This window comes from Phoenix dactylifera, chromosome 11 (assembly GCF_009389715.1).
Source record: "Phoenix dactylifera cultivar Barhee BC4 chromosome 11, palm_55x_up_171113_PBpolish2nd_filt_p, whole genome shotgun sequence".
Classification (NCBI taxonomy): domain Eukaryota; kingdom Viridiplantae; phylum Streptophyta; class Magnoliopsida; order Arecales; family Arecaceae; genus Phoenix; species Phoenix dactylifera.
Window position 1 is genome coordinate 25,818,532 of NC_052402.1, and position 72,089 is coordinate 25,890,620.

The 72,089-nt window shown below is 40.7% G+C and overlaps 2 protein-coding genes across 2 annotated transcripts; one reads left to right on the plus strand and one right to left on the minus strand.

Moving 5' to 3' along the window:
• Positions 1 to 19,645: 19,645 nt before the first annotated feature.
• Positions 19,646 to 36,585, plus strand: LOC103723434 (pyruvate dehydrogenase E1 component subunit beta-like). Its single transcript, XM_008814343.4, has 4 exons — positions 19,646 to 19,925; positions 20,295 to 20,395; positions 20,674 to 20,717; positions 35,332 to 36,585. Exons 1-4 carry the CDS (start codon positions 19,823 to 19,825, stop codon positions 36,302 to 36,304), a joined length of 1,221 nt encoding a protein of 406 aa, XP_008812565.1. The 5' UTR covers positions 19,646 to 19,822; the 3' UTR covers positions 36,305 to 36,585.
• A 1,202-nt stretch (positions 36,586 to 37,787) lies between these two features.
• On the minus strand, positions 37,788 to 40,263 carry LOC103723433 (F-box/kelch-repeat protein At1g30090-like). The gene is made up of 2 exons (XM_008814342.4): positions 39,933 to 40,263; positions 37,788 to 39,413 (listed from the first exon to the last, which is right to left on the minus strand). The coding sequence occupies exon 2, from the start codon at positions 39,357 to 39,359 to the stop codon at positions 38,124 to 38,126; it is 1,236 nt and encodes a 411-aa protein (XP_008812564.2). The 5' UTR covers positions 39,360 to 39,413; positions 39,933 to 40,263; the 3' UTR covers positions 37,788 to 38,123.
• Positions 40,264 to 72,089: the final 31,826 nt, after the last annotated feature.

The following is a 72,089-nucleotide window of genomic DNA, read 5'->3' on the forward strand; positions in this document are numbered from 1 at the left end:
AAAATGATCATTCGTAAGGAATTTCACCAAGGACAAAAAGTCCTTCTATATGATTCTCGATTACATCTATTCCCTGAAAAACTTAAATCTCGCTGGACTGGCCCATACACAGTAGAGAAAGTGCACCCGCATGGTGCAGTAGTAATATGCAATACCAAGGATGGTAGGTCCTTTCAAGTCAATGGACATCGTTTAAAACCATACCTTGAGTATCTGAGTCCAGAAGTTGAGGAGACACTTCTGACCGACCCTGTTTATCATGAATGAATTAGAATTGTCTGGCTGAAGACATAAAACTTAGCGCTCTTGGGAGGCAACCCAACATGTAAATATTCTCAAAAAAAAAAAAAAATGCAGGTTTGGGGGTATTTTATCCCAATTTACCCGCCCATATCAGGTACCTTCTCCTCTGTCCTCTTACTGCTTTAAATTTTCTTTAACATTGAGGACAATGTTAGATTTAGGTATGGGGGTGAGAATATTTTTGATTTTTCTAAAAAAAAAAGGAGAGAATATTTTTGATTTTTTTTTTAAAAAAAAATTTATTAAAAAAGAAAAAAAAATATTAAAATTTCAAAAAAAAATAATAATAATAAAAAAGGGGGATTTCAAATTTTTAACTCAAACTCTAATCTTTTTGGCTGTACAAACTAGGAATTGCTCTGACAATAGCTTTGAGTTAAGAAATATGATAGCAGTTCTAGCTTAAGTTTTCATCCCACCTATCTTCTGCTAACATGATACAAGATGAGTTAGCACCTACACGTAAGCACATGAATAGTGGGGTATGTAAACTTACGACTAATATGAATACTTTTAATTTTTGGGATAATTTAGAGTTATATGTGTGATGAACACCCTAGCCTAACCAAAAAAAAAAAAAAAAAAAGAGATAAAATAAAATAAAATAATGAGTTTAATTTAAGTCTTCTCACTGAGTAACCGGGCCTCTTGCCTGGCAAGCAGCGAGTGTTCGCGTAAAAAGGTGAGGATGATTGAGATTAAACTCTGAGTGACTAATTTGGCCTTGAAGCCTAGTTAACCTGAGTTATTAAGCCTGTTAGGGTGTCTCTACACCTAGTGCCCTGAGCCATCTGGATCGGGAGTCATTGGCCTAACACTCGCTACATGGGTTAGCTAGAAAGCTTAATAAGGCTAGATATTGCACAAGTCATTCTTCTTAGCACTCAGTCTGAAAAAATGAATAAATAAATCCGGGGTGTTCATTACCATTTAACTCTAGAAAGTCTTGAAAATTGGAGTGATCATGTTGGAAGTAAGTGAAAGCCACTCATTTATATGATACTATCTTGCACCTCACTACAGTCTTGACTTGTTAGCAGATAGATGGGGTGTAATGAAACTTGAGTTAGAGTCTGTTTAAATATAATAACAACAAGTCTCTATTGTCCTTGCAATTCTAGTTTCATACAGTAATACTTGTTCAAATTTCGAGTTAAAATTTGGAATTTCCTAACTGATGAAGTTTGTGGGTAACTTCACTGCAAACCCTCACGAGACAACACTCGTCCACTAGGGTAACCTAGGGGTTAAAGGCTTGTTGCACGTGCTAAGTGCAATCGTAATGCTCTACGAAAATGAGTATTTATCTTACTATTTTTAAATAATAAATTACACTTTTGCACTCTCATTTTATCATTTTCACACTAAATTGCTAGAGACTAGCAATAAGCTAGTTGGGGGGTGTGATGAGAGCACAAAAGTGCGACCTACATGTCACCTAAATTAGTATTATTGCTAACCGATAATGATAAATTCACTAGATTAATATTATATTTGGGTTTGGCACAGATTTTCATAAATCAGAGATAAAATGCACATTGAGTACAAATTTGAATTCAAATCGGGTCCGAGTCGGGTTTGGGTCCGAATCGGATCCATTTCTTTCGAGCCTTTGGAAAATAATTTTGGACAAATCTAAATTAACTATGAGGTGCTGGGTAACCCATGACTTGAAAGACTTGCAATAGACCTTCAGTCAGAACAAATGATCCCTGACGAACTGAGTCCGTCCGTTTACAAACCAAATTTCACATCACACTATTTGTTTTTTTTTTATCTATATGACTGAACTTAGTGTCTCCCAGCTCCCATATCAGGAGGGCCAAAGATCGCACAACGCCCGCGCCTCCTTCAACCCGTGATCCAGAGATCGCATGCCAGAGGCCCCCCTCTTCCAGAACCGAGAGTCCCAGCATCACGCGTCCGTGAATGGCATCTCCAGTGGTCCCGAGTCCCTGTTTCGTCCGCATCCTTAGCGTCCCAACCGCGTGCATCACCGCCCTCTCCTTCCTCCTGAGATCCCGTGCGAAAGAAGGGGAGAAAAAAGAATTCACCGCGTCCCCACCTCCCGGAATCCCTTGATGCAAGCCGTTCCCACCTTCCGCTCCCAGCATCTTTCCTCTTCCGCTCCATCCCGCGCGTCTCCTTCCTCCCGACGATCACGCTCTCAGCTCTTCCCGGATCGTAGCCGCATCCCGACCATCCGTGATTCCGCATCCTTCCCAGCAACCAAAGAAGGAAGTCCTCATTCGTGCCTTCCTTCCGTGCACCTCCGGCTTCAGCCCCCCTTCCAGCAAGACAGATCCCAAACCGGAATCCAAGCCGCAGATCCCTCTTCCGGATTCAAGCCGTTTGCATCCCCCTCTTGGCCCAAAGAAGGAAGCTCACAGCCTCCCAAATCAGCGACTCCCCTCACGCGTCCGTGATCTTCTCCTCCGCAATCGTAGCATCTCAGCTCTTCCGGCTTCAGCCCTTCCTCCGCATCGGAATCCCAGCCGTGATCCACTCCGTGACAGCTCGCCCGTGATCCCAGCGCCCGGATCTCGTCCGTGATCAACTCCTCCCCGCGTCCCCACCTTCCGATTCCAGGCCGTCCGCAGCTATAAGAGGAGAAGGAGGAAGAGGAAGGGGGGTGTGCTCGGTTGGGGTGGGAACCAAAGAAGGAGTCGGCTGGGTGTTGAGAAGAAGAAACAGAGCAAGGCTCTGTTCTTGGGAAGAAGAAAGGAATAAAGAAAGTATTTTATTTTGGGAGCTCCACCGTGGGAGAGAGAGGGAGAAGAAAAGTGACTTGTTCTACTTTCTTTTTCTTTATTTTATTTACAAAAGAGAAGGAGTATTAGGTCTAATCTCCATTGTTATTTGTAATCGATGTTATTTTTATCAAATCTATCATTTCTTTTTCATGCAATCCTTGTTCTAGGTTTAGTTTAATTTCTGTTTTCTTCATGCAATGGTTTAATTTTTCTTTTTATGCAATACATTAAATTTTTCTTTATGCAGTTTCTTCTTGTTTTCATCCATTTTTATTTATGCCAAAGCTTTTCTTGGATTAGTTAAAAATATAAATGCTCTTTAAATCTAAGTACATGTCTTTTTATTATTTTTAAATAAAAAAATAATTCTCCAGTAGACTAGAGAATTCATCATCATCCCCGATATAATGTTTTTCTTCTATTATTCAAAAATCGATTTTGAATCCGAGTGAACGTTCTAATTTTTATGCAACTCCAATCACCTCCCTGTGGATCGACCTCTTACAACCACTATTCTTCGAGTAGAACAGGTAAGAGTAAATTTAAATTTAACTTTTGTTCGTCGGTTCTAACAACGATCTGTTTAGCATATTTTTAGTTAGACAGGAATCGGACGAACACAAAGGCTGATAGGCCTAAAATGGCTAGGCTTTGCCGCGTTCTGGCGCTTCGGTATGAGGATAATAAATGTAGCCCTCCAATCATTTGTCATCTTTGCCTTGTTGAAGAACTGCTGTATTGCCTCCACCACCGCCCTCTGGATGATGCATCAATACTTTCGGAAGAAGGCAGGAGGGAACCCGTCCGGCCCGGGGGCTTTATCCTCCGTCAGTGCCTAGACAGCCTCTTGCACCTCCATCTCCGATACTGGCTGAGTTAGCGATGCATTCTCTGCCGCTCTAATTCTGACCTCTAGCATCGGAAGCTGGCCAATCGCCTCGGGTCCACAGTCCTCCGTCCATCTGAGCCTAAAGAAGCCGACCAGAACCTGTCTGACTGCATTGTCCTCTCCACCCGCCGCCCTGACGCATCCCTCAAGAACCGGATCATGTTCCTCTGTCTCCTTATGATAGTCGTTCGGTGGAAGAACCGAGTATTCCGGTCACCCTCTTTTATCCACTAAATCCTGAATTTCTATCTTCAGAAGACCTCCTATTGACATAGAAGGGAATGGTGCCTGGCTAGCTGTTGTCGTAGGACAATTATGTCCACCTCCGGAAGCTTGCCACAACTATCCTCCCTCCCCTGGAGGTTCATTATCGACGCATCCACCTCTTCCAACCTTCTGAATATATTGCTTACCACCTTCCGGTTCCACCTTCGAAGCCGCCGCTTGGTGAGCTCCAACCTGCGAGAAACCCTCTGCATAGCATCCCCCTACACCGGCACTCCCATGCCTCCCGAACAATATCCCAAAGCTGGGAGTACGATAGCTAAACATTCTCAAAGCGGAAGGGGCTATGGTAACTAGTGCAGGAGACAGTGAAAATCAACAAAGGACAATGGTTAGAAACAATCCGGAGTAGGTGATGAATTTGGTAGGCAGAAAAGCGAAGGACCCAGCACAACAACGCGACGACCCTAACGATCCGCTCCCACACTCTGGCACAGCCCAATCTGTTGTTACACCAAGTGAACCTCGACTGAGTGAATCATGGCCCAAAACTTTTTTCTAGTTGTTAGGAGATGTATAGAAAAGAAATTAATATCCTCTCTTTCTAGAAAACAATCCTACATGGGATGGAGGATTTGACTGGATCACTACTTGCTCTAAATATATATTTATTCTTTAATATTTCGTTTCTAAACACTCATGATAATTAAGCAAGAGACAATAAAAGTTATCTAATAACCTTAGCAACCTCTATGGATCTTAATTCACAAGTCCTGTTCATGCTAGGTGGAACCTTTTTCTTCCTACCCTGCAGCGCGGAACTCGCCCCACTAAATAATCATAGAGAAATATATTTCCCCAAGGAAATGGTTCTACTTTGACCAAACAAAAAAAAAAAAGTGCACCGTTTTCGACAAGTCACCGTGTAGAATTTTGTTTAGTTACCACAGAAGTTCCTTTTAGCTTTTGCCATGTGATATGTTTCTTGTTCCATACCTTGCAAGCATATTGAACATGTCTCAGCTGTATATGAAACAACTTTAGTTGGACCTTTGGTGTGTTGTAATGATCTACCATTAATGGCTCACCTGTCTTTTCTTGTCCTTCATTATTCATGAATAGAGTTCCTGTGCACAGATCAATTCTCCTAAATGCACTACTTCTAGATCAGTCATTACCTGATAAATATAATGGAATGCCCTTTAGAAATTTGTCTGCCATCCATTCAACAGGGGTAAGCCTATTCGCTATTGCTCAGCAAGAGAGAGAGAGAGAGAGAGAGAGAGAGAGAGTCCCTCTGGGACTACATCAGCCGCTTCAATGCACGGCTACTCAGGAGGTGCGTGAGTTGAATCATTTAGCCATGATGTTCGCATTGAAGCATAGACTGAAGATATCTCAGTTGTTCTTCTCTCTTGAGAAGAAGTTTTTGAGAAACTTTTCCTAATTGCTTGCCTGAAGCGAGAAGTACGTAAATACTGAGGAAGCAATGGCAGCTCGGCGAGAGTCGGTCGGGCATAAGTCCGACAAGAAGATGAATAAATAGGCTCAAAAAGAAAAAGAAGAGCTTAGAAGGAAGCTTAGAAGGGACAATCAAGGTTCCCATCATCCATGGAGTCCACCTCAGCATTTTGAGAGGTATAAGCATAAATTCTAATAGAGATAGAGAACTAAGACTACGTGAAATGGCCTCAGAAGATGAGACAAGCTGCTAAGAAGGACAAGGATAAGTTCTCAAGTTCAGCTTAAAAATGCGATTGAGGCCTTCAGCTAGTGGGGGAACCTCAGTCGCTTTATTGATGGCTTGTGGAGTCCGGATGATGTTGATCAGGAGCGGCATGCACCCGAGTAGGAGATTGAAGATTGTCCTATAGTAGGAGTCATCAACACTATCCCAGGCTATCCAGCAGCTAGTGGAACGAGCTTATCTGTGCAGAGGAGTTACATGCGACTACCCAAGTAGAAGCTCTAATTCGAAGAGGAAGAGGATGGGTGAGGTGATTTTCTTGTTGGATGCCAATATTAAAGGCGTGTAGTCTCCACATGATGACATTGTTGTAGTTTCCATAACTGTTGCTAATTACGATATAGAATGTATTTTAGTGGATAATCGAAGCTTGATGGATGTGTTATTTTATGAGGCTTTTTGCAAAATAAACTTACTATTTTGTGATTCTCAAAAAATCTAGGTGTCACAACCCACTGAGCAAAGCAAGCTTGCACCAAACTAGGACGAACTATATAAAGTGACGGAGGTCATTCGCTTGGAAACTTACCGCTTGGAGCATCTTGACGGGACACTAGTGCCTCGGACGTAGAATTTAACCAATCTCTAAGGGTATTATCAGTAAGATATAAACCTGACCTCAATGAATGAGATATTCTACAAGAAATGTCCAAGTGTTTTAGGTTAGACAACTCGCTCTCAAGCAATTGACGAAGGGTTAGATGTGTCCTCTGCAGGCCACCAACCGGACCTCCAATGAACTAGAGCCTGCACGGCTACCATAAGTCAGGCATGTCTCCTCAATAACCACCAACCTATAAGCCCACATGCTTATCATAGGTTGGGAGCATCAACCACCAACTACTAAGCCCATACGGCTGGGGAGTTAAACCTTCGGGTACTCCCATGGAACTACACCTCCGCTCCATCGGCCCTCGCACTAAAGATCTAATGAGCTAACTGACCTCTTCGGGTTGGGACAGTTCAGGTGGAGGATAATGTGTCGAGCGTGTCTCTCCTATGACCACCGATCTACAAGACCACGTGCTTATCACAGGATGGGTGTGTCGATCACTGGCATACAAGGCCATGTTGCTACTACAAGTGAGAACTCAACAACATCCTGCTCGAACTTGGCTAAAGGCTTCCACTCTATTGCTTAGGCAACTTTCCTCAACATCTAAGCAACCCGATGGTGAGTGACTATAGCTTTCTTCCGAGCTCGGAGATCCTGAGCTCCACCTTCTCTACTTTGATCTGGGCTCCTCTTAGTTCAGCTTCCATCTCTGCTACCTTTCGACGGGCATCGAAAGCCTTCTCTGCTGCTAGCCTACTTTGCAGAAGTTCCACTTTAGTCTTGACTTCGGCCACACCCTCCATGGTTTGCTAACAGCTAGATGGAGTGCCTCAAGATGGTTTGGGAGCCAGCCTGTTGACAAGGGATCCATGCAGCAAAGGAAGGAAAAGGGTGGAGGAAGAGGATGGGCTTCATCCCATCCATAGGATAGGGGTTAACACTCCCCTTCCTTTTATAAAGAACCTGGACAACTGAGATTCACCCGTCCAGCCTGATCCTTTGATACATGGTGTGCCCTCTGAGTCTCTGGCGGTTAGCCTTTCTTTTGAAAAATATTCGCCAATGCTTTTCTTTCAGCAGACCACTGCTGCATAATTATAGTTTCCATAAAGGTGGCCCGAAGTTCAATGAAGTGCCTTCTCTGAACGGCAAGATTGAGGAAAATATCTTCGAATAATTAAAGTAATGTTACTCAATTGCTTATTCACAAGGTTACTAAGTGGTCTCAAAATTTATCAGTTCCTAACCTCGGTCACAGTAAAATCGAGGGGCAGGTGGCCTAAGAGCCCATGATTGGACCACACATCGGCCTACGAAAGGCGACCAAAAGGACTCATGAATAAGCTCTATGGAGCCTAACAAGATGAGTTACTAATGTTGGTCCAAGTTATAACACTTAACAACCCAAAAACATGATACAAAATGAGGTTTTTGCATTCAATGCAAACAGAAGGATTACAAAAGGTCAGAAGATTAAAAAGAAGGATACAAAAGAAAGCTTGCCACACAATCGAGCTGAAAATAAGAAAAAATCCATTTTATTCTTCCCCTTCTCTTCCCTCCCCTTTGGAGGAAAATTCCTCCTCTTCAGCAGCAGCCGATCCTTCAGGAACAACAACTGAGGTCAACCTGAGGATGCATTTCATCGACCATCACTCAGCATTTCTTAAAGCCATTTTTGAAGGAGTCTGTGGCAACCTTCAACATCTTGCAAAGAAACTCCTTTGAGCCCTTGCCTGCTAATCCCTCTTCTAGGTCTGGATAGCCTTCTCCTTAGCTTGAACAACTCTCTCTTCGGCCTCGGTAGCTTGTTTTCTGGCTTGAGCCGCCTTACTTAGCCCAGGCGAATTTCTCCTCAAACTAAGAAATTTTGCCCTCTACCTCCACTATTGCCTTCTTGAGCCAAGTAATCTCCCCTTTGTGTTGAGCTTCCTCTTCCTTCGATTTCTTCTTTGCCTCTTCAAGCATTTTCTGTGCTTAGAGGAGCACAATATTGCCAAAATGAGCGCTCTCCTCGACAAAATGAGCTTGTCCCTCAGTATGCTCCCTTGATTCTTGAGCCATCGCCCACTCGGACTCTCTAAATCCCTCCCTCGCTATGCACCTCGCTCTTGGCTGCTTCTACCTTCTGTGAATAGGCTAAGAGGCTCTATTCATCATGCGCTCATCTTGAATTGCTGACTCTCTCACCTCATCTTGGATTGTTCCTGGCGCACAACGCTCTCCCTTATCTCTTCTTAGATTATTTTTGTAGTGCACCACTAGTGTGGTGCACATGGTGTAGGATATAATTTCTTCCAACATAGGTACACCCTGATGCTAAGATTAGGTCCTAGTCATATGTATCAATTCCAGTCAGTTGGTCCAGACTCTAGAAGTTAAACAAATTGATGAGGCATTTTGTGATTCTTTTTAATGCCTCCGTGAGGACCGGAGAGTTATAAGCCCACTTAGGTTTCATTAGGTCATGCTTTTTTGTGGCCTTATGGTTTAGAAATATAGTAGCAGCCAAGCGTATGTCAAGTAACCATTAGTCAAAGAAAAAGCATTGGTAGATTATTCCTAGCATAACATAGTGGATAGGAACAACCTCAGCCTAAATTTAATTTTAGATCTTGTAGTCAAGGGAAAATAAGGAATAGGTTGTGAAATAATTATCTCAATAAATTCAAATATTTTTATTCCTTTTTGCGTTATCCTCGAACCAAATACAACTTTAAATAAGCCTGCAATCAGGTTGTACAGAAGCTGCTGGGTAGAGGTCTTTGGAGCATTTTCTGGTTCAGCCAAGTTTTTGCTAGGTGTTTAACTATTAGGAGTTAAGAAGGTCCACAACAGTGGCAACTTCCTGCATGTAGTTTTTCTCTGTAACTAAGTTGGCGTCACTTTCAGTTTTTCTTATCATTTCTTGTTTAGAAAACACAATAACATAGACAAAAATGTTTTTTTTAAAGAAATACATGAATGGTGTTTGATAACCCAATATCTATTTTTAGTTATATATAAATTTCTTTTCAATTTCTAGAAATTATGAAAATTGAAAAATCTAATTTTCAAAATTTTTTAAAATTAAAAATCTTCGAATATTGTCGCCCCCGCAGCCACCCCTACCAGCTGCTACCCATTACTCATCATCACCACTACTTCCATAGTTATCATCAAATGCAATCCAAATAACTGCCAAATAAATAAAAATAGATATTAACTATAGCTTCTGAAAGATCGAAAATTGAAAACTGAAACCTACGAGTTATATCATACACAATCGGAATTGGCCCCAATTTGATGTGGTACTTACCATCATGCCTTTTAAAGGAGAAGTTATTGGTTGGAGCAGATTTACTAACTCAGCGGGAGACTAGTTCAACCACAAAGGGACACACACAGGAGGGAAGGGAGCAATATATGTTGTATTGTGCGTGTCCTATGTATGTTCTTTTCTGGTTGGACTAGTCTACATCTAAGCTGATGGATCTGGTCCAACCAATAATTTCACCTCTTGAAGAGCTCAGATACAATGATTGCACCCCATATGGATGCCTCGTCACATTGGAAGACCTTTGATGATGCATATGGTTGCTTCTTAGTGCTCTCGATCGATCGCTCGTGATCTCTCTCTCCTACTCACACACATGCACACCCGCTAATCTGATCGGAAAGAAGAAAAATTTCTTCAACTTGCTCAATTCGAATCTCTCGCAAGATAACTAGAATAAGAAAGAAGAATTTCGAAAGTAAGGCTTACGTCCTCTTTTCTTTTATCAATGATTAAAAAATAGAGGTACATAGCCTCTATTTATAATGTGAGGTCTGTTCTTACATAATTTGGATCGGATTCCTCTTCCGAATCCAATATAATGTGAGGTACATAACCAATTTGCTTCTGATCCCTATTTAGCCCTGATCATAGTGGCCAAAGTGGTGCACATTGATCTCGGGATCCTCTTGGATCACCTGCGCACATACACACACAAAATCACAAAAATCAATGCTCCTCTAAAAATGCAATAACTGATGGTATTAAAAAGTTCAACAAACAGAAGTTGGCAACTTGATGGCATCATCCCATTTGCTCTACGTTTTGAAGAAGAGTGTTTTTTCTATGTGGCACTTGCGTGAAGTTGGACATCGAACTTGACACAGTGCTGACCCAAAGATTGATTTTGATGATCACAAAACCTTGAAGTATAATTACTAATGTTTGTGTTGCAAGAAGAAAGATAATTTATTTTGCAAGGAACATAGCAAGTTGGAAAAATACAAGAAGGTCTCAAAAGCTCTCAAGAAAAGTTGGAAGAAAGCTACACTTCATTGGCCCAAGTTTCAAGTTCAAAAGATTCAAGTTGGAGTAGCAAATTCAAAGAAAAATTCAAAAGAACAGTCCTCGAGTCGACTCCTGAAAGTTTAGAGTCGACTCTGGCACTCTGGAGTTTCAAGAAACAGTGCTCGAGTCGACTCCTACTGTTTACGAGCCGACTCCCGTAGAAAAAGATAGAGAGTTGATTTTCAGTGCTACAGTGCTCGAGTCGACTCCAGCTACAGTCGAGTCGACTCCCAGCTACAGTGCCAGGCAGACTCCTATTCACGAGTCTTGCTTCAGCCAAGTCGACTCGAGCACACTGGGAGGCATAACGGCTAGTTTTTTCTCAACTCCAACGGCTCTATTCTTATCTCTAGCGGCTAGATTTTTGCTCTCACGCCATCCAAAGCTATAAAATCAAGGGGAGAGCAAGGGGAGCAGGTAGCAAGAGGGAGAGAACACATAGAAAAGAGATTTCAAATGGATTTTAAGAAAAACCTCCCTAAAGCACAAAAGGGCCATTCAAAGCAAAAGAGAGAGAAGAAGAGCATCTGAGTGAATCCCAAGGCTTCCTCTCCAACTGTGTGCTGCCTCAATGATCCTCTACCTCGTGCGAAATCGGAAGAGGATCAAGTAAAGAAGAAGCCGAGTTCTTTCATCTATAAAACTTGTTTGAGGGCTTCTTCTCTTTACTCTATTTGTTTATATTGTTTTATCTGCTTATTTGAGAAGCTTGTATTTGTTTTAAACTCCTATTGTGACATCTTGTAACTTGATTCAATTAAGGGATTGAATCAAGGGGTTAAGGGTTGTTGGTGAGCCAAAGATAAAACCAACGGCGTAAGGTTGTGGTTGGTGAACCGGAGAAAACCAACTGGGTTTGATTGTCACCCCGGAAAAACAATCGTTTGGTTCTAGTCGGTGAGCCTATCAAAACTGACTGAGTTCGTTGTGATCTCGTGAAAACAACAAGTTTGGTTGTGAGCTTGGAAAACAACCGGCTGTAATCTGAGGGATTATAGTGAAATTTTCAAGAGATCTTGGAAAGTGGATGTAGGTGCTGGGGTGCACCGAACCACTATACATCTTTGTGTTTGTGATGCCTTATCTCTTGTGTTTCATGCCTTACATTCATACTTGATAGTGTAATATCTCTCGCTTTGTTTCCTATTGATTTATAAGTGATTATTTAGAACTTGCTTAGCTTCCACTCCATTCTTACCATTCACATAGATTAAAATTGATCATACAACTATAAGTTAATTTTAGATCAATTGCATCCTAAAGTTATAGTATAATTGCTCTAGCTTAATCTTCCACTGCTTTACTTGTAATTGCCTAGAGCTCAAGTAAGATAACATCTTATCATTCCGCTGCATTCAATTCAAAGTTAATTAGGAAACATAATTTTTTAGAAAATCCAATTCACCCCCCCTCTTAGGTTGTCACCTTGGGCAACACACAAGATATTTAGGTATTTGAGAAGACAGTCTATAAATGCAGCAAATTATGAATATTAAAAATTCAAAACTCAAATGTTCACATGTTCAAGTTTTGCAATACTGACCAATACCATCTTGTAACGGTTGTACTGGCAAGATATCCATGCAATATCGAGATTCAATTTAGTATTATTGGTGCTCTTTTCATTTTCTCCGAACATGTCGTAGAGCTTGCTAGTAGAGTCCTATCTGAATATATATGGTAGAGAAGAGTTGTGATAAGTCCAATGGCTATGAATAGATATGCACGAGTATGCGACTAGGATTAGATCAACCAAAAGGATGATGATCGAAGAAAGGATAAAAAGTAGCATAGGTCTAGCCACCTTAATATTTAAGAACTTTTGTCACTATCACACCATTGCTTAAAGGAGATGAATAAAGGGTGCAACGCCAGGCTACGGTAGAAGAGTTAGCATTGTGCTACGGTAAAGAAGTTTTAATGTTGGGATATGGTGGTGAAAACTAAATTACAGCTATTCCTAGGGTCAAAACTAATAGTAGATAAAATTATGATAAGATAAAATGTATGAGATTGATTATCGAAAGATTATCATACAGAGCACAAATGCATTGTTTATACTAAACTATAAAAACTACTCGTTCTGATGGTTACTCCCACATCTGGCCTTCATTTTTGGCGGTTCTAGTAACTGACTCTAGTCATCTTCCACTATGCACATTTGTTAGCATGGTTGTCCCGTATCAACTGTCAAATGAATAGTCATATCTCATCGGTCATAGCTTATCTTGATATAGTTTATATTGGCCGTCTCTTTTATTTCAACCTATAATATAAATTTCGTACTTGGGAGTATCTCTGAGCCTGCTTCAGTCATCTCGGTGTATTCCTATGTCTTGTGGTTGATCATGGCCAGATCATGAGTTCTCGAGCTGCTTATCAATATCATGACTGAACCCCCCCTCCTTCACACTTGGTGAAAATCATCACGGCCAGACTCTTTCCAGATAAGCAAAAGTCACATGACCCTCATCTACTCTGATTCTATTAAACCTGATGTATGTGGTGCTTCCTTTCAGCCGCCAGTCGGATTGCTAAGATATGGTGTAAATAGATATATAAGTTGAATTGGCTTGTATTAGTCTGAACTGAATGGAACCATCCTATATTGCCTAGTTTTGGACAGTACCATGGTTAGCGGTGAAGAAAAAGCGTTGGAAGACTATGTTGGTATGGGATGGGTATTGTACTGTACCAAACAAGACAAATGAGATGGAGTTTTCTCAATACTAATTTTATGCATGGACCTTGCAGGCACTCAATGAGATGCATTTTCCCCATTAGTCAATCATTGATTGACATGAGAAAACAAGACAATTTCCCTAAAGAGAATCTTAAGATTGTTTATTTGTTTTAGCATACAAGGAACATAAAAGTTACCAACTATATTATTAATTGAAACAAAGGAGAATTTTAGATATAGGATAGGCTAAATCGAAACCAATAAACTGAAACACCATGGTATATTGAACTCTATAATATATAATATGGCACATCTGGTTTGTAAGCAAAGTCCCAATTATTCAAAATTTTTAATTTTCTTTTATTAGAAAAAATTGTTGAAAGGCTCCATAGCCATTAATATGCTACAGAACTAGCCTTGAACAACACCCCAATGCCGACTAAGCCCCAGAAGGGTCTGAAGTACACACACCATTGTTTCACTAGATAATAGGCAGCCAGATGTGAAGAGTTCAGATAAGGAAACAATCATACAACTTGTGGAAGATGTACGTGTGGGTTTTCCAAACACAAATCGCACATCCATTTAAAAAAAACACACTATAGTCGGCAATGAGAAAGCATCATGGCCATGGCCATTGACCATCTCTGCATACGCACCACTTATATCTCTCGTCCCCATGAATAATGCCTAAACTCTAAACTAAAGTAAAAGTAAAAGGGCTAATTTGTTATTTCTTCTATGGCCCCTAGAATGCCAATATTAGCACGGATCGTATGAAAATGTAACTTGCTATTCGGCTTAGGTAGTGACTACTTTTCAGGAACGAGGGGCGATGAAATACACCATTGTGAAAGCCGAAATGGCGGATTCACCCGCTACATTACAATACCTCGCTCCTTATACAGGAGCGGCTCTGGCTGAATATTTTATGTATCGGGAACGACATACTTTGATAATTTATGATGATATCTCCAAGCGGGCACAAGCTATTGATACAATAAGAGGACGAAACCAATCGGACTGAGGCACGGAAATCTCGCTTTCTTTAAGGAGATTCAAGGCCTCTGCGGTTGGCAAAGCCTATAATTCGGTGCAGCAGAAAATACTATGGCTTGTCTCCTCCAGGATACAACAGCCCGACGATCGTCTTATTGCAAGGATAACTCTGCACAAGTAGTCTAGCCCAATGCTCCACCCAAGAAACACCCTTCTTTGCCAAGAACTTTTCTCAAAATATTTTTTATGAGTAAAATAAGATGATATATTGTCTCTTTTTGAAATGAAGGGGGAGAAGGATTTATATAGAGAGTTTATAATTTTAAATTTATGAGAATAATGATAGCGTAAATGTACTTAAAAATTCTAAGAGTAACTCTCCCACCAAATAGACATTGAATTCCAATTTCAAAAACGGTTCATGAATTATTCCCATTTATTTCCTATGAATCTTTCATCTCTCCAAATACATGAACCTTTTATCTCCCCAAATAGTAATCCTTTCATTTCCCAACCATTCATGAGTCATTAAATACGCGAACCTCATAAATGAAATAAATATTAAACTTTAATATTGAAATGCACCAACAAATTGAATGGCTCTTTCTTCTTCCAATGCTGCAAGAGCAGCAGAAGTTCTTGATCCCGCATTAAAGCATCATTTCTATACGTTGGATTCATGCAATTGGGATATTGTAAGAAACAGACATTTTTCCACCAAAATTTGAGGGCCTAACGAAATGCATAAAAGAGAAATTAGAACACTCGATGTAAGTAGGTAATTCTGAAAAGGGTGTCAGCAATGCTAAAGGACTCAAAAAATCTTTCAGTCTTCTGAAGTAGTATAAATAAACAATTGCAATTTTCTCCCCTAAGATGCATTCGTTTGTTTGGAGAGGTCAAAAATTAGAGCAACAATTCAGAAAACTTGGATGAAAATTGTAAAGAAATTAAGATCTACAAATCCCACAGGGACAGCCACATCCTTGAAAGACATCCTTTAAAATGGACTGAAGGGTGTGGATATGAATAAGATTATCATTTGCTTTATTTACAGGATAATCTGCAGATTCCTGGGTATAGTTTGGGCAGGAGGTATCCTTTTCTCTAAATAGTGGAATTCAGATTTGTCATAGTGAATGAAAGTTCTCCCAAATCTTCCATCAACTTAGTTTTGGTTGCTCATAACTTAACATCCTAAGCAATTGTCCTCGTAATAGTTGTCCCAAACTTCATAATATATATTGTTTTATATTTGGATAGAAGTCGTTAATAAAGTTCTTAAAATTGCAGATCACTTAGGTTAATCCTAAGTACCACCATGACATATAGGTTAAAAATTACAAGAAACCAAGACTTGCATGATATTGTAATAGGTTTGAAAGAAACTTGGATTTTATGCAATTAATGATGTGTGAGCTTTCTTTATCACTAACCCAGTCACCTTGGCCTACCCCCCTCCTTTATCATTCTTCCTACCCGCAGAAGCTCGTTATCTATCCGACAAATTCCTCCTGCCGGTATTGGCTTCTTCCTCAGGTCCTCATCATATGAGAGGGAAAGTTTTTCACTGAACATACCTTAGATAATTATTGGTGGGAAAAAACTAAGAAGGAATAGAGAGATTATTATTTTAATAAAAAACTTTGGCTCTTAGAATCCTAAAAAGTTCAGGATATTGGAACTCATCTATAAACTTAATGCCTTCCAAAGGCATCCCATGGAAGGAAATTTTGTTCTAGAAACCCTTGAGGTGAGATTACTTAGTTTAGTTATGTTAGGACTTTATTTGAGTAATAATCTAGTTGTAAGGGACCCCACAGGTTTCTTTTATTATAAAGGCTGTGGAACACTATAAATAGGATCCCTATGGATTCTCTTTTCATCAATTGAAGTTAATAAAATTATTTCTTTGAAATTTCTTCTTAATTCTTCTTATGTGGTGAGATGTTGCTTAGATGCTATGGTTCAAGAAAAAGATACAGGTGGAATGATAAAATTTCTCAATTGAAGCCCCATGAAGACAGGGCGGGATGTCGAAGGTTCGACAAGAAGAGAAGGTGCAATGCCTTCTAATTGCCTTTCCTAGTTCTAGATTCTTTTCAAGTTACAGGTAGTTATCTTCTAGATTAATTTTAAATTTTACTTTTGTTCTTCTGGTTCTAACTTCATTATTTTTTTTTTTTCTAATTCTAACTTTTAGATTCATTTTAGCTTATAGTTTGATGCACTTCTGCTTCTAATTCTCATTTGTTATATTATTCTGATCTCATGCAGGATAGGGTTTCACTTGCTTGCATTACTCGCTCCATAACTACCCCTCCCTCCCCACCAACTTCAAGCAAATCCACCACCCCCTCCCCTTGGGCTTCGCCATTGGACTCCTTGACTCATTCCCTCGTCCACCCACACATCCTCCTTTAGGCTTGCTCCCTCCTTCCCCCACCTCTACACTCCTCTTCAATTCCTTGGTTGGATCAATTGCCTCGCTACTGACCCATCATCATTCCCAACCTCATCTTTTACTGCCTTCGTGTCCTCACCAGCTTTGTTATTAACCATCTCTAGCTCCAGTTTTCCCATTATATACCTTAGTCTTTCCCTTCGATAATCTTCTTGGAATTTGACTATAGTTCAAGGCAGAAGACTAGGACTAGGAATACTATTAGGGGGGCGAAAATAGTGAGGGCTAATGCCACTTAGAATTGAACCCCCAATGACTTACCTAAAAGACAAGGGTAATACCATTCGAGCTAGCATTTGATGGTCTTACTAACATTTTTTTATACTAGAAAAATTGATGAATCAATAACATATTTCCCCTATGTGTGATTCCTCCCTTAGATAATCAATTGATTGTTTGATATTCTTGCAATATATATGAGTACTATTCATCAATTGTCTTATTGTTTGGCTTTATAAACAAAAATTAAAATGTGAGAGGATGTGGGAAGATCACTTATGAATTCTTCCTCATGAGCTGCAAGTAACAACGATAGTGTAGAAGAGAAGTTAATCTATTTAAATTATGGCCCTTTTAGCAAAACAAATATTTTACAATAATGCAATAAACATATTTCAATAACAAATAGTTACATGTTGCTTGAGAGTCTTATTGAGCCAATTGACCACTACTAAGAAGTCATCCTCCAACACTATGCGAGGGGATTGGTAGCCAAACTTGCAACCTTGACTCCTTACCATGTTCTGCAGACTTTAGCATTGATCATAAATTTAGCAGGGATAAATTATATGGTCAGTAATAGTTTCCCTCCTTTACTACCCAAAAAGAGTCGCCTTCCTTTTTTTGCACCAAAAACCCAGCATTTGTTAAAGAAGATGAGCCTTGTTGAAGTTGATCCCAACATAAAAGGAGGTTAGGGATAACCAATGGGAAAAAAATGGTTGAGAAAGAAAGATGTAAGGCTTATGATATTTCAGAAAGTCAGTCCAACAATATCAGTTGGTTTGGATTGGGGCCCATCTTTCAGATAAGGTAAATGGTACTCCTAAGAAATATGCTAAATCTATCAATTGTAGCACTAGTGAACTTAAATCCTCTACAGAATTTTGTTCTCACATGTTATACATACAAAAATTGTGTAAGAAATCAATGTGTAGATGAACAAGTACCAGCGCCATTCACTCCCTTGGAGCACTCGATCACAACCTTTTTTGTTGTAACTAATTATCTTATATTGATAGATCCATAAGAGTTTTTTGGCAATCATGTAACAAGGAATAAGGGCATACAAGAAGTAGGTAGCCAATGCCCTCCTTGTCTTCCCCTCATTGATGGTATATTGTTGAGATTTTCTGTCCATCATGTCAATGTAGCATATTAGCACCCATAAATAGGGTGACAATAGTGCAGAATTGGTTCAAGCTTAGGTTAACTCAAATTTATAACCGAACAATTTATGATTAGATTTGTGAAAAAGGATCATGTTGAGGGAAATAAACCAATTCCTGAATCCCATAATATCTCTAGCCATTTATAGGATTTCATTCTTAGCCAAGTATTTTGAAAAAATAAGATGGGTTCAAGAAGAAAGAATATAGAAGTTTACATCGAAATAATGTAAGAAAGAGGAGACAAAGTTACAGTAGAGAATACAACATGATAAATTTTGAACACATCATTTACTTTACTTTTCTTTTCAGTATTATATTTTTCTTTAAACTATTAATTACATAAACTTTCAAATTACATTAATCAAGTCTTAACTAGTGCATGACCTACTACTATTTCTATATTATTTTAGATATCTAAATTAGGACTTTAACGTTGAGGTAATTGACGCTCAATTCCTTGATCAACCACCCTTTGATATTTAATCCCCATTGATTGAAAGTTTAATTTCCGCTCCATAATTTCTAGGCTGTTAAATTTTTAGCCCATAGTTTTGCATAGACTTACGCTCAGCCTTGCACAGCGTCATAATTAATTGTGTGCACATAGAAATTAACTGTGTTCATACAGATATAGATATGTACAAGAACAATATAACCATACACATGTAAGCGTGTGAAAACCTCGTATAAAATTGTGCAGGATCAAAAAAGCTAACGGTCGAAAGATGGAGTGCAATTGGCACTCAAAAAGTTGGCAGGTGTTTAAGTTCCCTTTTAAAATTTTTCTAAACTTTCCTTTAACATTTGTTCAAACTCATGGCAAGTTTTTTTGTAATTAAATCAAGTTTGAACTAGTCCAAACCAATCCGTTTGTGTAAAAGAGAGCAAGCCCAGTTACGGGTTGTTATTGCCACTGGCTGATATCTGCCTGATCTCAAAAGACTTCTCTGATCCCACTCATAGATTTCACGGGCATCGCAACTTCACCAGTAATCACCAGTCAATACAATCTCAACGGCTGTGATGTGGTCGGTCAGAGCTGAAACGCGACTGGATTTAGATGCGACGGAAGCGAGGCACCCTAAAAGACCCCGACCGGTTCCCACCAAATCATGCATATTATAAGAAGATAAACTGTGCTGGCCTCTTTTTGCTTCCGATGATTTCAGAAATTTTATTTAAACGGACTATGTAATATGGGCCTTTATGTTAAAATTTTGTTGGCAACATAAATAAAAGCCCATATTAGACAAATAAATAAATAAAAAAAAGAAAGAAAGAAAAAGCCGCCCGGCCCCTTAGAGTGAGAGGGCCCTCTCCCTCTCCTCACTGTCTTCAGCCGCCCGGCCCCTTAGAGTGAGAGGGCCCTCTCCCTCTCCTCACTGTCTTCACTTCTCTCTGCCGCTTCCAGTATACGTCGGAGCCCTAGATCTCTCTCGTGCCGCCTCCCTCTAGCGATTCTTTTTTATTCTTTCGATCATTCCGAAGATGGCAGCGGCACTCCAGACGGCGGGGACACTGACGGCTTCGTCGAATCTCGTCATCAACTCCGAGAGGTTTCGGTTCGGATCGCTGCTCCGATCTCCCGCAGGTCCTCTTCATGTCCTTGTTTTCCTAAAATTTTGCTCGAATTGGATTGTTTCAGATAAAAATTTGAGGAAATATCCATGGGCTTATCCGTAAGATTTCTTGGTTTTGAGTTTTCTGCTTGTTCTTTTATTGCTTCAGTGGCTGGATCTCTTAGGCTCGCCGTTGCTTGTGGTTTTCTTTCGATTATTTAATGGAAATTTGAATAAATTTACCGTCTTTCTTTTATTTTCTAATCGTGGCAAATTCTGGCTCTGATTTTTACTGGCTTTTTGTTAGAGTGGAGTGGGTTCTTGGAAACTTTTGAATGGGGGAGTTTTTGAGCTGATTTTGGATCGCAGGCTGATTATTGGTTTTGCCTTTTTGTTTTTAGGAATGAAGGGAACCATTTTGGTTGTGAAATCTGATGGAAGGCATACTGTTGGTTTTAATGCCGGGTTGCGTGGGGCGAATTTGATCCCAAATGCAGTTGCAGTTAAATGTCGAAACCCCCATTAGTGTATCTTGCGTGCATTTTGACTCATTCGTACATTCCTGCCTGAGACTGCCTTTGTTGTGTGATTGATTTGACGGTCTATTAGAATTCACTACATAGTTTACATATCCTAATCTTTTGTATTCCCTTTGAGAGATAGCAGTGTTTGTATCTTTGATTAGTATGTTTTTTTTTGGAGAAGTGGTCTTATACACTTATTCATATTTGAAATGTGCTTACTCTTTCTGGGGACTTGGTTTTTGATCTGCGTTTCCAGGCAAAGACTGAGGATTCTGCAAAATCTACATATTCCAAGCCTGGGTAAGCTCTCATATATGTATATTCCATACACCTGATTTTCCTGATCATCTTGAATATTAGTTGTTGAATATTCATTATGTTTTGCATTGAGAGAATTGCTTTTATTTCCATCAATTTTGAGGTTTCAAGTTGAATATTTCCTTCATAAGAATCTTTCAGCTTGATGTGATATATGACATAAAGAAACATGATCATCTTAATTATTTTTCTAATTTTTTAAAAGGGAAATACAATACCTGGTGTTGCATGACTGTGGATGGTTAGATGATTTAAATTTTGCAAGTTTTATTGCACATATGCTTTGATATATTTTTGTATATAGTACTGTACTGAAAATTTGGGTGTTAATTGAAGGGTTCTAATAGGTCTAAGATTTCATTGGTTGAAGAGCTTGAAATTTAGTTTATGCATGAACGTTATTACTAAAAAAATGTACAAAAGCTGTTGTCATCCAATTTTGAATCCTAATTTATTAGGATTAATATGTCAAACAAACTTTGACTGGCTGTAGGTTTAACTAGGAAAATTTATTTTCACTAGGGCCGTACTTTAAAGTGATTTTCTGGTCTTGCTTCTTTGTAAATCCTTACTGTTTTAGCTTCCTATTTGCTAGCAACTAGAGCACTCAATATTCCTTGTCCTTCGTTGCTCTTTTTTTCTCCTTTCATCTTTTCCTTCTCTTTAATGATATCAGCATCTGTAACCAGTATTGCTTTCAACAACAACAAACATAAGTTAACAGCTGGTACCCTGTCAATTAGTTTTTTCCATTCCTTTTCCTTTTATCATTAATACTTTCTTTCTTTCTTTCTTATTCTACTGATTTTACTTCATTTATAGCTTCTGTCTACATCAGAGTTGGGAAGATCTGATGGAAACATTTGATTGCAGACCCCAATACTGATCCCTCAAATCATGTAAATACTCAACCTTTTAGCTAGAGCTTCTGCTAACACTGTTTCCCTCATCCTCTAGAAATATATAAGCCAACATGTTTTTCTATTCATCCTTAATTGCTGAAGTTTCCAGTTAAATCTGGTACAATATAGAGTTGGATGACAAACCAGCAAATTCCATTTCCCAACATATTAAACCATGTCAAACATAACTTATTTCCAAGCTACTGGGAAACTGAGAATCATTTAGTCAACTTTTTTTGGCTTGTTGATGACATCTGAGTGCCAGTTAAAGTAAATGTTTTAATTTCTCCTGCACAGGTCATCATAGAGCTCATTCAAATTCATACCATCTGCTCTCTTGTGATGTTTGGACATCACTATAAGCAAGTCTCTTTTAATTGTCTATCATTTTAATATTCTTTGCATGCAAAAACTGTGTTATGCTTCCTTCGGAGTCTTGGAATCACAAGTTCCTGTATGGACGAGAGACAGCTTTCCTTTATGTTAATGACGAGTTGACAGTACATCATGTATTGTAATGCACCATGATGGCCGCCGTTACCCTATGTTCAAAAGACAAAACATTTATATTTTGCATGATTAACCATAAATCAAGAAAGTGATTTCCTTTAGTGTATTTGACCAAGCTTGCGATTTTTTAGACCATTGCATCTTTAGTTCTAGGTTGCAACATGTTTACTGTTCTCGTGGAGAATATTTTTGTTAGATGTATGCCCTAGAAGCCAATTTGGCTGACACATTGTTGATTCTAGGGACATAATTTTGTACTTGACTATTTATTATTGAATAAATAAAAGGCATCTTTTCATTCATATTGTTTATGTGTCTATGAATCGTCCAAGAAATTAATAAGATGATGATACATATTCTCAAGAGTTGAGAATTTGAGCCATGTATCATTGGTGATTAATTTCTAAATGCTCCTGATCAATGAATCATCACGAGGACGGTGATCGATCCGATCAGTGCACAGATCACTTTCCTTCTGGATGGACGAGACTTGAGTCCACAGTGTAGGGACACTGAAGTGATAGTGCAGGTGCTTGTTAGAGAACAAGGGTACTGAGCGTGACCAAGACAAGAAGTCACTTGGATGTCTATCCACTCGTCAGTGACTTGCTTGATGTTGCAGTAGTGTGACTGGTCCTTTGACCTGCGGTGCTTCGGCTACTCACAGTGAGGTTATTGTAGTTTGACTGCACACATACATGGTCTCTAGCCATATGGGTCCATGCAGTGTAGATTGGCTGCAGTAGGTTCACTGTAGGAGTAGGGTATGCACCTATAAGGAATCTATCGACCTTGATAGAAGAGGAGTGATCCTATGTGATTTGTTAGACTGAGTTCTAAGACCTTGGCCAGGGCAGTAATATAAAGTGGAAAAAGAGTTTTCCACTATCGAACTCAAGTCGAATAAATCTTGACATATGACAGACGATGGGGTTTGACGAGTTGTTCATGACCTCCGTCCTGTAGGGATCCACGATAGTAGGACTGTATCACATGTTAACTGCACCTAGAGGTTCATCATTCCATTCTGCTGGGTAGCCACTACATGCTGCTAGGTGTCACTGGTGGATGGTGGGACTCACAGGGATTATCTCGATGATCGATAAACCCTAATGAGTTGAGTTGGAATCGTTCCAACCCATTGAAAGGAGTTTTCAATGATATTGAGATAGAGATCACAATATATCTCACTACCAGTCAGAATAGAACCTATGGGGTCACACACACTAGAAGTATTGACCGATCCGATGGTTGAAAGCGTGATTAAGAATCACAAGTAATCAATTTAATTGATAAAGAAGTTGAAGAAGGAACCAAGGGAATTAATTAATTGGACTTGAAACAAGAGTCCTACTTCGGGTAGGATTCCTAGAATCCTAATTGGATTAGGACTGGGAATCCTAGTTGGAGTAGGACTGGGATTCCTACTTGGAATAGGATTCCTACAATCCTAATGAGATTAGGAATTTTGAATTAAAATAGGATTCCTACTTGGAGTAGAATTTCTAGAAATCCTAATTAGATTAGGACTTCGGATTCAAATAGAGTCCTAATTGGATTAGGACTAAAATTAAACAAATCCTAATTGGATTAGGATTCCTTAAGTCTAAATTAATTAATAATCTAATGAATCAACATGACTCCTAATTGGATTAGGATTGAAGAGTTCAATTGAGTCATGGTTCATTCAAAGTCCTAGTTGGATTAGGACTAGCATAGATTGAACCCAATTGGCTAATCCTAATTGGATTGGGATTAAACCATAAGAGAGGCACCCAATCCTCTTTGGAAGAGGATTAGGGCATCACAAGAAGGAGGGATCACGCCCCTCCTCCTCTCCTTGTGTGCGGCATGAAGAGAGGGGCCGGCGCCCCCCTTCTCTCTTTGGAAAGTTATCTAGGGCTCCAACTTTGGAGGAGCCCTTGATGGCTATAAGAGGGACTATGAGGCCGGCACCCTAGGGCATTGAAACCTCTCTTCCTCCAAGCCGTGGCCCTCTCCTTTCCTTGGTGTTCTCAGCCGCAAGCAAGGGAAAAGCTCTCCAAGTGTTGGCGGCCTCCTCCTCTACCCTTTCTTCATCCAACGCAAGCAACAGAAGAAGGCTGCGTAGGGGATCATCTTCTTCCTCTTCTTCATCCTTCTTCTTCCTCCTTCTAAGCACAATCAAGAGTTGATTGAGAGGGAGGACATCAGCCATCAAAGCTATCTCTGCAAGGGAACTAGCACCCCGGTGAGATAGAAAGCTTGGATCGGATCCTGCTTCGTGTGGATACCCGTAGAGGCCGGACGTTTGAACGGCTTCAAGCGAACCCTCTTCCAAAACCACGAATTCAGATTTGCGGTGATCATCTACCCGCGCAAGGTGAAGATTTGATCTTCCTAATAGTTTTAAAAGTTTTAATTCTTACCTAATTACGAAAGGTCTCGAAACAACGTTCATGCGATGAACGTCGAACCCGTGCATGCCGATTCCGCTGCCATCTGAAAAATTTTTGAAATATCAGCGGCATGGGCGGGTTCCCAACAGTGGTATCAGAGCCTAGGCTTCGTAGATTAAGGTAAGAATTAAATATCTAAAGGCTTATTAGATCTGAAAATTGAATGATCATGCATGCTGAAAAATTCTGCATACAGATTTTTTAGGGGTGCTGATTTTTGCATGCTGATTTTTATGTGATAAAAAGATGATTCTAATTGCATTGTTAATGGGATTACAAAGTTTAGAATCATGATTAGCATGATCAGCGACCTATGTCATGATATAATCAGTTAGTTTTCAGATCTGAAAATTATAATTGTTGCATACGGTGATGATCATAGGATTCTAACCCTTTTGGTATCAAATGTAATGACCTGCGATGTGATCTGCGATGTCATGTAATTTTTCAGATGCTTGCATGCATCTTATTTGATGTTTTGAGAGGCCTGCGTGCCTCCTAAAAGGAGATGTAATTTATTTTTATTTTTATTTTACATCTGGTTGTATTTCTGTGATGTGATGTACATCAACGATCAAGTTGAAGCAAAGGCATGAGATGAAAGGTGATCTAAGCGGTTGATGGCGATGGGATCAAGAGTTGATCAAGGATCGAATCAAGGAGGCTTAGAACCAATTCAAGAGTTGAAGACCACTTGATCGATTGATGTGCATGTGCTTGTAATACGACCTAATTAGAATCCATGATCATCACCTATTTAAAGTTTAACTTTATTTGATGCTGCAATTATAACTGCCTGTGATGTACCGTTTGCATGAGATGTGAATGCGAGTCGGGTAGATAGGTTTACATGTGATGTAGCAAACCCAATTGAGACCTAAATCAAAACCTCCTCAATCAAGTCGAGAGTGAACCGACATGAGCAAGTCATATTAGATTAATTGATCTAGTTGGTGTCTAGGAAAGCATGAAAGGTGGTTACTTAATTAGGACCTTACTCTCTGAGTAAGGGGAGCCTCCCACCTGCTTACCTGGCCAATTGTTCGATTACCTCTTATGAAGGGCTCAAGTTGCAAACACTAAGACCTGATTAACCAATATTAAGTCAATAGGTCTTCCACTGTAGTAGAGCTGCTAAGGCCTTTCTGATGTTGATTTGTCTCGGCTGGACACAGTGGTCAAGTTGCATCGGGGGGCTGGACCTCTCTATAGACATGAGATGTTGTAGGGTAAAGGTGGGGTTGGGCACCAATAACTGTTAGGTGAGGACCCAATGACGACTTTATTCCTACGGTTATACGGTGGGTCTGACTTAACTAAGAAATGGGACCAATAACTGTTAGGTGAGGTCTTCATGGCTTAGAGACCAAGTTACACTGCAACATGCTTGAGAAGCATTGTACAAGAGTTGTACACTCATCCATCTATGTGTCACCAATAACTGTTAGGTGAGGTGGCATGTAAATTGGTGGGACCGCAGTACCCACTAGAAACCCTAGTCGTGTGGGATTTCCATTTTCCTACCAGGGGAGTGTGAGGGATTCGAGAAAATAGTGGGAGTTACATTTGTTCTAAAAGACCTTAGAACAGATTAGGATCAAGTACAAAAGTCTAACTAGAATCTTTACTCTCTGCAGATACAATGTCGGCTTCAAACCCTTTGACCCGTATTCTTGAGACCAACCGACTGACCGGAACCAATTACAAAGACTGGCTTAGAAATCTCAAAATAGTTTTGGACTGTGAGAAGATAGGCTACATACTCGATTCAGATATCCCCACACTACCAGCACGTCCTACTGATGTTCAGCGTGAAATGCATAAAAAGTGGTTGGATGATGACATTAGAGTAAAATGCTATATGATGGCATCCATGTCTAATGAACTCCAATGCCAGCATGAAAATATAAAGACTGCTAGGGACATACTGACACACCTGCAAGAGTTGTATGGTGAGCAGAGTCGCACAGCTCGTTTTGAAGTGTCCAAGAGGCTCTTCAAAGCGAAGATGCGTGAGGAGCAGTCTGTCCATGATCACGGTCTGACCATGATCAAGGACCTAGAGGAGCTTGAGAAGCTCGGTATGGACATGCACAAGGAATTACAAGTGGATTTGATCCTACAGTCACTTCCTGATTCATTTGGTCAGTTTATAGTAAACTACCACATGAATAAGATTGAATGCACTAAGACTGAACTAATCAACATGTTGGTAACTGCTGAGGGAGCCTTGAAAGGTTCAAGGGGCAATGTCCTTGCTGCTGAGTTGACTTCTGGTTCCAAGAGAAAGTCTACTTGGAAGAAAAAGAAGCCTGCAAAGAAGCAGAAGAAAGACAAGAAGCCAAAGAAGGAAGTTCAAAAGAAAAAGGCTAACGACAAAGGAAAATGTTTCCACTGCAATGTCGAAGGCCACTGGAAGAGAAACTGTCCTTCATACCTCGAGAGCCTGAAAAACAAGAAAGGTGACACACCTTCAGAAGGTATAGACTTGCTCATAATTGAAACTAATCTAACGGTTTCTACTTCTAGTTGGGTTATAGATTCTGGTTCTAGTGCTCATTTGTGCACTACCATGCAGGGTCTAAAGGAAAGTAGAAGGCTGGCGGAAGGTGCGGTAACCCTTCGGGTTGGCAACGGGGCAAAAGTTGCTGCTGTGGCTGTGGGCACCTACCATCTGCGACTACCGTCTGGATTTAGTTTAATACTTAGAGACTGCTATTATGTACCTGTTGCTAGCAGAAATTTGATTTCTGTTTCATGTCTAGCACAGGAAGGTCATGTTTTTACATTTGACAAAGACTGCTGTTCTATTTATTTGAGAAATAAAATAGTCGCACGTGGTTTCATAATTGACAGTCTCTATCATTTACATATGGATGTATCTGTGAATGTTACCGAGCAAGATGTGAGTGCCAAAGGATCCAAAAGATCCAGAGATGAGATAAACCAAAGATATTTATGGCACCTCAGACTTGGCCATATTGGAGAGGATAGGATGAACAAAATGGATAAAGATGGGCTTCTCGGCTCATTGACTTCCGAGTCATATCCAGTTTGCGACTCCTGTCTTCAAGAAAAAATGGCTAGACTGCCCTTTGTAGGACATGGGGAGAGGACCACTGAAATACTTACCCTAATACATACAGATGTATGTGGCCCATTCGATGTGCTAGCCAGGGGACGTTATTCTTACTTCATTACCTTTACCGATGATTATTCACGGTATGGGTATGTGTATCTTATGAGACACAAGTCTGACTCTTTTGAAAAGTTCAAAGAGTTCAAGAATGAAGTAGAAAAACAAACTGGAAAACCTCTTAAGGCTCTTCGATCAGATCGAGGAGGAGAATACCTTAGTAGAGAATTCCGGGACTATCTCAAAGAAAACGGCATAGTCTCACAATGGACACCTCCGGGTACACCTCAACTCAACGGGGTGTCAGAGAGGAGGAATCGGACCCTATTGGATATGGTCAGGTCCATGATGAGCTTCACTGATTTACCTATGTTCCTTTGGGGAGATGCCTTACTCACAGCGATTTATTTATTGAATAGAGTTCCCTCTAAATCCGTTCCTACCACACCGTATGAGATATGGCATGGTAAGAAACCAAGTCTGGGTCATCTCAAGATTTGGGGATGTCCGGCCCACGTCAAGCGACTACAGGCGGACAAGTTAGAGGCTAGGACCATAAGTGCTCGTTTTATAGGATATCCTAAAGAGTCATTAGGATACAATTTCTACATCTCAGAGGATCACAATGTGTTTGTGAACCGTCATGCCATCTTCTTGGAAAATCAGTTTATCCTTGATAGAGGCAGTGGGAGGAAAATTGAGCTTGAAGAGAAAGTCTCTGAAAAGCAACGAGTCATGGATCCTATAGAACCCATTCATAAAGAGCCAGTACACGATGTCCCTCAACCACCTCGTAGATCTAGTAGGGTCTCCCATCCTTCCGATCGATACTTAGGTATACTAGAAGAGGATACCGAGGAAATATTCCTAGTGGGAGATAGGGATCACATACAGGATCCCAAAACCTACAACGAGGCGATATCTGATATCGATTCCGAGAAATGGCTGGAAGCTATGAAGTCAGAGTTAGACTCCATGCATTCCAACCAAGTCTGGACCTTAGTAGATCCACCAGAAGGTATTGTACCTATTGGATGCAAATGGATCTACAAAAGGAAGATAGGTTCGGATGGAGAGGTAGAGACCTATAAGGCAAGGCTTGTGGCGAAAGGGTATGGTCAACGCGAAGGCATTGACTATCAGGAGACCTTTTCACCTGTAGCCATGCTAAAATCCATCCGAACATTGCTTGCCATTGCAGCATTTCATGATTATGAAATCTGGCAGATGGATGTGAAAACTGCTTTCCTGAATGGATATCTTGATGAAGATATCTATATGGAACAGACTTTGGGTTTCACTTCCAGTGATGGAGATCACAAGGTCTGCAAGCTGCAAAGGTCCATCTATGGACTAAAGCAAGCATCTCGGAGTTGGAACACTCGTTTCGATGATGCAATCAAAATGTTTGATTTCATCAAAAACGAAGAGGAACCGTGTGTTTACAAAAAGGTTAGTGGGAGTGCTGTCGTTTTTCTCGTACTGTACGTAGATGACATTCTCCTGATTGGGAATGATATTCCCATGCTAACCTCGGTCAAGGTCTGGTTGTCAAAAGAATTCTCCATGAAAGACCTTGGGGAAGCATCCTATATTTTGGGAATAAAGGTCTATAGAGATAGATCTAAAAGGATGCTTGGCCTTTCACAGAAGATGTACATAGAGGAGGTGCTGAAGAGGTTCAGCATGGAAAACTCCAAGAGGGGTCTCTTACCCCTAAGGCATGGAATTCATCTCTCCAAGAAGATGTGCCCCAACACATCTGAAGAGATTCAACGCATGAGCAAGATTCCTTATGCATCGGCAATAGGAAGCCTCATGTATGCCATGCTATGTACACGACCTGATATAGCTCTTGCTGTGAGTGTCACAAGCAGATATCAGTCGAATTCAGGTGAAGAACACTGGACAGCTGTGAAGAATATTCTTAAGTACTTGAGAAGAACTAAAGATTTATTCTTGGTTTTTGGAGGATCATCAGAGTTAAAGGTAGAAGGGTACACAGATTCAGACTTCATGACTGATGTCGATGACAGGAAGTCAACATCTGGATATGTGTTCTTGTGCAATGGTGGTACGGTAAATTGGAAGAGTTCTAAACAACCGATCATTGCTGATTCTACTATGGAAGCTGAATACATCGCCGCCTCTGAAGCTGCTAAGGAAGGCTTTTGGTTCAAGAAATTCATTGCAGAGTTGGACGTGATGACATCAGATGCCATAACACTCTACTGCGATAATAATGGCGCCATAGCCCTTGCTAAGGAGCCAAGGTCTCATCAGAAGTCTAAGCATATAGAGCGGCGCTTTCACCTCATACGCGACTATGTGGAGAAGAAATATGTAGAGGTGCAGAGAGTAGACTCTGCGGATAACGTGGCGGACCCGTTCACTAAGCAGCTGAGTCAGCAAAAGACTGAAGCCCACCTTGAGAAGATGGGCCTAAGATATATGACCAATTGGCTTTAGTGCAAGTGGGAGATTGTTAGATGTATGCCCTAGAAGCCAATTTGGCTGACACATTGTTGATTCTAGGGACATAATTTTGTACTTGACTATTTATTATTGAATAAATAAAAGGCATCTTTTCATTCATATTGTTTATGTGTCTATGAATCGTCCAAGAAATTAATAAGATGATGATACATATTCTCAAGAGTTGAGAATTTGAGCCATGTATCATTGGTGATTAATTTCTAAATGCTCCTAATCAATGAATCATCACGAGGACGGTGATCGATCCGATCAGTGCACAGATCACTTTCCTTCTGGATGGACGAGACTTGAGTCCACAGTGTAGGGACACTGAAGTGATAGTGCAGGTGCTTGTTAGAGAACAAGGGTACTAAGCGTGACCAAGACAAGAAGTTACTTGGATGTCTATCCACTCGTCAGTGACTTGCTTGATGTTGCAGTAGTGTGACTGGTCCTTTGACCTGCGGTGCTTCGGCTACTCACAGTGAGGTTATTGTAGTTTGACTGCACACATACATGGTCTCTAGCCATATGGGTCCATGCAGTGTAGATTGGCTGCAGTAGGTTCACTGTAGGAGTAGGGTATGCACCTATAAGGAATCTATCGACCTTGATAGAAGAGGAGTGATCCTATGTGATTTGTTAGACTGAGTTCTAAGACCTTGGCCAGGGCAGTAATATAAAGTGGAAAAAGAGTTTTCCACTATCGAACTCAAGTCGAATAAATCTTGACATATGACAGACGATGGGGTTTGACGAGTTGTCCATGACCTCCGTCCTGTAGGGATCCACGATAGTAGGACTGTATCACATGTTAACTGCACCTAGAGGTTCATCATTCCATTTTGCTGGGTAGCCACTACATGCTGCTAGGTGTCACTGGTGGATGGTGGGACTCACAGGAATTATCTCGATGATCGATAAACCCTAATGAGTTGAGTTGGAATCGTTCCAACCCATTGAAAGGAGTTTTCAATGATATTGAGATAGAGATCACAATATATCTCACTACCAGTCAGAATAGAACCTATGGGGTCACACACACTAGAAGTATTGACCGATCCGATGGTTGAAATCGTGATTAAGAATCACAAGTAATCAATTTAATTGATAAAGAAGTTGAAGAAGGAACCAAGGGAATTAATTAATTGGACTTGAAACAAGAGTCCTACTTCGGGTAGGATTCCTAGAATCCTAATTGGATTAGGACTGGGAATCCTAGTTGGAGTAGGACTGGGATTCCTACTTGGAATAGGATTCCTACAATCCTAATGAGATTAGGAATTTTGAATTAAAATAGGATTCCTACTTGGAGTAGAATTTCTAGAAATCCTAATTAGATTAGGACTTCGGATTCAAATAGAGTCCTAATTGGATTAGGACTAAAATTAAACAAATCCTAATTGGATTAGGATTCCTTAAGTCTAAATTAATTAATAATCTAATAAATCAACATGACTCCTAATTGGATTAGGATTGAAGAGTTCAATTGAGTCATGGTTCATTCAAAGTCCTAGTTGGATTAGGACTAGCATAGATTGAACCCAATTGGCTAATCCTAATTGGATTGGGATTAAACCATAAGAGAGGCACCCAATCCTCTTTGGAAGAGGATTAGGGCATCACAAGAAGGAGGGATCACGCCCCTCCTCCTCTCCTTGTGTGCGGCATGAAGAGAGGGGCCGACGCCCCCCTTCTCTCTTTGGAAAGTTATCTAGGGCTCCAACTTTGGAGGAGCCCTTGATGGCTATAAGAGGGACTATGAGGCCGGCACCCTAGGGCATTGAAACCTCTCTTCCTCCAAGCCGTGGCCTTCTCCTTTCCTTGGTGTTCTCAGCCGCAAGCAAGGGAAAAGCTCTCCAAGTGTTGGCGGCCTCCTCCTCTACCCTTTCTTCATCCAACGCAAGCAACAGAAGAAGGCTGCGTAGGGGATCATCTTCTTCCTCTTCTTCATCCTTCTTCTTCCTCCTTCTAAGCACAATCAAGAGTTGATTGAGAGGGAGGACATCAGCCATCAAAGCTATCTCTGCAAGGGAACTAGCACCCCGGTGAGATAGAAAGCTTGGATCGGATCCTGCTTCGTGTGGATACCCGTAGAGGCCGGACGTTTGAACGGCTTCAAGCGAACCCTCTTCCAAAACCACGAATTCAGATTTGCGGTGATCATCTACCCGCGCAAGGTGAAGATTTGATCTTCCTAATAGTTTTAAAAGTTTTAATTCTTACCTAATTATGAAAGGTCTCGAAACAACGTTCATGCGATGAACGTCGAACCCGTGCATGCCGATTCCGCTGCCATCTGAAAAATTTTTGAAATATCAGCGGCATGGGCGGGTTCCCAACAATTTTCACATAGCCTTGTATCAATGGTTAAAGTTCACTCCCACATGAAATATGCAAAAAAGTCGATTGTTTGTTCATCTATTTTTTTGGTTTTCTTGGAGCTTTTAGAACTCGCAATGTTACTAAACTATTGCTTTCACCAACATGAAGCATGTTTTAGGTAAGGTATCTTTTCCTTCACATCTGAATTCATTTGATTTTAATCTTATTATCTCTGTAAGTCTCAGTGTGATACATTCCTTCTTTGGGCATACATAGTCATCATGGCTCATCCTGCTATGCTTAGTGCAAACATTAATGTTGTTTATGTTGCTAAATCCTTTTCCTTATTTGAGGGTTTAGGTAGATAGCATTTATCAGGCACTTGCATTACCTATGCCCTTAGAGACCGTTGACAATTTTCCCGATTCCGATTGGTTATAAAGCTTCTTTTTTTTTAAAAAAAAAATCTTTTTTCAAACTAAAGGGTAGTCATTTAAACTTTGCAAGTAAAAGGATGGACACATTTCAATTTTTAGGTTTTAATCTTCTAAAAGATTTCATAGCCAATTGTTTGTACTAGTAAGGGCTCTGCACTAAAGTAGTAGAAACCGTTAGTGCTTTCTTGTGAATTTTGTTTTGTCATTGTGATAATTGATATAACTTCTTGAACACAAACTATATCTTATCAGAGGAAATGAGCAAACTAATTTCATATTTTTCCATGGTTGAGAAAAATCAGTATCAAATTCACCTGAATAAATTAAATATCAACTTGAATGTTACTGACACTGCTTGTCTACCAATCTTGGAAGGGAGTTTTGGAGGTGGGGAGATTAAAGAGGGGTTTTTCTTGTCCATAATTTTTGAGGCAGGGAGTGGTGAAGAAGTGAAATATTGGTGAGAGGCTTTGATTAGTCACTGCTTTGAGTGGAGGGGGATGTGAGATATGGTGTCCTAACTTTTGGAAGAATATTTGAGATATGAATATTAAAGAAATTATCATTTTCTTCTATGATGGATAAGACAAGAATTTTAAGAGTGAATGATGAGTTCCTTTTTGACTGTTTCAACTAATGGTGGGTTCATGATTTCATGCCTTGAAATTCCTAGATTTTTTTTTTAGTTAATCATTTTGGATAAAATTTCTGCCTAACTCATTGGAATATTGATGGTACATTAGGTTGTGTTGGTTTTCTAATAGAAATATCTGCTATTCTCTTGTCTATGTACTTTTGGCACAACTACTTGAACATAGATGTATGATTGCTTCCAGACTTGCAATGTGGAACCCTGTTCCATATGCTTGTTGATCGGGAGGCTGGGTTTGTGTCCACCTAGTAGGAGATTTGAGGAACAAATGAGCCTCTTATCTGTTTGTTGTATGAAAGGAGCTTTTCCCCATGAATATGGTTATAAGCCAATAATATTCGGGATCTTTCCTATAAAATGCTTCTGGATGTCTAGCAGTGGTTGTGAGATTGTTCGAGATTTGGGATAAAGAACCAATAGTGATGCTTGGCTTTTCTTTCCATCTCTTTTTTCCCTGAGAATTTAACAATGACTTGAAGATGAATTCCTTTCTGACTTGTTTAAGTTTTAACTAAAGGTGGGTCCATGATTTCATACCTTAAAGTTCCTAGACAGATTTATAAATTATAGTTGATCATTTTGGATAAATTACCGCCTGCCATAATTCTCATGAGAGCGAGAGATTGGAAAATTGATGGTACTTGTAGGTTGTGTCGGCTTTCTAATAGAATTGTCTGCTGTTTTCTTGTCTATGTACTTTTGGCGCAACTACTTGAACATGAATGCATGATTACTTCCAAACATGCTGTGTGGATACCTGTTCCATATGCTTGTTGATTGTGGGTTTAGGCTTCTGTTCACCTTGTGGGAGATTTTGAGGAACACATTGGCCTCTTTTCTGTTTGTTGTATGAAGGGACCATTTCCCATGAATATGGTTATAGGCCAATAATATTGGGGGCTTCCCCATAGAATGCTTCTGGATACCTAGAGGTTGTTATGAGGAGGTTTTTCATTTGGAATGAAGACCAAAAAATGATGTTTGGCTTTTGTTTCCCCCTTTTTCTTCTCCTCTTTGGTTTTCAGACTCTGTATGCCCTCATGCTAGATTCATACATATATTGCATAAAGACACATACATCAGCGATGTATATTCTTGTTATTAGATACAAGGAATGACATGCAATTGCAACAGCTTCAATAAGTGCCAACCTTTTTAGGAATTTGTACTTCCGCATGCTACTATGCTTTCTGTATGCTTATTGCTGGCCTTCAGATGCCTCTAGCTCATTGTTACCTTGACCATCATCACCACCTTCACATCTGGATCAATTTTACGTTCCTTTTTTTCCCTAATAGAGATACCCTTGTAAAAGGGCATCAATAGATAAGCTTTTAATGATTTATCAAGCATAACAGAGTTCTTCGAAGATGCTTCCAAGGATGGACTTTCATGGATAAATTTATGTCTACCTATATTCGCTTGTGATCTGTTCCAAATGTTGCTAAAACTAATATTTATGTCCATGAACTTGTAAGCTTGCCAATTTTTGGCACTTGATGCTTTACCAACCCCATAGCATCTATAAAGTTCCTTTTTTTTCATTACGAGAATGATTCATTTTGAAAATTCCTGTGGACATTTTACATAATAATGGCTGTTTTGCTCATTTTATGCTTCTGATGTGTTGATTGTAAAATCTAGAAGCAAGTAGCTTGTACGTCGTGTCTCAAGTTTATTAGGTATGGTTGAAATATCTAATTTTTGTTGTTAATTTTCAGGCATGAGATTCTGTTGTTTGAGGCTCTACGAGAGGGTTTGGAAGAAGAGATGGATAGAGATCCTCGAGTTTGCGTTATTGGGGAAGATGTGGGTCATTACGGTGGCTCATACAAGGTAACCAAAGGCTTAGCAAATAAGTATGGAGATCTGAGGGTTCTTGACACTCCCATTGCTGAGAACTCCTTCACAGGCATGGGCATCGGGGCTGCAATGACAGGCTTGAGGCCAGTTGTTGAAGGCATGAACATGGGTTTTCTCCTGCTGGCCTTCAATCAGATCTCAAACAATTGTGGTATGCTCCATTACACTTCTGGAGGTCAGTTTACCATTCCAATAGTGATCCGAGGGCCTGGAGGTGTAGGCCGCCAGCTTGGGGCAGAGCACTCACAGCGCTTGGAATCGTATTTCCAGTCGATTCCAGGTCTGCAAATGGTTGCCTGCTCGACCCCCTACAATTCCAAGGGACTGATGAAAGCAGCTATCAGGAGTGAGAATCCTGTAGTATTGTTCGAGCACGTGCTGTTGTACAATTTGAAGGAGAGGATCCCTGATGAGGATTACATTTGTTGTCTGGAGGAAGCAGAGATGGTACGAGTTGGTGAGCATGTAACAATCCTGACATACTCACGCATGAGGTATCATGTGATGCAGGCTGCAAAGACTCTGGTGAACAAGGGATATGATCCTGAAGTTGTTGACATTAGGTCATTGAAGCCATTTGATCTCTACACCATTGGGAATTCCGTGAAGAAGACACATCGTGTGCTGATAGTGGAAGAGTGCATGCGTACTGGTGGAATTGGTGCCAGTTTGAGGGCGGCCATCATCGACAATTTCTGGGACTACTTGGATGCTCCGATCATGTGCTTGTCATCACAGGATGTGCCGACACCATATGCTGGCTCATTGGAGGAACAGACTGTAGTGCAGCCAGCACAGATTGTGGCTGCGGTGGAGCAGCTCTGCCGATAGATAGGCTTTTGCAGGCAGTTTTTTCTTTTTAGCATCAGGGCTTGGAATCCTGTCTGTTCTCAAACATTGTGTTACTTAGTTTTGGGTTCCACCTCGATGGCAGTGTTTCCATACCGTCTGATTAGCTTGCACCATTTGATTTCTTCGTACTATGGCCTAGCATTTGTTAGCTTAAAATATTCTTTCTGTTGTGCTAATTAGAAATCTTTTGAGTTCCATTGGTTTAACTAGGTGAACTTGAGGTTTTGAACTTGTGAAAGCAAAGGAAATTTTCTTTTTTCCCTCTGGCGCTTCACCTGTAATTAAAATTTGGGAAGTTCTTTAAATAGCTAGATGGATATAAGTTTTTTTGTGTCAAGTGACTAGCTAGATAAGGTCCAGAGATATCTGGCCCTCTTGTAATGATTCTCTCTTCCCCACATATTGAATATTATATTCTTATTCAGAAAATCATAAGAGTAGGATGAGCAGAAAGGAAGCAGAAACAGAATCTTCACCATGTGTTATTTTATTCAAGGTTTCATAGAAAAAACCTCCAACCAATAGTAGCCGTTTCTTTCAAGAAATGGATTTGATGAGTTATCTCCTATTCTGAAATGAAGGGTTGGAATATCCGCTGCGGTAACCAGAAGCTTATGTTTGGGCTTCATCTGAGTCTTCTTAATAGTTTGACTCTTCCATGCTGTGTCTCACAAACCTTTTCAATACAGCTCCCGTTCATAGTTCTGCTACAGACGATACAGGATAGCTGTTGAGGATCCATTTATTATCCGCTGCAGTAATTCCGTGATTGCAATATCTGAGAGGTTATAATATGAAGGTGTTGAAAACTTCACTGAGAATATGCCTTCTTATGTGAAAGGTCCTGCTCGTTTTAATACTGATTGTGACACCCCAACATATTGCTAATCTACATAAAGAACCATGGCTGGTGAAGAAAGGAAGAATCATAACCTTTTTTTTTTTTATATAGAAAGCAAGTCTAACATGACATGCTCCAAGGTGATCATTTGTCCAAGCCATGTGGTGAACAGAAAGTCTCACGCATATGGAATTCCCATGTTTCCTTTTCTTTTTCTTTGTTTGTTTTTGCTGGTAGGTGATGCCTGTAGGAAATTTCTGACTGCACCGCCAGAAGTGACCATCCCCTCAATATACTCCTAAAAGCCTCCAGTGGTGTTCCTACAGTTTCAGGATCGAACAATCTCAGCTAACTTAGATTGTGCAGCTTCCTATCTCTTTTAGCTCCATGTCTTTCACCAGATCATCCTATGGATATTGAAAGATAGGCCCTGAGGACCTTCATGTGTGTGCTATTTTCTGATGTCTGTTAATTGATTGTGCCAAATGCCATTATGAACAAGCATAGCCAAGCAAGCAATAAGCTGCAAATCTCAAAATTCAGCCTGAAAGTCAATCTTAATGTTTAAATAGCCACAAAATAATGAAAACAGCAAGTAAATCTTATAAAGCATTCAGCACAGGAGTCAACCCAACAGAAGAATAATTTCATAATAGCTATGAATGTCGTACCATCAATGCAATTGGCTGTTCTTGTTCCTAGCTCGTTAACAAGACATATTAACAGCCATGGCTTAGCAAATGATGAGATTTAGAAGCACAGCACACCTCAATAAGATGAACGACATGTCCAACGAAGGCAATCAAAGTGTAAATAGGAAACAAAATACTACAGCTGCTCTTATGGATGACTACAGCATCCAGCTATATATGCTAAAACCGTACAATTATTTGGTTAAGCCTTCTCAGTTTTCCTATACAACATAAGCAGTGCCAAACTGGTATGCAAAACAGATGATCAAGCATACAAAACCTGAGTACTGGAGGGTGTCAAGTCAACAAACACTTGTGGCACATCGATGTCTTGCCATTGAACGGAAAAGCTCTGCCTCCTCCCCTTCCCGTCGGAACCAGCGCAACTCTTCTTCTCTACATGTCCAACTGCAACATGAAGGCCTCTGCCGACAATAAAGATCCTACTACCAACGGAGTTCACAGAGAAAGGCTTGCGAATTTGCTCGGGTATAGGAGAGCTTTCAACGACGTCCCATGAATCAGACTCACCATCATAGACCTTCACCTTCATCCGCTCATACTCGGAGATTACAAACAGATGCCCATCAACAACGACACTTGAACCTGTCCAGCCTTCCCGCATTCCAACAGCCATATCCCCCCAACTGTCAGTTTTCGGATCATAGACCTGCCCTGTTGGTGAAGACAAGAATGGCCAAACACAGCCTTCAGTGGCATAAAGCCTCCCATTAAGCACCGCAGAGTCATAGGCAACCATGTTTGCTCTCATGCTCGCAACAGGCCGCCAATTCCCCTTAACGGGATCAAGAACCTCAGCTGAATTTAGCTCATATTGGTCCTTGCTGTAACCTCCAGCAACATAGACCATGCCATCGATCACCCCGCCAGCAAAGAACGACCGGGCAGCGAGCATCCTACTCATAATGGTCCATCGGTTCTTATACATCTCATACTTCAATACCAGGTGGAGAGGGCAGTCCATGTCGGAGACCAGACCTCCACAGACAAGGAGGGTGCCATCCGGGGGAATGGCGATGCACCCGAATCCACAAGGGCAGACCCGGTCCTTGCAGGGCATGGCTGGAATGGTGTGCCAAGAGAAGTGAGTCAGGTCCAGGACTTGCCACTGGATCTTCCCAGTGCATCTGTGGAAGGCTAAAGTGAACAACCAAGGGTTGCGGAAGCCCAGGGCCTTCCTCTGGCTAAAGAAGCGTTCCTTGTTGGCCAGCAGGCGATGCCACCGCCGGCAGACCAGTCGGCCGGCCGAGTGGGCCTCAACAGGCAGCCGGAGGAGGCAATTGAGCGCAATATCATCAGGGAGGCCGGGTATGAGGGGCCCCAATTTTTGTGGTGACTCTAATTCTGATGATGCAGAAGATGATGGAAATGAGGAAGGTGGTGGGGTGATGGCCAATCTAAATTTGGGGGATAGTTTCATCTGGGAATCACCTAGCTTCTGCACTGGGGACTGGTGGGATGAGACTCGAACACGTCGCATATTTGCCAATTAATTCACAAAATATTGAGGACCAAGAAGGGGACTTCCCAAACCCTAGAATACAAAAAAAATAAATAAATAATAAAATAAAACAAATACAAGCAATTTTTCCTCCTCCTTTCTATACCATCCACCTTGTGATGTTCTTTGGTTGAATATAAAACAAAAATTCAACCTAATATCACTTCTGAAATTGGAAATCTCTCTTTACCCTTTTCCTGAAAAAGTTTAACTGACCTTTCTGCTAGAGTCTATGCCCAATTTAGATAAAGAGAAACCCAGAACCCAAACATCAAAATCTATACAGATTTATAGATTAAACCTGTCATGCTTCTCTGATGAAGAGAACCCAACAAAAGGAAACCAAATATCTAATATAATAAGAACAAAGAAACTAAGCCTTTTTTGACAAAAAAAACAAAGGAAATAAGTTTCTCAACAAACAAGCAGTTTCAGATGGCTCCACAATAGCCAAGGTTTGTTGAAACTACTGTCAGATCTTTTATTTTTAGAGGCCACGAAAAGCGAGGAAAAGAAGGTAAAAAAGCTATATAGTCATGAAGAAGTTCTTACATGGATATGATAAGCTTGGCTCTCCGGGAACTGCATCTCTTGGACTCAAAAGCAGAGCGATGGATAGAATTTTGAAGTCATCAACTTGGCCTAGACGAAAGCTGAACGGAAGGGTGGGAAAGGGCTTCTGTCTGTCCTGCACCCTTGTGGATGTTCTCCTCTCTCCTCTAACACGACACAAAATAATATACTAGTACTTGAAAAAGAAGAAGATGAGGATTGAAGGAAGGAAGGTAGGCTCAAGAAAGGTGAGAAGAAACAAAGCTAGCTAAAGACATCTAAAAAAAACAATGTCTCTCTCTCTCTCCCCCTTCTCTCTCCGTGACTCTCGGTCCCTCTGTCCTTTACTCCTTTTTGACTATTGAAAGCTGGTGGTTTGGTAGGTGGCTAGGCTAGGTGGGTGGGATAACATGCTGGAATACGTTATACCATTCAAGAGTTATACAGTATATGATACCCTGCATCGTGCTTTGTTATAACGCAGAGAAATGCAAGAGAACCATCCCTCTGGAATAAAAATTCAGTACGGGGTCCTTTATAATGCATCGGATAGAATGTCTTCCATAAGGAGCCACGTCTACCATTTTCACAATCTCCGGACACTTGTATGCAGGGACCAAACATGAACGGGCACATTCTTTATTTGCTCCCGCATAACTTGGCCAGGTTATTGGATCTTATCATGTTTGATAGCAAGCTATTGAATATAATCTATTATCCTTAAACTGCTTATACACCAAAAATCACGTTGATTGGAGACCTTTAGTCTAGTATCAAGTGCTCAAAAATAAATAACACAAAATAATGCAAATTCTTTGACCACTCGATGCATAATTAAGGCATCTTCAAATATATAATTTTCAGTGTATAAGCAGTTAGAATAGTAGATTATATCAAATGACTTGGATCATAAGTATTCCGTTAGGATTGATCGAATCTAACCTAAAATCTGATTTGAGGAGCTCACTTTAGTGCTTTATGCTCATGCAATTTTCTTATGAGGATCTACGGCAGTGCTATTCGCCCTGCGCTCACATGGAATTTAATGTTAACAGCCTAACTCGAGTATATTCTTTCTTTGGTGAAATCTTAGGTAAAGAAATTCAAGATGAGAGTTGAGGGAAAGAACTTTTCGTTTGCTCTTAATTTTACATTCAATATGTTTATATATTTATATAAGTATAGCGTATTCAAAATTAAAATTTGAATGAATTTGAAATTCAAATTTTTAGCTGTTATGACAGCTAAGAATTTTTCTTCTGCTGAGTCTAAATTTGGCAGCCGTTATGACAGCCAAGAATTTCTCTTCTGGTGCGTCCAAATTTGAATGAATTTGAAATTTAAATTTACAGCTCTTATGGCAGCTACGAATTCCTGGGATTGGGCTTCTCCTTAACTTGCGCATAAGACTCGGACTCTTTTGGTGAGTCCGATCGAACATTAGGCAATGTTATTTGCCAACAAATTTGAACTTCTCCCTAGTTGATTCGTAGTGGAGAGTTTGGTGCTTGCTTGGATAGTTTGCACACAAGGGGTACCATGATCCAATATGCTTTCTATTTAATCCATGAGCGAGAGAAAAAATGGGAATCCATCATATATTATATTCCCGATTATTTCATTGCTATGTTTTCCTTCCTCTCTTCTCATTGCACCATCTCTAGCCCTATTCCATCCAAAATTTGCAGCCATGTCGAGGATGGACAGCTTGCTGGAGGATATACAAAAATCAAGGCCTAAGATAGATCTAACTTTCCGAAATATGGCCGAAGTTGTTTAGTTCATATATGTCCTCTGCTAGGTTTAAAATGCATCTGCCTTATTGGTTATAATTTCTTATTTTAAACATATGCTAACTAAAATTGAATATGCTTGGATGTTTTTAAACTATAAATTATGTAATATATTATATTTTGGCTTTAAAATTTTTGAGTTCCTTCATAATAGCTATATAATTTGGAAATACATACTATGAAGTGCTTGCTTGGATGATATTACCTGTAGGCAAGGAGATGGAGTTCAATTCTCAGTGGTGCTGGCTATTGTTTTGACCCTTGATTAGTAAAGACATAATTTTGTGAACTCGAGCTTAGTTTGCTTGGTGGCCTAGGCTCCAGCCCAAGTATGTAGGATGAGTATAGTTAGTGGGTAGGTTAGAGCACTTTCTGATCTTAAAAAACTTTGAAAATACACAATTCATTATCTATAGCTATTTTAAACGTCATCGATCAATATAAATGGCATGAAACATCATCTTAGAACACTCATTTTTGATTGTATAGCGTGTATTGTGGCGTTCATATGTTCAAGTAAATACTAGTACATGTGTGTATACCTCCTATTATTCCACATACTAAAGAACAATGGAAAAGACATAATGCTCCTTATATAAGTTATACTTCCACTTTTCCCTTTTCCTCTAAAATTTGTAAGGAAAGGAGGGGGAATCTTGCACGCAATTGGCTCAAGTAACTAAATCTGGGCCATTTTGACAAAGGGACGTCTCTTTTGGTGTGCTTCCCCAGCCATTGGCCAAGTTTTCGAGAGCACCATGGTCCTGTATAGCTTAATGGGGTGATTATTTGCTACTTTAAGGACACTCACTCTTGTCTTTCTGATGTGCCTTTCTTTCATTTTAATTTGAGGGAATGGACTTCCCCCTTTTCATGACCCTAATCCTCCTTTTGTTCATTTTAGTTTTAGTCATACATGTATCTGGCCAACTATGTTTTTCCTATGAGTTAGAAGGAATACCTATCATATTGATGGAAGTGGAGATTCTGTCAGCGTTTAATATAGATAGTAATTGGCTATACTGCTTTGGCGTGAGTTGGAGCACAATAGATAGGCTTAGAGGACTTTCATTGCTGACAGCATGATTTAAAGCATGAGTAAGAGTTTTGGTTTCTTAATGGTGGCTTGGGTAATCTTGTAGTTTATAACAAGTGTCACGTGTGTGACCAAGATTATTGTAATAATTACAGTGTGGTCATCCTTAACTGCCACAACCTTCACACCCACGACCTCCTCATTGGTTACTGGAGTGACTAGAACCGTGAATATCAAAACATGAAGTAGACATGGCAGTGCCTTCAAGAGTCTATATTAGTTTGTCTTACAGTATCTTCTATTTCTCCTCTTGCAAAATCAGAAAAAAGATTTTACTTACTGTAGGTAGTGTCTCCATGGTCAATATCTAGCTTGAAACAGTTAAAAAAGAGTCATTGAGACCCATAAAAAATTGAAAAACCTTTTTATCTTGAAAGATCTAGTTCAACTCTTTCTTTGTCCAACAGGTGCAAATACGAAGTAGATATAGATTATTGATTTCATCCCAATATGATTTGAGTCTCTATATTTAGCTGTTAGCCTTCAGACTAGCATCATTCCCAAGTTTGAAGTTCCTCCCGGGCCTCCTGTAACAACCTTTCTGTCTCCCGCAGCTCTGAAGAAGAGGCAGGCTCCGGCTCAGCAGCCGGGGAGAGGTTGAGATCGGGAAGATTGATTTTGAACATGCATTAAGATATCTCGTTTGATACGATAAATTTGAGCAGCCTTACTATGAGAAAAACTCTCCTCCAGGTCTTCCCATGCTTCCTTTGCCGTTTCAAAATAGACTATATTGCTCAGAAGTTCTTTATGCACTGCATTCCAAATTTAGAAAAGCACCATGGTGTTGCAATGTCCCCATGCATCAAGTGTTGTTGAACTTTTGTGAGGCTTTTTAAGAAAGCTCTCAATAAAGACAATTTTATTTTTGCCTAAGAGAACAATCTTCTTGGCATGCCTCCATATAGAATAATTGTAACCAGTGAGAGCTTGAGAGACTAGGACTATACTTGGGTTATCCTAGTGATGGAGAAAGAATAGTTATGTTACATCAACACTAGGATCGGATGGAGAATAAAAGGCCAAAAAAAAAAATATCGAGAGGATAATAGGAGAACAAAAAAGAGGGGTTGATTGATCAAGAAAAAATTTGCCTGACACCATGAAAAATTTATATTGAAAATATTATTTAAATTGTTTGTTATATTCATGGCATTGGTGTGCTTTATATAAAAATAGAGCCTCTTTAACTCTAGGGATTAGATATAGTAGAATACAACAACAAAATCTTATGATTATGCAAAAGATACCGGGGACAAGATATAGTATGATACCATAGAAAATTTCTATGATTTGATACATATACTAAATTTGAATATGACAACTGGATCCCATAATTTTTGGAGATTGCTCTAAGCTGATATACCAAGATTGTGCATGCAATATGTGGCGACTGTGAAATTCAAAATTCTATATACTATAATGGACGAGATTGTGCATGATTCTAACAATCCTAATAGATTCCAAAAGTCACAAAGACCTACCAATACAAAGATAAATTACAAGGTATCTTTAACTAGCTTTCTAGTTTCCATTCTAGTTTTCTTTCTTCTTTTATTTAGCTTTCTAGTTTAATTTTTAGCTTTTGATTCTCTTCTAGTTTTTCCTTTAAAACTTCTTGTTCTTTTAAAATTAATTTTTGGCTTATTGTTATTTTACTTATCTTTATAATTTCAGTGTGTTGCTCTGAAGCTTAAATTGGCATCTCCCTGCATGAGTCATCTGACTAGACCTCCAACAATAGAGATGATACTAGTCAAATAGAGACTATGGAGGTATTTTTTGGAGAATTTTGTTTGTTCTCAAATTGAAGTTCAAAAAAAAAAAAAAAGTTGAACTGAAAAACCAATGCAATTCTTTCAGAAAACTCATTCCAAAATCTCGGTCAAGAAAAAGAAAGTTTCTAGGAGTCATATTCCCAGTAAATATAGATTAAAAAGGTAACACAATAAGAAGAGAAGAGAAGGATTTTTAGTTCCCCTCATCCTGCAATCTATTTCGACACATTACTTAAAGGTATAAATTCCAAATGATTCGAAACAAAAGGAAAAGGGAAGAAATATTTGAATTAAGATTTCTTATCAGTGATCTTGATAAAACCACTCCTGCTGTATGATATATCTCGCATTTTCATTTGTTTTGTTGGATGAAGAAGGTATATACTGGCGCAGGATGAGTATATCGTAAATATTTGTTAATCAAATGTTAGATATTCATCAAATCGACCATGGTTGTAGAAACTAGTGATTGATCCTGATCATAAAAACTAGTGATATACATTTAAAAATAGATTCTTTGTAGTTTTCCATGTGTTTTGCTTATTTCATGATTATATTTCCTGTTTCAAACATTAAAGACTTTTCTTAATTACTGCATCGCTTGTGCATTTCTTCCAGCATTGATTTTCTTGGATGTAAACTATGTCTTTAGCATGCTGGATGGCGACATTCACCATCCATGGCATTAGTTTATCTACTTACATTATGTGTTAAGTGTATCACGCTAGGTTTCTTGTATGTTGGATTTGGGCTTAAGATTAGATGTTTGCCTTCATGGGTTGGATGCTATGGTCATTGAGCACCCCCTTAGACTAAGGTGGCCAGGAAAGTCTATGGCAGGGGTGCAACTTGGGTTTTGGCTTGGCTTAGCCCAAAGCCCATATAGCCCAAATGGATAGGTTGGGCCCTATATCCATTTCGTTGAGGCAGCCTAGATTTTGTTTGATGAACATTATTCTGAAGTGAAGTCAGTTTGGGTATGGCTTGAAGAATTGAGCAACTCAATGTAATCTGGTCAACCCGACCAGATCTAACAATAACCTGTCTCTGTCCGTAAAAGTATACCATATATTGAACTGAACTGATCATGTATAGTATAAACTCATCAATATTCCTGTGACCTTCAAGTCAATTTAGTTGATCAGTATTACCATTAGATTATACGACCAAACTTGGTTATGGAAAATATGAGTTGGGGTTGTGTGATCTAGCAAAATCATTCTGCAAATATGTACAGCATCATGCTAAGTAAAAAAAATTACATGAGTGACAAATTATTTGATAGATAAAGATAAGCTGAGAGCATATAAGTCTGCCAATGGGCGAGCCAGACACGAGCAGCTGAAAGGCCAAAAATAGGCCATCATGCATGTTTTCAGCCCCAAGGCTCCATTGGGCTCGAAAAGTTTCGGGTCATATCCGGGCAATTCCTCGGAGTAGGAGGTAGGGCTACATTAGAGATAAAGTAATAGGCCAAATATGGGGTGGAGGTTGACTTAGCCTTATGATTGTAACTCCATAGGCTGGAAAGCATGAAAGTTGGCCCTTGTTGGAATGCTGGCTGGCAAGACTTCTTATTGCATAATGAGACTTGTTCACAGACCAGACAGCCTACCTGACTTGCTCAAGCCCAAAGTCTTTTGGATGGGCCGGGGTGGGCGTAAAATAAAAGCCTATCTATTAAACGGGTTGGACTCGGATTTAGATATTAAACCTAGCTTGAATATATATAACCAGTTAACTAAGTAACTCCGAGTTAGTCAAGTTGATTCAGGTGGCCGATTCACTTAAGAAGGCTAGGCCGCTAGGGATGGTGGTCGTTTCACTTGAGGTGATCGGTCCATCACTTAATTCTGATTTCTCATTCCCTAGAGAATGAATTGGCTCATTTTGTCTAGTTTCCTCCTCTCCTTTTCGACCTATGGCTCCCTCTCCTCTTCTTCTTCTCCCATCATAGCTATGGTAGCACCCCTCTAATCCTCTTATTCTCTCATGTAATACCTCTTCGGCCCATTTGGCAGAGCTTTTGATAGGCCAGAAATAACTTTTTGACCCTCCAAAAGTATTTTTGGATGGAATAGAGGTATTTGGTAAAAAAAAATGGAAAACTCTTTTAGCTTTGCCAGAAAGCTAAAACAACTTTTTGAGAGAAGCTCCATTTTGGAGCGTCTTCGGAAAAACACATTTAACATACGTCCGAAAGCTATTTTGATTTATAAACTTTTTTCTTTTTTAAATAAAGATACCCATGATAAAATATTATAATTATAAAAAATATCTCTTTACATTATAAACATCTGCAAGAGTCCCACAAGAAAACCTAATCAGCCTAACAGATTTCCATGATCAAGGTATTCTATTTTTTCTATTTTTGTATCCATCGTTTTGATTTTTGAGGAAAAAAAACTTTTAGCTTTCTTTTTCATTTCTTCTGAAACAATTCGTGATAGAGTCGTCCCTCTCTTCCATCGATCTCTCCTTCTCTCCTTCGAAAGCTCTCTCTTTATCTTCTTTTTTCTCCTCTTTCTCCTTGTCCTCCATCACCTACTCTCTCCCTCTCTATCCCTCTCTCTATTTCCTAAATGCCGACCTCCCAGCATGAACCGCGGCATCACGGTCCACCTCTTAGCGCAGGCTATAGCATCGCGGTACACCTCTCAATGTGGTCAGCATCAGAGAGGATAGAGAGGGACAAAGAGGGATAGAGAAGGTGATAGAGGATTGCGACAGCACGGTCCACCTCTCAGTATGGACCATGACATCGCGGTCCTTCTCTGAACGTGGATAACGATATTATGGTCCACCTCTCAGCGTGGACAACAACATCGCAGTCCACCTCTCAACGTGGTCGACATGATAGAGGATTGAGAGGGTAGAGAGGGAATGAGAGGGTGATAAAGGACCGCAACATCACGGTCCACCTCTCAGCATGGACCGCAACATCGCGGTCCACCCACTCTCCCTCCTGATTGATATCGTGATCCATGGTACACCGCAAAATCAATGTAGTTACAGAGAGAGGATCTCTCTCTATTATAGAGAGAAGATCTCTCTCTGTAACAGCGTGGTCACTATGGAATATTAATTTGACATCTTAGTAAAGTTGATAGTTCATGTACATAATATTAATTTAATTGATATTTTTAGAATTTTGTAGGAAATTGTTATTTTTAGTGGTCCCTATGGAATCTATGCGATACGTTTACCTATTAATTATGTTTTTTAATGCATAAGTAATTTTATTTCTGTACAAGAAATGGACTTATAAGCAAGTTATATATATACGTAATCTATTGTACATATTTAGATATGCTTTACAAGGTGTTTTATGATTATGGATGAAATCATGACTTATGATTGACAAAATATTTTTTATCTTTATTGTTGCATTATAAGAAGAACATATGTTTAAGAAGAGCCAACATATCTTTGCTAGTCCATTAACCCAATATGAGAAGAAGAAGAAGTCCATTTGGAATCACAAATTGATGGAGGAGTTTATCAATATATGTATTGGTGAAGTTGAAGTTGGTAATCGCCCAAGAACACATTTCAATAGGCTAGGGTGGGCCAATATAATTTAAAACTTCAATGAGAAGACTGAAAATCAATATGACTACAAAAATTTAAAAATAAGTGAGATAACTTGAAAGCAAATTGGAGAATTTGGATGAAATTGGTGGAAAAAAAAATAAGGCTTGGATGGGATCCTGTTAGAAATACAATAGATACATTGAATGCATGGTGGAAAAAAAATTGCAGGTACATGTGGCACTAGTTTGATATTTGTAAGATTTTTTATATTAACTTACAAACTACTATTGACATATATATTCTTAACTTATAGGAGATTCCTGATGCAGCTTAGTTCCAAGAATGTAGTCTGCAACATGCTATGAAGTTGGATATGTTATTTAAAGATACTAGTGCCACTGGGGAGAAAGCCTAGGCACTAGCTTTACCGGTGCAGAAGGATGTTTAGGGCACAATTGGAGTAGATAAGAGGTTGGATGGGTTTAATAATGATACATTTGAGGGCTTAGGTGACTCAGACGAGGACCCTAATATGATTGTATATAAAGTTGATGATTTTCCCACTGATATGGATAATGTTAACCCTACCCTGTCACGATGAGAGTCAGCCCTATTTTGCATGATGAGAAATGCAAGAAGGTAGGGGTGCTGCACAACTATCTCAGCAATTGAGTCGTCTTACTAATGCAGTAGAGAAGAGGAGTACAGTGTCATTTAAGATGTCTGATAAACCTGGATGTAGTATTAATGAGGTGATGTGCCTAGTGCGTGCGATGCCTGAGATGGTAACACAACTTGAACTGCTTCTAATTGTTGTTGTGGTCCTCCTTAAAAGAGAACATCGAGAGATGTTTGTGGCCCTCCCAAATACTTATCTTTAGATTGAATGGCTCAAGTGAATGTCAAACCTATGGAAGCAGTTGTTGACGTATTATTATGGCGATATGTTTTGTAGTTTTAATTATGAACTTCTATTGCAGAATTATGGTGGACTATATGTATTTGTGTTATGTCCTGAATAATATAGCGTTGACACTATTGATTTTATGGATATTATAGATGATATGTGTTGGTGGTTTTTTATATTGTTTGTTTTTTTTTGTATTATATGTTTATATATCATATGTTTTATTTGTTATAGATGTTTTATTTCTTGCATAATATTTTTTCTACAGGTATATGGGTAACATTGACAATAGTTTTGAGGAGAATTATTCCAACAAAGATGAGATAGTTGATGTTGATAATTTTTATATTGTACCATCTGCAACTATTGGTACGGTTACCGAATATTACACAATATATTAAGAAGGAGCCTGGTAGGACCTCCTATCAAACCGGATATAGATTTGCATCAGCAATTTTACATGGCAATATAGATAGATGCCAATAATAATTTCAAATGGAAAAACATGTATTTATTAATTTGTACATGGAATTGAAAGTCAGATATGGCATAAAAGCTTTTAGATATATTCCTGTTGAGGAGTTGGTGTCTATGTTTTTGATCTAGGATATGGATTTGGGAATAGAATGGTTCAAGAAAGATTTCAACATTTCGGAGAAACAATTAGTAGATATTTCACCCATGTTTTAAATGTTGTTTTAAGAATGCCCAAGAATATTATTAGTCAGGTTGATAAAGAGTTTAAAAATATTTCAAGTAAAATTCTGTGATGATAGTCATTGGTGGCCTTATTTTAAGGACAATATTAGAGCAATTGATGGCACCTATAAGCCAGTAAAATTTTTTCCATCCAAACAAGTATAATATATTGACCGAAATGGGATTCCTACACAAAATATTATGGCCTGTTGTGATTTTGCCATGCATGTCACTTTTGTTTGTGCTAGATGGAAGGGTACTGCTCATGATACTCATATTGTTTAGATGCTATACGCAGATAAGAGCTCCAATTTCCACACCTTCCTAGAGGTATGCATTTTAATTATATATTATAATATAGGCATAAGAATATTAATTAAATATATTATGATCGTAGGTATACATTTTTAACTTTCATGCATAAGTGTAAAATACTAACTCATATATATATATATATATATATAACTTTATGCCAAGAAGACTTAAATATGTGCCAGGCTATATAAACTGCATTCTAAGCTTACTTAACTATATGCCAGGAAGACTTAACTGTGTGCCATGCTATATAAAGTGTATTCCAACCTCTATTTAACCACGTATACACGGTACATACTAAATAGATTCTCATTTGTGTGATTCTCATTTGATGGCATATGGTTCAATGTTAATTTTCTCTACTACGAACACTTTATACCTCCCTTAACAGGGAGAAACCACTACAATCCATCAAGGCCCTATACTTTTTGGCTGCCATCATCACCTTCGCCCTCTTCATCTTCCGCATCTTTTCTTGCATGAGGAGTTTAACCCTCCACCACCATTTTGGTGGGATCATGGGGGTATCTTCGAAATTTAAAAAAATAGAAATCGCTATTAGGGATTGAGAATTATGATTAGCAGAATTTCTGGACAGAAAACGGTAGTTCCAATCAATAAGGACTTTTTGTTATACCACAACCATTGGGAGGATGGAGAATAAATTTACACTAATAATTATAATATTTTATATTTTTTATTGTATTATATTATAAATATAATGTTATATTACATTATGTCATAATCATGGTATGCTGAATCATCCTGTATCGGCCGGTTTAGCACGTACCGTACCAGTATCGAGGCCAACCGGTACAGTTTAGCTGTGGAAATCGGTTCCGGCTCATAGGAGCTAGAACCGACCAATTCAAGCTGCATATCGGTGCGAACCGGTTCGGTTTGCACCGGTATGCAGTGGGGCAGCGCGCCTGCAGCGCGGAAAAGAAGAAGAGGAAAAAAGAGGAAGAAAGAAGAGGAAGAAGAAGAGAAAGAGGAGGAGAAGAAGAAAATTTACTGGTACTGGGCTTAGTCGAGGTGATCCTTGTCGGGGTGCTCGCCCTTCCTTGCTCGCGGAAGAAAGGGAGAAAGAGAGAAGAAGAGAGGAGGAGAGAGGAGAAGAAAGGAGAAGGAAAGAGAAGAATTGGAAAGAAAAAGGAAGAAGAGAAGAAAAAGCAAAAAAAAATGCGGCCGCGCCCCGCCCGGGAAAACACATCCTGCATAAGGAAACACATCTCGTGCGGGGAAACACATCCCGCATAGGAAAATGCTCATGGAAATGCATGGGGCGGGGAAAACACGTCCCACGCACGTTGGGCAACACGGGAGCGTGCGCTGGGAACCGTGCGGGCGCGCTCCAGCGCGGCGGACCGGGTCGGTACCAGTTTGGTACGGCCCAAACCGGTACCGACTCGGTCCGAATCGTCACCAGTACGCTGACCGGTATTGATTCGGTGTACCTTGGTCATAATACATTGATATGTTATGTTATATAATATCAAATTATGTTATATTATTATGATACAGTATACAATATTATATTACTATATTATAATAATATTATATTATATTACCGTAATATTATACTATATTATATATTTATGTATTAATATATATTATATTTTATTATGTTCTATTATATATATAATACTATGCAATATTTTTTTTGGTCATTTTATCATACCAAAAGTATTTTCTCAGTTTGTTTACCAAACATATATTAAAATACACCACAGTTTAGAAATATAGTTATCGAACAACAAATAGCTTTTTCTATTTCAAAAAGTACTACTTCCGAAAGCTCTACTGCCAACAGCGCTGCCAAATGAGGCCTAATTCTTTTTCTTCTCCCACTCCAACACATCCCTCGCCAGTCATAGCCATCAATCACAGCACCATTGTCGGCTCCTCCTTAGGGATGCCCGCTCGCTGTGTTCTGCAAATCCTTTTTTTGGTGGAAGTAACCAGCCCTTTGTTGCTGCCATCTCTCCTCCTAGCCAACAGTGAGCATAGTCCGCTTCATTTTTTTTTGGAAATTTATAATATATGATGGCATTGTTGCAATGTCTGTTGAACTGCTTGAAAATGAAATTCTATGTTAGGCAAGCTCCCAATCTCGTCCTCCCCTCTTTTCTTCAACCTCACCATGGGATTGCTGTGGCCCTCCGATTGCTGCACCATAGGAGAGGGATTTGGCTTCGTGATCCGGTCATCGTCCAGTCAGCCAGCAACTGGCGGCTGAGGAGGAGGGATCGGTGGCACCAGCAGTGAGGGTTGCATGTTGGGTAATCTATTCTAATCTAAGCTATTCTAATCTAATCTACCATTCCTGTCCTTTCATCTTTCTTTACTGATTAGCTAATACAGTTCCAAAGATTCTTTTCAGAAGACCATCTATCTTTTTTTCGTTTATTGGTTTTATAATGAAAAATATATGGTTTTGTCACTTCTCTAACATACTACAGTTGTATCCCCTAAGAAAGTAAACCCAGCCCACTACAGTAGCTCAGGGATATGAATGAGTCTTTGCTTCTTCTTCATTGTTAGCTCTTCGACTTCTCTCCCATCAGCTACTCTCACTTCGTCTCCGGCGCTATAATCGAAACAGCCTCTGCTCTTCCCAGGTCAGCACCAATCCCACTCATTCATTGCCTGCAGTGAGATGCAACCCACAACAAATGAAGGTGGTGGTGGGAGAACAAAGAAAGAAGAATTGCATTAAATGCTACACCAGGATTAGCAGCGTCTAATGAAGACCAAAGGCCTGCAAGTAGTAATCTATCTCATTTTGTTGAATTGAATTTTCATTCTTTAATGTCACAAACAAGACTTATACTTAAGACTTTGAACTTGTTGAGTCAGGAGATGTAATCCACAGCTTTAAATATAGGGGCATCAATTTGAACTTGCTCGATCTGAGCCATTGTGACCTTATAATGCAATCACATTCTTTGCTCCAGTTGTTACTATTGTTTTTGGATTTCTAATTTATCCCCCGGGTCCATTTGGTTGGTTAATCCTAAATAAGCTCCTTAGCTTAGGAAAGACGAAGTAGGCTGAAAACAGAATTTTGACACAATGATGTAGCTCCTTGCCCCTCCTGGATGAATACCTTGGCTCAAGTCCATATTCTATTTGATAATGATAGGAGAAGAAACCTCCTACTTACTTCAATTTAAGCTCACGACAATGTACTATTGAATGTCTCGTTCTGGCAGAACTACTGATTCAAAGTCTTGTTGATGTGTTCCCGGTAGAAATATCACACGTATGGTTGCATCCTAGGTCATCACAAGGAAAACTATAACCCCATCTTATGTGAATTGAATTTTTTCTAATAGAAGATGTAAAGCGGATATTGGACACTCTATAGAAGTAAGTGATTTATCTAAAAATGTCTTTGGTGACAAAACTTCTCTAGTCCATCTTCATATGTGAAAAGCATTGGCATCATAAGTATTCTACTTTCTTCTCCTTGTTTGAAGAAGATGAAAGAGGCATTGGAAAGAGAAACTCTTGACATCGAAAGTAATTCCGTAGGTCTACCCCTCACTCTCATGAGATGTACATACATCACCCTCCATTATCTTAACGAGGATTTCAACATACTTGCACGTTCAAAGCAATTCCTATTGTACCTCTTCAAATTCTACTAATTCATCTACCATTACTTCATCATGACTATGAATACAAGCAATGCCATCACCAGTTGTTGGATCAAAACCAAAAAATATTTTTTATTTTCTAATTTTTCTGAACATTTTCAATAAAACCTTCTTGTAGAAGTATTTTAAAAATATTTTTGGTGATATTAGTAGATGTTATTCGAGGGAACCAGGATGAAGACCTCATCAACCCGAGAGCAAAAGGGGATGAGTCTCATATTGAAACAGGATGCCATAAAAACCCTATGGGCAAACATTCTTCTTAAGTTCATTATTACAGATCGTTCTTACAAAGGATTGGACTAATAATATATACAATACTTGAATTATTGATGTAGATGTTACATAGTTGGTTCTCATCCTTCCCAAGTTACTAGTATAATAGGAGCATAAAAATATTTAATAGTTTCAATTTGCTCTAAAATTTTTGATCTGTGACCAGAAATCTATTTTTTCTCTTTACAATAGAAGGAGAAGAAAAATTTTTACTCAATGATGATATTTTCTGATTCATGAATTTTTTAGAATGCCTGTTGTAGTTGTACTTTTAGGGAAAGCAGCCCTATTCAATAAGCTGGAATTATAACTCAATGGTAGAATATCACTTTAACATGGTGGAAGTCATCAGTTCGAGCTTGATTATTCCTAAATCTAATGTGAGTTTTTTTATTTTGACTTGCTCTCCCACCATGATCGAAGGAGAATGGATAAGAGGCTTGTGGGTTGGTCACCAGGTTAGTGGTAGCATGGAGACCAAGCAGCCTTAATAAGCAGTGGAATCCCATGCCGCTATGAAGAGTACGTAGGTTGTGGAGATGGAGGAAATAACCCCAATGGTAGAGCATTAAAGTAGAAGCCTAAGTTGCCCCTATGGCTATCTCTACTTAGCCTTCACCATTAGTGATGGAGGTGCCTTTTACCTTGCAAGATGCATATTGCTTCAAATAAAGCACAACATGTAGCTAACCTAACTTACAACCTAACCTCCAGACTTGCTTGGAAAACAAGTAGGCTTGTATATAGAGTTCCTTGATCAAAACATCAGTGGCAATGCCGATTACTTTATTCAACAAGGACCTCATTAACCAAGAGTCTTGATAGCTATTTATAGCTACTTTATCTGTCTGAAGTTGTGTGAAACCAGAAATAAATTAACAAATATGGAGCATGACCTACTCCCTCCCATCCTAGGAATAATTGAAGAGAGTTATTTCCAGTCAACAACATTGGCAAAAAAAAGAAGGAATGGATGAAAAAGCAACAGGGCTATGCCGATCCTCACTAGCCTTCTCCTTGCTGGTGAGCCTTGCTGCTTTGCTCGGTGCCAGCTCTAAAGCTGCAAGTATCTGCACTAGCTTGCTCATCTTCCAACCTTCCTTCGAAGGACCCTTTTATCCAATAATTAGTCTCTAGTACTTACTGCTTGGACAAAAATCTCTCCATCATCCCATTTCGAGGACTCATGGAAATACCTCGGATAGCATAGCCAAGAAAGCTGGTTTTAGCTGTAAGCAAGTAGTCCAACAGCCAGAAAGCTAGCTACAACAAGGGTAGTAAGCAAGCAAGATGTAGCCAAGGATAGAACTTTGAAGCAGTAAGGCGAGGCAGCAAGGCCCAGTAGGTAGAGCAGCCCAATCAAGCCATGGCGGCCATCAGCCAAAGAGAAGGGTATGGAGATAGAGATCATTGAAAAGCTCCTCCTTCACTTTCTGCACCAACTCCGGCTAAGGATTAGAACATCCACGCTCATCTAAAAAAGATCCCTCCGGGTAGGGGGAGGGTTGGGGATGTGGAGGCAGAGCGGTGGCTGAAGAGACGGGTTGTAGCAATGACATGGTGTTGGGGATCGAGAACTGGGTGCTCTACAAGCTTGCTAGTGCCCCTCAAGAAGTACCCTTTATTCCTCGCCAAGAACAATAGCATTATTGTTTCCCCTCCTTGTCCTCCATTGATTTTATTTTGATTCGATAATGAGCAACCAGAATACTTGTTTTTTTTCCTTAGGGTCTCCTATTGTTTAGGGCCTAAGGTACATAATTAGTTGGGTACGAGGTGTTGTAGAGTCATGTGCCACAAAGGGAGAGGTAGGAAGTATAATCCACACCTTTCTCAAGGCCCGAAGCCTAAGTAAGTACCAAGCTTGGGCCTAGGAAGTAAGCCTATAGGCCAGCTTGGGTCAGGTCTCGACCCGTCTAAAGCCAATTTTATCTTGAGCTAGCCTGACCCAAATCTGGCTCGGCCTAACTCATGCACAAGTCTATTAATCACAATTAGGGTCAACCTAACCTACTAATGTTATGATTCTACTCACATTTTTTATTTTTTTAAGAAAAAGGTAGGCTACAGTGGGTGAGACGGAAGCAAGCCAAGAAGGATCCATGAAATCATCAAAAGACAGCCAAATAAGCAAGTTAAAAAGTTAAAGCAGCACTTACCAACATCAGCAATTTAAAATTTGCCCAAAGATCAATTGTGAAACATGAAGAAATTTTATTTGAAAGAAAAAAAATATACTAAAGCTGCAAATGAGTCAGATTGACCAGAGACCTGATCCATTTAGGCCGATCCGACCAGTTTTAAAAGACCTGTGGGGCCGGATCGGGTTCTAAAATTGGATCCTTTCTATTTGTGGGGTTGTATCTAAGTTTTCTAAATTCTAATATGTTCGATCCAATTTATTTGAAATTTAGATAATTTTAAGTTTTTAATTGAATCTGATAAACTATTTGGGCCCACAAATCTTCTGTGTAATAAGACTTTTCTAAATTTTTTTTTTTTTTGCACCACCTTGGTTAATTTTATATACTATAAGTTTGAATACAACCTTTCTTTTTCAGGCCCAACAGCAGCATCTTCACCGTGCCGGTCGAGATCTTCCCGGCGAGGCTGCGGTCGACGTGCCACGGGATCTCCTCGGCCGCAGGAAGGCGGGCGCCATCGTCGGGGCGTTCGGTTTCCTGTATGCGGCGCAGAACGAGGACAAGGCCAAGGCAGATCCCGGCTACCCGGCCGGCGTTGGCATCAGGAACTCGCTATTAATTCCTGCTGACAGGCTGCATTCTCTTGGGGTTCTTCTTTACCTTCTTGTTGCCGGAGTCCAAGGGGAAATCTTTGAAAGAGATGTTCTGGGAGAACCAGGATGAAGAAGATCGGATAGCCGGAACAAGTAGTTACCAGAGGACTGTCCCTGTTTAAATTTACTTTGAGGGCATGGCTTAGCTTCATGCAACTCTGAATCTAAGAACTATCATGTAGTTTTTATAGAAAAAAAAAAACATTAGTCCTATGCATCCCACGGCCTCAGACAATTAGTTTCTGAAAACTTTGGAGGCTCTGTAGGTGTTAACGGCACATCTAGACTGCCTACTTATAGTCCTTGCTATGAATAGACTATTTTTCTTGATTTTTTCTTTTGTCAAGTCCATCTCATTTTGGAGAAAAAAGAGTGATTAGATCGTCATCAATACCTGGTTCTAGATGTTCTTCTAACATATGTTTTTTCTGGTTAATTTGTTGGAGGATAGCAGAGCCGCATGCTTGCCATGTTTCTCCTCTTAGTTGCCTGGAAAACCAGCGCCCAGTAGGCTTATTTTGCTGCTGACCTTGAGGGGGATAAGCCATTGTGATGCAAAGCGAGATTGTTCATCTACGCGATCAAAGTCCATACAGTAAATTTTAAATATGGTTATTGCTTTAGAAACATGACTTCTGGTTCAAACATGAATTAGCTATATTATGAATTAGTTATATAGGAGTTCACTTGTCTAGTGAACGAGATGCTACAAGTTAGAAGAATTGGAGCAGTTTGAAGGATGGCAATAAGAATGGCGAGCCACTTCAGGATTCTACTGTTAGTTTAGAAGAGGGAGCAGTTTAAAGAGTGAGCTGAAATCCGGAAATGAGCTGGATCCGTCTCGAACTCAAACTTTTTTGGTTGGGACCGGATTATACATGAATATAACCCGATCCGAAAGACTCGTTAAATCAAAAATTGTAGTAATGGATCCGACCTGACCCGCCGATCCGATCTTCTATTGCATTGGGTCTGCGTCTAATATTAGGATCCGAACAAAAAACTGGATTGGGTTGGGGTCGCTTATGACCTGATCTATTCCAATTTATTTACATTCTTAAGAAGTACCAGGCTAGGCCTATCAGGCCCGAAATAGGAATCGGACAAGCAGAACCGTCTAAATCATTACCAACTAAAGGCCTAAAAAGACACTCCCTTCATGCTTGGGTTGGGTGATAACACAAGCACTCAGGCCATGCCATGACCCATATTTAAAAATAGCTGGCCGTTTACCAAAAAAACAAAAAGAAAGAAAGAAAAAAAAAGCTGGCCACCCCTGCCTCTCTCATCCACCCTTCAGCAGAAGCGCCTTGAAACGGATATTTTTGACCCTCCTACTGGTGCTTTGCCCGCGCCAGATAAACCAGCAGGGTGCGGATACCAAAATATCCCAAAAGTTGCACATCTTTGCGCGACCACCTTGTCTCCCTCCCCCCCATGTTCATCCACAGAGAATGAAGAAACTTACCCAGCAACTCCACAAAGCGACAACGGAGGAATAGGTGCTCAAGTGTTTCCCACTACGAGAAAACACTCACAGCAGACCCCAGCAACGAGATCGAGCCATCCACAAGCACAACGACAAACTTCAATCGAGACAAAGTGCATTCATCAAGTTAAAATAGAAAAGGACAACCTACTTGTATATCTTGACTGAAGCAATATCTCATTGATTCAAGACAAATCACCAAGGAGGGCAAATAATGTCCTGTGGGCGCTCGAACTGTTTATTGATGTTAACAATTGTAAAGCAATGCTTGGAAAGTGCGCATCTTAGAAAGATCGCCGACGAGATGGTCGGCTGCAACGAGTCTTTTCTCAACATAGCTTGTTACTGGTTCTAGAATGGAGCTTTTGAGGTGCAATAAAGGGATTTGATGGTAAACTTTTGACAGAACTGTAGGGTTGTGACAATCATCAGGAGAATAATGAACCGTGCACCATATATCATAGTGTGCGAAAGTAATTGTGACAGAAATTATATTCTACACCCAGTATACTCAATGATACACCGGACCAATAATATGCTGCCATATAGACATTTTAGCTATCTCGGTATACAAATGATCCAGTGAGTCGACCATGTTGTTACATCGCAAAGTCGACAGTTGGTGAAGAATCTTTCAATCAGATCTCACAGTAGATCTGGAGAATTCCCGTTGGGCTTCATTGTCAGCAGCCGGATCCTTTGCTAGGGCTCCAAAACTTCACACCGATGGTGTCATACGACAGGAAGCAGATCACCATTGTCATGTGAAGAAAAGGCACTAATTTTCACCACATCGAGATCTTTGATCTCAAATCGGAGCACTTTTACTCAATAATGAAGCTTCCGAATCTTAATATCCACCATTATAATCCCTTCATCTTGGTTACCACCGCTTTTGAGGAGAATCAGCCCCAGGGATTCCATCTCTCCGCCGAAACCCTTTGTCAAGTTAGTGCGGCCCGCCGAAACCATCGGAAGAGTCATCGATGATGAGGGAGAGCTCGAGCATGGACTTGATGTGGTAGTCACGGGCCATGATGAGGAAGGGGGCAGTAAGGGCAGCGAGGGCAAAGATGATGGTGAAGCAATGCTGGTTGATATTGATGCAGTGATGCCAATGGCGCCAGATCTTGGTGGGCCTGAACATTCACCCACTGCAAACTATGTTGCTAAAGGCTCGCTGGCCAACATGATGGGGGCCGCCACTGAGACGGCATGGCAGGTGCCCCAGGCCTCGACGAACGTCTATTGGCCGACACGTTTGGAGATGACGTAGGGTTGTCGACGGTTTTTGGAGAGGTTCGTATAAATGAAGTGGATGATGTCATTTCGATCAAGGCCTTGAGGATGTCGGGGAAGGGGATGGAGTTGGATCAGTCGATGGTCATGTCGTCTTCAAGGAGCTGGATGGTGACGAGAGGGTGTACAACGGCTACGACGAAGGCCATGGCAGCAGGGGAGGAAGAAGGGAGGGGGAGTTGAGGCTGGATAGCTAGAGGTTAGGGTTTTGGGATGAGAGAGTCCACGAGGTGGAAATAAATTGGCTTAATGTACTATTGAGCTGGTACATCTAGGATATTGATTCCTCTCGAAAGAAGAGAGGCCACCCTGATTTTTTTTGAGAATAGGCACCAATGCTAAATGTTTTGGTGGTCCCCTGTTTTTTTGCTGAATATTAAAATAATGGAACTGCACCATATTGGTACATGAACAAAAATAAAAATCATAGAATGTGGACTATATGAACTCCAAGGGCATACCCTTGTCACCACCTTCAGCTTTCTTGAGTAAATTTGGTAGACATCATTACTTGACTGTTAATAATCAATAAGAGCTTTATTTTCTTTTGTGAGAATGTTTTGCATTAGTCTGGGATCCATCGGTGCGACTTGTATAACTGGTATATCCTAAGATATGCCAAACTTATGATTTTATAAGACTATCTTAATTATTTTTTTGTCTAAGCTTTACAAAAAAAATATTTTTTAATTATTAAAATTAATATTCATGTCTAAGTCTATTCTTGATATGGTTTCTATAGCAACTGTTATTTCATTATTTTGGTTCTTATATGCTTTTCCAAACATATCTATCCACACATCTTGTGCTTGTTAACATTTCTCCAACCTTCGGTTTTGGTGTTACCAATCTAGATATACCAACTCAGTTCACCTTGATAATAGTTACCTACCTAGATAGAATATTTATTATTCAAAATCAATGTAATTTAGGATTAAACAATTTTTCGGTTTGATGATCTCCAACAACATTAAAAAGACAATGGTTTAATTTTTATAGAAATTGATTTTCTAGCTTAACTGATCTTCTCTTGGTTTTAAATGGAATCTACTTAAGAGGCTCATTTTACATAGAAAATGTACCTACGACAACTCTTTTTTCAACCTTCTCCTTATTGAGGTGTCAAACATTAACCACTTAATCACCAAAAGACATAAGGATTCTCTCATAATATTGATATCCTATGAGACTTTATATTAACTCTTAAGACCGTTGTACATTGTTGACCTTTTTCTTAATAATTCAAACTTTTGGAATCAAGTTCCTTGTTGATATAGTTCCATAATTGAAGGTTATGGTTTCAAATCCTGTTAATGAGACCAATTATTTTTATATCACCTATTTGTTTTTTGGATCTTTTTGTTGTGACTTGCTCCTTTAATTATATAAGAAGAACAATGGTCCGGCATATGTTTATGCTATCGAATTGATTTTAACGTTTCTTATAATTTTCCTATTGATTGATTACAGAATTGAAGCTAACATCCATAAATCATACCATCTCAATTTTGATGAAGGAATGGCTCAATCCAACACCCAGCCTTATTGCAACCACTAAGACATTATATCTATTACCCGACCTCCAGCTATGGCCCTTGAGTCATACTTCTAAATTTAGAGGCCAACGCATGTGTAGCTTTCCCTTTTTTTGTACAGGTCTTGATTTTAGGAGCACATGTCGCATTTGTTTCCTCCTGTAATATTACTCAACCTCTAGTATTGGCCTTTGAGACATACTTTCATATTTAAAGCACGGCGTGTACAACTTTCCTTTTTCTTGTACATATCTTGATTTTAGGAGCTCATCTCATTTGTGTCCTCTTGTAACTATATATGTAAACCCTGTGCCCCTAGTATCAAACATAGCAATTTTCTCTCCATTCAAACATGTGGTAATATTCATTTCTTATTATGGTATCAGAGCGGTCTTCTTTCTTTTGTACCTAGCATGTCACGACTTGGGCTTCACCATGGCCAATGTTCCTCCTTCAGAGTCGAAAACTCCAAATTCGACCGATGTGTCGTAATCTATTAGCGACGTTGCTTCTTCTTACTTTATTCATTCAGCAGATTATTCAAGTGCATCCCTTGTTTCCTCCTTGTTGACTGGCGACAACTATTTGACATGGTGGTCAGCCATGAAAATGGCACTCAATGCCAAAAACAAGTTCAGATTTGTAGAAGGAACACTCAAAAAACCTGCGGGTGATGCAACAGCAATTCAACTATGGAAAAGATCTCTTGGCTCCTCAACAATATTGACAAATCTCTCACTAGTAGTTTAATTTATTGCAGTATACCACATGATGTCTGAACTGATCTTGAAGCCCATTTTTCACAAAACAACAATCCACGGATATTTCGTCTCAAGCGGGACATAGCAAACTAGCGCCAGGAGAGTATGCCAATCATTCAATACTACAACAATATTAAGGCACTTTGGGATGAAATAAATGCCTTGCAATCTGTCCCTGAGTGTACATGTGGTGCAATGAAAGAACTTGTTGAGATGCAGGCTACAAAGAGTTCCTCATGGGATTGAACGATTCATATGCAACAATTCAAAGTTAGATTTTGGCCATGGAACCACTCCCTCTTGTGAGCACAGAGTACTCCATTATCCACCAGGAAGAGACCCAACGACATTTACATCTTCCATTGCCCACTTCTGATATTGCCGCCATGAGTGTCAATCGTTCTGTTCCAACTAATTCTGGTGACATGGAGGGCCGAGGCAAGAGACGTGCCAAATGCGACAATTGTGGAAAAACTGGACACTAAAAGAAAAGCTGCCACAAGATCATTGGCTACCTGCCATACTAGAACCAAAATCGCTCTACTCAGCGGATGGAACTAAGCAAGCGGCCAACGGCCTATCAAGCATCTGGTAGTTTCATGGCCTCTCAACCACCAAGTGCAATTCTTGGTCTCACCGAGGAGAAATATCGCCAATTAATGGACTTTCTCACGCATCCTGCAGCCAACTTTGCTGGTAATACTTCTGCTTCTATATCTAATTCAAATCAATTTTCTTCATCTCTTGATTGGGTTGTTGACAGCGGAGCTTCAGACCACATGTCTAACCAATCTTCATCTTTTACAAAACCTTCAATCGTTAGTCGCTCAAGTCCAGTAAGACTTCCTACAGGTGATGTTATTCCTGTTTCTCATGTTGGCACTTTTCAAGTCTCTCCCACATTGACACTTCAAGATGTTCTTTTTGTTCCCAATTTTCGATTTAATCTTTTGTCGATCAGCAAAATCACAATCACTCAATTGTGCTATTTTTTCTCTACCTTTTGCATCTTCCAGGACCTAACCACAAGGAAGCTGATTGGAGTGGGTGAACAACGTGACGAGCTCTATTACTACAAACTTAGCTCTTTCACCGAAACACCACCTACTGCCGCCCTCCATGCAACCTATGGTTCTTCTCCTTCCATTTGGCAGCAAAGATTAGGTCACCCATCTTCTGCATGTTTGCCAAATTTTTTGTGTAATTTGAATAAAGTGGAACACTGTGATGTATGTGCACGAGCCAAGCATACAAGGCTCCCTTTCTCACTAGTTGCTAATGCAAGCACATTTATTTTTAATCCCATATTTTGTGACATTTGGGGCGGTTACATCAACGGTGCACATTATTTTTTGAGTATTGCCGATGAGTTTTCATGAGTCACATGGGTGTATTTAATAAGATTAAAATCTGAAACTCTAGAATGTCTTCAAAATTTTTCTGCCATATGCAAACTTAATTTCATAGTCAAATTAAACACATTAGAACCAACAACGGCCAAGAATTTCTCTCACATAACACTCAAGCATTTTTTAATAAAAATGGCATCATTCATGAGATAACTTGTGTTAAGACACTTCAACAAAATGGAGTGGCTGAACGCAAGCATCGTCACCTTTAACATAGGTAGATACTTGTGTTTTCAAGCCAGCCTTCCACTTTCTTTTTGGGGTGAATGTGTGCTCACTGCCACCTATTTAATTAATCAAATTCACTCACCCAGTTTTAATTATATGACTCCATATGAACGACTTTTTAATGTTGCACCAACATATGATCATTTACACGTTTTCGAATGTCTTAGCTATGCCCAACGCTGAGTGCACATAGGGACAAATTTTCTGAAGAGGTGGATGGAGGAGAAGAATATTGTAGTATTTTTCACTAAGAAATGAAGAGGACTTTACTCTATATTAAATTTCTGCAACTCTCTTCAATACATTATGACTTAAGTAACAAACCCTTTATAAAGAGGATTTTACAACCCTTTAAGTAAACTTTATACAAAATACTAAGAGTCATATTTAAGAATGACACTTCGGTTTTACTCATGAAGAGGAATTCTAATTAAATTTCATAGGTAAGATAAAAGGTCTTTTTGGAAACACAAATGTCTTAAATAATATCTCTTGAATCAATGCATAATTAAGTTTATCTATTTCCAACACCCCCCTTTAAACTTAATTGTCTTCCATCCTTCATACCAAGCAAATCTTTGAATTTGTTGAAGAGATCAACTCCAAGTGGTTTAGTAAAAATGTCCGCAACTTGATCATGAGTCTTCACATAAATAAGCTCCACATCTTTGTTCTTCACATGCTCCCGGATTGAATGAAAACGAACATCTATATGTTTGCTCCTTTGATGATAAACTGGATTCTTCCCTAAAGCAATTGCCGACTTGCTATCAATGTAAATTTGTGTAGCTTCATTTGATCAATATTAATCTCTTTTAGCAAGCTCCTTAGCCATATTGCATGACTAACACATGAAGATGCTGCAACATATTCTGCTTCACAAGTTGAGAGAGTAACAATCGCTTGCTTCTTAGACATCCATGAGAATGCCGTATTACCCATAAAAAATACAAATCCGGAAGTACTTTTTCGGTCATCCAAGTCTCCACCCCAATCACTATCAGAATAGCCTTCAAATTGAAAATTATTAGAATAAAAATAGAATAAGCCAATGCTTAGAGTACCTTGAACATAATGTAGGATCCTCTTTGCCGCCTTCCAATGAGATGATTTTGGTTCCTCCATGAACCGACTCACTAAACCAACGCCATATAATATGTCCGGTCTTGTACATGTCAAGTATCTCAAACATCCTACCAAGCTTTTGTAGAGTGTAGGATCAATCACCTTGCCTTCATCATTCTTGGACAATTTTACACTACAATCCACTGGTGTGTTAATAGGATTGCAATCTTCCATCTTGATCCTTTTAATCACTTCCTTTGCATAGTGCTCTTGAGAAAGAAAAATCCCATCTTCTAATTGATTCACTTCTAAACCAAGAAAGTAGGACATAAGTCCCATGTTGGTCATTTCGAACTCCTTAGCCGTTGCTTGTTTGAATTCTTTGATCAATTGTATAGAATTGCCGGTGAAGATGAGATCATCAACATACAATGAGACAAGTAATTTGTTCCCATCCTTCTCTTTGATATAGAGAGCTTGTTCATAGGGGCATTGAACAAACCCATTTGTCTTGAAATAAGCATTAATTCTTGAATTCCAAGCTCTAGGTGCTTGCTTCAAACCGTAAAGCACCCTTTTTAATTTCAACACTTTATCTTCTTGTCCACTTCTGACATAACCTTTGGGTTGCTCAATGTACACTTCTTAATTCAAATAGCCATTAAGAAAGATAGATTTGATATCAAGTTGAAAAATCTTCCATTTATTTTGAGCCGCCAAAGAAATCACCAAGCGAATGGTCTTTATTCGATCAACGGGAGCAAAAACCTCCTCGTAGTCAATTCCGACCTTTTGCTTGTAGCCTCTAGCCACAAGTCGTGCTTTGTATTTCTCCACTTCATCTTGTGGATTTTTTTTGACTTTGTAAACCACTTTACTCCCATTGGTTCAAGCCCCTTTGGTAGAGAAGTAAGCTCCCATGTCTCATTTTTTTCTATGGCTTCTATCTCTTCATTCATGGCTTTCCTCCACTTCTTATCTTTGATAGCATCTTCAAAAGAAATTATTTCTTCATTAACAAAAAGACAAATAAGATTTAAGGGAGTTGTCACCTCATATAAATCTTGAATGCTTCTTGTCTTTGGTGGTGTTGAAACATCTTCAACCGATGAAGTAGGAGATGAAGGTGGTGTTGGCTCTCTAATTTGCTCCTTGATCTGCTCTTCATCTTGTATCATCACCATGTTAGTGTTCCAATTCCAAACGCCGTCTTCTTGGAACTCCACATCTCGGCTTACAATGACTTTCTTCTCCTTTGGTTCATAGAGTTTATAGGCTTTGCATCTTGCATTGTACCCGATGAAGATGCATGGTAAGCTTTTATCATCTAACTTGCTTCTCCTTTGATCCGGAATATGTGCATAAGCTATGCACCCAAACACCTTCAAATGAGAGATATCAGGCTTGTATCCACTCCATGCTTCTTGTGGTGTTACTTCTTCCAAGTTCTTTGTGAGGCATTTATTAAGCAAGTAGACCGCACAATTGACGGCCTCGTCCCAAAAATTCTTCGACAACTCCTTTGTTTTAAGTATGCTTCGGACCATGTCAAGTATAGTCCAATTTTGTTTTCTGCAATGCTATTTTGTTGAGGTGAGTATGGAGCAGTCAAGGATCTCCAAATGCCATGAGTTTTGCAAAAAGCTTCAAACTCCTTAGATGTGAATTCTCCTCCACGATCTGACCGCAACGCCTTGATAGTATAGCCACTTTGATTCTCCACCAAAGTTTTAAACTTCTTAAAAGCTTGAAATGCTTCTGACTTCTCCTTCAAGAGATACACCCATGTTTTCCTGCTGAAATCATCAATAAAAGTTAGAAAATAGCGACGACCTCCAAATGAGCTTGGAGTGATTGGTCCACAAATGTCGGTGTGGATAAGTTGAAGTGGTGTTTCTGCTTTGTTGTAAGACTTCTTTGGAAAGCTTCTCCTTGAGTGTTTGCCAAGAACACACCTCTCACATATATTATTAGGGACATCAATATAAGGCAGCCCCTTCACCATTCTTTTACTTGAAAGAAGCTTTAGAGCACCGAAGTTTACATGTTCGAACTGCAAATGCCAAAGCCAAGATACATCCTTCATACATGCACTTAGACATTTAGCAACAATATGATTTATGTTTAATATAAACATGCGGTTATTTGACATAGGAACATGAGCAATCAATTTATTTTGTTTCCTTAAATAGAAGCTTCCTTCCTTTAGTTATCAAATCCTCTCTCCAAGAGTTGCCCAATACTAAGAATATTGGTTTTCATATCAGGCACATAATAGATATTGGAAATAAACTGTTGGCTTTTCCATCTTTAAGTTGAATAAGTATCTTACCAATGCCCTTCACCTTTACCTTGGAAGCATCTCCAAATGAGACATGGCCATTCACAGATTCATCAAGCTCCATGAAAATTTCTTTGTGCCCCGACATGTGGTTACTTGCACCGGAGTCCAAGTACCACATATTTTGATTGATAGCATCTCCTCCTTTTCGTGCTAGTAGAAGCACGTCATCTCCATCATCTTCCTTTTTGACATAATTGGCTTTCTCATGAACTTGACTAGATTGATTAGAATAGCACTGATGCGGGATGAATGTGAGGGATTTAAATATAAGGATTGTCAGTAAGTTATGTTGATTAACTAGCCTAATAGCAGCAGAAAATTCAGTCACCTATGGGATAAGAAAACATTAACATGAGCATAGTAATTTCAGGACTAGTTACCCGCATGTACTAATTCATTTAGGACTTAGAAGAATGGACCGTTGTGGTTGATAAACCACTTGATTAGGACACTTCCTTCAATAAATCAGATCTAGAGTTGAGATTTACCAAACATTGAACTTCTGAAATTTTTCTGGAGGAGGATCCTTGATCTCACTCTCGAAGGTTGATGATTGGATGACCAAGCTTCATCTTCCGTTGTAACAGGGCCTTTTTGCTATTGGTGTGGAAGGATAATTGACCCAATGACATGGAGTACTTTAAGGACCTACAAAGAAACAAGGATTAGAACTTTGGCGTGAGAGGGGAATGAAAATCACAAAAGAAAAGGGAGGCAAGAGGAGGTAGGGCAGCGGTGGATGTGGTAGTGGCTTGAGGGCCTCACGCCTAACTTGGAACAAGGGCCTCACGCCCAACCTTCTCTCAAGGTGACAAAGCAAAATTGCTAAGGAAGAAAGAAACTCTTTTTATTCATTCATCAACTGAAATTACAAGATGTCATGAGGAGGTATTTATAGACTTTCCTGATGATTTGAAATTTAAACACATAATGAATGGCGCTCCACATTTGAAGGCTTGGTTGCTAGAGAAAAGGAAAGAAAGTTGGCCGGCTTTAAGGGGGAGGATTTGAAAAGTTGTTGGCTCCCATTTGAAATTTTCTTGCATTTAAATTATGGCCGACCTCTTAGACTTTGAATTTGGGTGATGTGTCAACTTGTATGAGGTGGCATGGTGATTAATTTTTTTGATTTTGACTCTTCCATTTGGCATTATCCTCTTGGTTGAGATGATTGCTGATGTGGTGTTGAGGTGGCGTCTGGTTGAGATGATTGCTGATATGGTGTTGAGGTGGCGTCCCAATAGGTGTCACATAGCATGTTGCATAGTGATTGGTTCTTCTGATGAGGTGGCATGACGTTGCATTGGTTTCTTTGATGAGATGATGTGGTCGGCTCCTTATGCTTGACTTCATCCTGGTTGGCGTGCTTCCATTGGTTGGAGTGGTGGTGAGGTGGCCAGCTAATGTTGATGTGGATGCCGAGGTGGTGCTCTAAGGGTGTGCAAAGGTGGTGGCAGAAACATGCAACATGTCCTGACTTGGCTTGCTTTCTGACTTATTGAGGCTTGCTTTCTGACTTATTGATTTTATTTACAGGACTCGATCAAAGCCACAGTGACCTTGAGTTAATTGATTAGAGTCTTTTCTAGATTCTGGTGCCCGCACCAATTCTCCCGGGGTGGAAGGAATTCGACTCTGTCGAACATGGATTGGTTTGGCTGTGGTACTTTTCTAGAAGATCTGGATTGAGTCTCTGTAGGTCCTCTCGAGTAATCCATGAATCATTAGATTTTGGTCGACCCTCCCAGTGAACCAAATAGCGTTGGTACCCTTTGTTCCGGATGGTGATAGCTTGATCATCCAAAACATGTTCAACCCTATCTCTCGATTCTGGAAATGTGGCTGGAGGGCACTCAGGTGTGGGTTCACTCTCAATGGGAGCATGGTCAAAAGGCTCACTGGGTATCAATGTTGGTCCCTTATACTCTATAAGGTCTGAGATGTTGAAGGTCGAGGTAATACCAAAATCAAGGGGTAAGTCAACCACATAAGCGTTAGGTTCTGTTATGGGGGAATTGAGCCGCCATGCCCCACGTGATCGGCACGCGTATCCAGGAAAGCTACAGCTGCCCTATGATCCAGCACTCCGACCCCGAGTCGGACCTCCTCGGCTCCGCAGCCCGACCCCGGGTCGGCTGCCCTATGATCCAGCACTCCGACCCCGAGTCGGACCTCCTCGGCTCCGCAGCCCGACCCCGGGTCGGCTGCCCTATGATCCAGCACTCCGACCCCGAGTCGGACCTCCTCGGCTCCGCAGCCCGACCCCGGGTCGGCTGCCCTATGATCCAGCATTCCGACCCCGAGTCGGAGATCTTTTGATAACGACAGGCTATTCTCCAGAGGCACGCCGCGGCCTCCTGCTCCACTACTCCCTGCAACGGCTGTACCCGATGCTGCCCACGATCTCCTGTATCAACCGTACAAAGCGGAGCTCCACTACGCCCTGCCATGACCGTACCCAGCGCTACTCCACGACGCCCCGTAACGGCCATGTCAGTGGCCATTCTATCGTGCCCCACGACGACAAACCCCCCTGAGAGACCTCCCAGCCAGGTATATATGCGGCTGGGGGGAGAAGGGGGGGTAAGCAATACCTCCCAGAGCACTCTCTCCCACTTGTGATTATCATCTCTCCTCCTCCAATCTCCTCTGACTTGACCGTCGGAGGGCCATCACCACCCTGGTGGTGGTGCAAGGCTTGTTTGCAGGTTCCTTGGCGGAAGGTGGAGCGCAACCAGCACCAACCAAGACAACTCAGGCGGAACCCCGTTCACACCGTCGTGTCAATCGTTCTCGGTTTGGACCACCAGCAACAGTTGGCGCTAGAGGAAGGGCCGAATCTCAGAACGATCGTAATGGCACGGCGAGGTGGTCGCGGAGCTTCCAATGCTTCCGGTCGCGGAGCCTCTCGCGCCTCTGGCCGGGAGGCTGCTGCGTCCCCAACACACTCTCAGCAGCATTCCACCGCTTCTCCTCCCATTCAGACGGTCGAACCTGCTCAGTTCGACCAGCTAGCCCAGCAGGTTCGCACCCTCGCGGAGGCAGTGCAGAATCTGCAGGGTGTGATCTCTCGGGTGCCGCAGCGGGCTCAGGAGCCGCTGCTCCCCGAGCACTCGCCTCTTCCTCACAACCCGCGCTCCTTCCTCTCCCATGGAGAGGAGCGCCGGCGCGGGGAGGATTCTCGAGTGCGGTCCATTCTGCCAGGACCTTCTCATCGGAGCTGCGCGGGGTACGAGAGGCGGACCCGGGCGCGTTCTCAGACACCCCAGTCCTCGAGGGGCCCGCACTCCAGTCGGTCCCCCTCGCGCCGCTCCTTGTCTCCCACCCACCGGTCGCGCTCCCTGGACCGGCGGGTGGACGATCTCCACAGACAGCTCCAGGTCCTGAAGGGCCACTCCAAAGATCCCTTCGCCGACTTGGAAATCTCCTCCCAGCCGGCGCTTGCCTCAAGGATCCTGCGAACCCTAAACCCGCCGGGGTTCAAAATGCCGGCGATCGAACCCTACGACGGGGCGGCGGACCCACGGGACCACGTGGAGAGTTTCAGGACTCTTATGCTCCTCCATGGAGCATCGGATCCTCTCCTCTGCAAGGCCTTCCCGGCGACCCTCCGCGGCCCGGCAAGGGCGTGGTTCGCCGGCCTGGAGGCTAATTCCATCCAGTCCTTCCACCAGTTCACCCGTCTCTTCATCAGCCATTTCGCCGTCAGTAGCCGGCGAAGACTGGTCACCGACTCCCAGCTGGTGGTCGGGCAGGTTCGAGGGGAGTTCGAGGCGCGGAGCCCGACCATGCAGAGCTACGTCCGGAAGGTGCAAACACTCATTCCCGACCTCGGCAGTGTTGACATTCAGCAGGTCCCGAGGAGCGAAAATGCCAGGGCCGACAGGTTGTCCCGCCTAGTGGACGCAGACGCGCACAACTTGTCGAGGGCAATCTACCTGGAGACCCTGGATGCCCCGAGCATTGACGGGGTTGGAGCGGTGATGGCAATTGATCCGGAGCCGTCTTGGATGGACCCGCTCGTCGCCTACCTCGCCGAAGGAATCCTCCCTGAAGACGAAGATCAGGCCCGGCGGCTTGTAAAGAAGTCCGCCCACTACGTACTTTATGAAGGGAGGCTGTATCGGACCTCGTTTACCGCCCCCCTCTTAAGGTGCCTCCGCCCCGCGGAAGCGGCCTACGCCCTCGGCGAAGTCCACGAAGGCATCTGCGGATCGCACTTGGGGGCTAGGTCCTTGGCGCATAAGATCATGAGGCAAGGCTACTATTGGCCGACCTTGTTGGAGGACTCGAAGGACCACGTGCGGAAATGCGACGCCTGCCAGCGCCACGCCAACGTCCAGAGAGTCCCCTCTGTCCCCTTGGCGCCAATCACCGCGCCCTGGCCCTTCGCACAGTGGGGAATGGATATCCTCGGACCATTCCCCGTCGCTTCGGCCCAGCGGAAATTTTTGATTGTCGCCATCGACTACTTCACCAAGTGGGTGGAGGCAGAGCCACTGGCCACCATCACGGAGGCACAAGTCCGGAAGTTCGTGAAGAAGAACATCATTGTCCGATTTGGAGTACCTCGGGTCCTCATCTCGGATAACGGTCGACAGTTTGATAACAAGCACTTCCGGGACTTCTGCGAGGAATTCGGGATCGAGCATCGGTTCACATCCGTGTCGCATCCCCAAACCAACGGCGAGGCCGAGGTCACAAATCGGACAATCCTCCAAGGTATCAAAGCGCGGATCGGCCGGACGGGGCAAGCTTGGGTCGAGGAACTCGAGAATGTCCTTTGGGCGTATCGGACCACACAACGGACTCCTACTGGAGAGACGCCTTTCAGCCTAACCTATGGCACGGAAGCCGTTGCCCCCGTGGAGCTCGGACTCCCCTCGCCTCGGGTGGCCGCGCACCGACCCGAGGCCAATTCAGAGCAACTCCGAGGGAACTTGGATCTCTTGGAAGAGGCAAGGGAAATGGCTCAGGTACGGATGGCAATGTATCAGCAGAGGGTGGCCCGATATTACAACTCCAAAGTCCGACCGAAGCTTTTCAGAATTGGAGATCTGGTGCTGAGGCGAGCTAAGGCATCTCAACCTACGGAAGGTGGGAAGCTAGCGCCAAATTGGGAAGGCCCGTATAAAGTTCGTTGGGTAAACCGACCTGGCTCCTACCAGTT

Excerpts from the sequence above, each read along its gene's own strand:
- LOC103723434 (XM_008814343.4), top strand. The coding sequence starts at position 19,823 with ATGGCAGCGGCACTCCAGACGGCGGGGACACTGACGGCTTCGTCGAAT. Across the intron at positions 19,926-20,294 it reads GCTGCTCCGATCTCCCGCAG|GAATGAAGGGAACCATTTTG; the intron begins GTCCTCTTCATG and ends TTTTGTTTTTAG. Across the intron at positions 20,718-35,331 it reads TCTACATATTCCAAGCCTGG|GCATGAGATTCTGTTGTTTG; the intron begins GTAAGCTCTCAT and ends GTTAATTTTCAG.
- LOC103723433 (XM_008814342.4), bottom strand. The coding sequence starts at position 39,359 with ATGCGACGTGTTCGAGTCTCATCCCACCAGTCCCCAGTGCAGAAGCTA.